The sequence below is a fragment of the Elaeis guineensis genome, chromosome 1 (genome assembly GCF_000442705.2).
Source record: "Elaeis guineensis isolate ETL-2024a chromosome 1, EG11, whole genome shotgun sequence".
NCBI classification, from domain to species: domain Eukaryota; kingdom Viridiplantae; phylum Streptophyta; class Magnoliopsida; order Arecales; family Arecaceae; genus Elaeis; species Elaeis guineensis.
In genome coordinates, this window is record NC_025993.2 from 180306024 (window position 1) to 180378112 (window position 72089).

Here is a 72089-nt window from a genome sequence, read left to right on the forward strand (position 1 = left end):
ATCAGATCTACTGCACAAATTTCGGAGCAATCTCAATTCATCATATTTTTATTTCAAATATATCCTAGGGTCTGTGATGCAATCAGAGAGAGGGTAGAAAGATTCTAGAGAGATAAAATCCACAAAAAGAGAGAAAGATCTAGAGAGAGAAAATAGAGAGAGAATCTAGAGAGAGAAACTGGAGAGAGAAGGTAGAGAGAGGAGAGAGAAAAAATTTTTCTCTCTTCTTCTTCTTCTTATTTTATTTTATTTTTATTTTTCTCTTGCTCTTTTTTTTTTTTTTCTTTTCTTTTTTTTTCTTTTTCTTTTCTTTTTCTTTTTCCTTTTTCTTTTCTTTTCTTTTCTTCTTCTTCTTCCTTCTTCTTTTCTTTTCTTCCCGTGGCTTATTTTTGACCGAAACAGAGGATCTTTGATCCCCTCCCTGGTTGGCCGACCGGCGGTGCAACCGGCGTGGGGATGATTGGCGGCTGAAGGAGAGGTGATCCGACGGCAAGAGGTGACCAAACCGGTGGTCGGCGGTGACCACCGGCGATGGAAAACGGCAAAAAGAAGAATTTCTTTCGTAACAAAATCTGGCGACTCCGGTCGCCGGCGAGCATGCACATCAGCACGGGAAGGAAGGGAAGGAAGAGAGGAAGGGGAGGAGGCTTACCTCCATCGCCGGCGAAGCTTTTCCGGCGAGAAATTGGACGTCACAGTGATGGGTCTCCGTGAGAAATTTCCAGTGATTGCCGCCGTTTTGCCCCGGGATTTTCGATGGAAAGGAGAGAGGAGGGATCTCCTCCTTAAATAGGGCCGGAGGGAGCTTGTCTCCGACTCCGATTGGGAGCCGTTGAACGGAGGAAGAAGACTCCCGAAGGGAGTCTTCTCCCCTGTTTCTTTCCCTTTTTTTTTTTTGGTTTGGGCTGTGGCTGATTTTGGGCCGGGGTGTTACATTCTCCCCCCTTCAAATAATTTCGTCCTCGAAATTAAGTTATGTTGTTGAGATATATTTCAAGGTATACATTCTTCATACCATTCTCAAGCTTACAATAATGTCTTATATATTATTTATTTCTCATGATCTTGTTATAACAAAAATTATTTGAAACTTCAAATTCATCTCCTCTTATTGATTTCTCAACTTTTTGAAGAACTATAACATTTTGGACTTGTATTAATATACCACCGTTATTTGTCTAATATATTCCACTCAAATTCATAATTATCTCAGGCTACCCTTGATAGAAAAATAAATAAAGATCAAACATCGGGCACTCTTCACAATCATCGATTTCTTTCTTCACTTGATCTTCCAACAAATTTTATATATAGACTCTCATCTTAAGAAAAATCTCAATCTTCTATATCAGTTCAAATAACAATATTAAATTAAAAAAAAAAATGAGATCTATGTCAAGATATTCTAAGTTTGAACTAATATCAGAACTATCAAGCTGTTAATAATCTTGAAATATCTAAAGTTTCTTAACATTATCTACAATGAAACAACCTACTGACAAAAATTATCCGGCTATGATCAGATTAGATCAAAATCTGTAGCATCCTTTCATTATCAATAAAATCCTTCCTTATTTGCAACTAATATATTTCATCATAATATCTTTTGATTTAAAAGATTAATATTTCTAATCAATTTAATCCATCATGCTTTGCTGCGCACTCTGATCTTAATTTATCAAATTATATATGTCTATCAAAGATAAAAATATCCTTATACGTTAGATCAATCCAGAATAGATCTAACTTTCAAATTTCATATAAGACTTAGGACAAAATTTTAAGTTTCTTTATCTTTACTATCTTCGGGTATAGCATATTAAATCTTGATCCACTTTCTATGTTTGAAATTATTGTATAAGTTTCATCACTCTTCAAGAATCCAACATATCTAGAATCAATTGGAGTTAACCTTAGATTTACCTTACAATCATTTAGATAATTCCTAAATCAATCTTCTTTTTTTTTAAAAGAATTAATTCTAACTTGACAAACTAGAAGAATTCAAGCCAACATCCTTAAGTAGAATCAACTTGATTATTTCTTGTAGATCTCTCTTTATCACAATCCTTAATATTAATCAATAAATTCATACAAAATCTTGTCTCTTGTATAAGTTATTCAAAATTTAACACTAACAAAATGTCTTAGTTCAATTTAAAAAAATAATCCAAACTTTGACTTGAATAATTAATACACTTCACCATCTTCAACAATCACAAGAAAAATTAAAATGTAATCCAAAGATAGTAATACGAATTATTAAAGATTTCATCATAACCTATATATCATACTCTGATAAAATCAATTTTTTTCTTTAATTTAACAACAATATCAAAATACTTTTGATCCACTTAGAAAAGTAAACTTTTGACTTGAAATTCAATACAACTTGAAAGATCAAGAAATCATATTCAAAATATGATATTTTGAGTAACCAAAGATTTCACCAAAATGTGTATCTCATATTCTCATAATAAAATTTAAGTATATTTTTCATCTAAGATTGAGTTTCATATATGACCTCTTATAGGTTCAGTGTTCAAAAATATTTTTCTTTTATATGATGTAATTTCTTCTTAGACCATACCCTAATTAACTTTCTTTGATAAGTCCAAAATTTATAATGCTCAGACAATTATCATCGAAATTAAAAAAAATTATCATGATCTTCAATCATATAAATTTTACATTCCAAAATCCTCTAGTATACTCAATATATCTTATCAATATCTCCCACTTTATTCCAAGGTCAACTCTTTTCATACTTAGGTCAACCTTACTAATTGAAATCTAAGATATAACTTATCAATTTTATTATAGTCATCATATACCACTTATACATAAAGTTTCATCATAGTATTTATTGATTCAAATTTCAAATATTGATTCCTTTCTTTTATGTCAATCATGTTCCTTATGATCATAACCTAGGTTTAAATATTACTAAAGTCATAATTTCAAATAATTATAATCTTAAGCTTAAATACCGCTTAAATCATATTCTCTAATGATCATAACCTAAATTGTAATATCATTCTATCGCATCCTTAATGATTATAACCTCAGACTCTAATATTATCTATCATACTCTATTGATTATAATCTCAAAGTTTTGATATCACTTATATGACAATCCCTAGTGACCTTAAACTTGGGCTCTAGTACTGTTCTGTCATATCCTAATCACTTGTATCATTATCTCCAATTGAACGTAACCTAAGCTCTAAGCTCAGATATAACTCTGTCACATCCTATTGATCTTACATAAAGTTTTGATATCACTTCATAATCTTAGTGATCTTAAACCTAAGCTCTGATATTATTCCATCATATCCTATCACGTATATCATAATCCCTAATGATCATATCCTAAGCTCTGATATTATTCCATCATATCCTATCACGTATATCATAATCCCTAATGATCATATCCTAAGCTCTGATATTATTCCATCATATCCTATCACATATATCATAATCCCTAATGATCATATCCTAAGCTCTGATACCATTCCATCATATCCTATCACGTATATCATAATCCCTAATAATCATATCCTAAGCTCTGATATTATTCCATCATATCCTATCACATATATCATAATCCCTAATGATCATATCCTAAGCTCTGATACCATTCTGTCACGTCCCGAACCCAACACCCGAGTCAGATACGTGATGGCCGCACACTCCTTAGAGCAAGCCCTAAAGAATATGCAAGGCCAAAAATAAATCATTACAATCTTAAAATCCATCACAATTAATTTCAACAATAATTCGTAAAATCTTGCATAATTACAAATTAAATTTTTTCAATCCTCTGATCAGGTACTATGATACTCTATCTATCCATCTGCTCACCCATAAATCTAAGCCATAGCCAATCATGAACGTCCTGTATCTCTGAGAAGAAAAAGAAAGATGAAGGGTGTGAGCTTTACAGTCCAGTAAGAATTCTCATATCACACTGATATAGTAATATAATCTGAAAATAAGAATAAGCAATAAAATATAAAATCTCATGTTCAATGTCCAGAATAATGCAAACATTCATAAATTTTCTGTCTTGTTAAAATAGATGCATCATCATATATTAACAGGTGAAATACTTTTGTTCAACAATTGTTTCATGTCTTATCTTTCATTTCTCCTTTTATAATCACATGATTTTTAACAGTTTTCTTCTGGCTCTGGACTATCCAAGTCTATACCTCAATCATCATCCGGATTGAATCCACTTAAAAAGTCTTTCAAGACTGTCCCAGGATGAGCTCCTGGCCGGCTGTCCCACGTACCAAAGCCCGTGAGAGGCTGTCCCAGGCATAAGCTCCTGGCGGGCTGTCCCAGGCATGAGCTCCTGGCCGGCTGATCCACCTGTAAGCCAGTGGGGGCTGTCCTAGGCATAAGCTCCTGACGGGCTGTTCCACATGACAAGACTAGTCTATACCATATATCTCTTTCTTTTCATTTAATCATTATGTGTTGATTTCATCAAATCAATTCTGTCTTGCATTATGATCAATTCAAATATGTCATATCCATATAATCATGCCATCAATCTCTGATACATATATATTGACATAATATACTCATGATCAAAATCAAATAACAATATCTCAGATATAATAAATTCATCGATTTCAAATCCGACGATGCAAAACCAATAATGCAAGACCAACAGTAAAGTAGCATATTTATAATGGTGATCATGTACAGGAACTCTTACCTTTACCGGTGACTGATCCAAGCACAGAATCAATGTTCTTCTTTGATTTATGAATTTTTTTAACAAAATATTTCACTCGATATCATATGCAGACAATCATCTCTTCATAACCCTGATCAATATAAAAATCACATATAGAAAAATTATCGATAATTGATCCTAATACACAAATCGAGGATCTCTCTTAGGATTAATCAAAATTAGGATTTGTCTATGTATCAGGATCCTCCACTGATCCATAAGACTTTTAGAGAGAAAAATTCATGAAGAGAGAGAAAATTTTAGAGAGAGAAAGTAGAGAGAGAATCTTCGTATCCTTCCGATGAGGCAATCATGGTCGAGACCATCAGAGATCCTATCAGGATGACTCAATATGAATCAAGTGTTACAAATTGCGAATAGGATCGGACTGAGATCAGATCTACTGCACGAATTTCGGAGTAATCTCAATTCATCATATTTTTATTTCAAATATATCCTAGGGTCTGTGATGCAATCAGAGAGAGGGTAGAAAGATTCTAGAGAGATAAAATCTACAAAAAGAGAGAAAGATCTAGAGAGAGAAAATAGAGAGAGAATCTAGAGAGAGAAATTGGAGAGAGAAGGTAGAGAGAGGAGAGAGAGAAAATTTTTCTCTCTTCTTCTTCTTCTTATTTTATTTTATTTTTATTTTTCTCTTTCTTTTTTTCTTTTTTTTTTTCTTTTCTTTTTTTCTTTTTTCTTTTCTTTTTCTTTTTCTTTTTCTTTTCTTTTTCCTTTTTCTTTTCTTTTCTTTTCTTTTCTTCTTCTTCTTCCTTCTTCTTTTCTTTTCTTCTCGTGGCTTATTTTTGACCGAAACAGGAGATCTTTGATCCCCTCCCTGATTGGCCGACCGGCGGTGCAACCGGCGTGGGGATGGTCGGCGGTTGAAAGAGAGGTGATCCGACGGCAAGAGGCGGCCAAACCGGTGGTCGGCGGTGACCACCGGCGATGGAAAACGGCAAAAAGAAGGATTTCTTCCGTAACAAAATCCGACGACTCCGGTCGCCGGCGAGCATGCACATCAGCACGGAAAGGAAGGGGAGGAAGAGAGGAAGGGGAGGAGGCTTACCTCCGTCGCCGGTGAAGCTTTTCCGACGAGAAATTGGACGTCACAGTGATGGGTCTCCGTGAGAAATTTTCGGCGATTGCCGCCGTTTTGCCCCGGGATTTTCGATGGAAAGGAGAGAGGAGGGATCTCCTCCTTAAATAGGGCCGGAGGGAGCTTGTCTCCGACTCCGATTGGAAGCCGTTGAACGGAGGAAGAAGACTCCCTTCGGGAGTCTTCTTCCTTGTTTCTTTCCCTTTTTTTTTTTTTTTTGTTTGGGCTGTGGCTGATTTTGGGCCGGGGTGTTACACCGGAGGCACCAATATACAGAACTTGTTTGGTTGACGAAAAGTGGAGGGAGGGAAGAGGTACTTTCTGGGAAGTAAAGAAGGTGCCTCTTGTTTGGTTGGAGTTTTAAGAAGAGAGAGAGTGGAAAAAGTACTTTCCATGGGAAGTCACTTCTCACATTTCATAGAGAGTAGAAATTCATAGAGAAGATGGATTTTGACACTTCCCATGACATGGGAAGTGGTAGTATTTTTTTCTTTCCTAAAATATCCTTTTAAGATCCATAATTAAAATTTAGTAAAATATCAATAGATGTTTAGGATGAAATACTGAATAGTAATATAAGCTTATATTAATATTATCTTAATATTCATATAAATATAATATTAATATTTATTATATTTTAATATTATTTTAATATTTATATTAATATAATATTTATACTAATATAATATCATATTTATATCTATATTAATAAATTTATTATATTAAAATATTTATATTATGTTAATATAATATTAATATATTAGTATTATATTAATACAATAAATTATTATGATCTAATATTATATTATAATATATTAATATTATATTTATATTAATATAAATATAATATTAATATTTATATAAAGTTTATGAGTAAAAATGTATGATTTTATATCTACTAAGGGTGTAATAGATATTTTATATAGTTTTTTAGAAAAATAGATGTTCATCCAAACATAAGCTATTTTATAATAAGTCATCTTCTTCCTGAGAAGAAAAATTTTTTTCGCGAACCATACGAGTCCACAGAGTCTGATACCAAGATGGCCTTCTAGGATGATTACCTCAGTGTAGTCCCATCCATGTTCCCTCACTTCACTCTTCTAGTCTCCATAGCCGAGGGTACTCCCGACTTTGCTCCGGCCTTATAGAAGTTGTTAGAACATTGTGGAGTGCTGCCAATTCCTCGTAAAGGCCAATGCTAGAGAGCTCACCACCATCCTCGGGCCACTAATAGATCACGAAGAGAGATAATTTTATGAATTTATCCAAATTGGGATAACATATCTCAAGGATGATTTCTAACGTGAGTTAACTTATCCCAACTTTGATTAACTTAATAGAAACTTTTTATACAATAGAGAAGGTAACAACATCCTTTATGACAGTGTTTTAATGGTGTTAGGTGCTAGATGGAGCTCGGTTCATATTGAATTAGTTAAGTAACTTCAGGATTGGATTGAGACGTTTTTAGAAGATTTTCCAATGCATTTCCTTTAAAAAATTTTCAATCTTATTATAAAGATATCAATAATTTCTTATATAGAATGGTATCTACAAAATGAATCTCGGACGACAAAGAGTTTCTGTTTTTTTAGCAGTGAAGGAAAGAGCTCGGTACGGGAGATAAAAAATATTTTGAATGATGGTCTTCAATCTTCATGGGTAATGGTACACATTTTGAGATCAAAAACAAAAATTGTTTGGCCAAACAGAAAAGCATGGACCCGGATATTTTTTTCCATCGTATGCTCGTCCTCTAGGTTAGGTTATTAGTGCAACCGATACCATTCGTATTCTGCCAAGCAGGGTTCTGGGTAGATCACGAAACTGGTTATCCTATTCCGCATGCGGAATCCCATACTGGATACGTTCATCACTAGGGGCACCCCCCGGGCGACCCGCGATCTCCACCGCTGGAGCAGCTTAACGGCGGAAGAAGGACAACAGCGGCTACTCTCTCCACGTGTCCAGTTCCAATTGGTTATGACACCAAATTCGCTTCCTCTCATTGGTCCGTCTCTAGAGATACACGTTACACGGAGACGGACTCGTTGACGCCTTCGCCCTCCAAAGGCGGTTCTTGAGAGAGAGGGAAAGAGCGAGGGAGGGAGAAAGAGAGCGCGCTTGCGGCCGATAGGAGCGATTTCCACCTCTCTCCGAACCCTGATTTCGATCTAGAAGCCCCCAATTTCTCGATTCATAAGCCTTGATTCGAACCTTTCGGAGATCGGAGCTCTTCCACAGCTCCGATGGCGCTGCCGAGGACGAGGCTTCTGCTCCTCGTCTTCCTTGTATCACACGTTTTTGCCGCATTCGGGGGGTACCATACGATCCTACTCGGCTACTTTTTCTTGAATAGTTTGGATTCGAATCGCTTTGGATTTTGATAAATTTTCCTTTATTTTGTGGTTTGTGGGATTTTAGGAAGAACTATTATGATGTGTTGCAAGTTTCGAAGGGAGCCTCTGAGGAGCAGATCAAGAGGGCCTACAGGAAGCTCGCTTTGAAGTACCATCCCGATAAGAACCCCGGAAACGAGGAGGCTAACAAGAGATTCACGGAGATCAACAATGGTATGGATCGAGATTTTTGTTTAAAGGACTGCAATGTGATCAGTTCCTTTTTTCTTCTTGCCCTCAAAATCTCATCGTTTGTTGCCGGGGGATTTCAGCTTTTTTTCATTCCTTTGTTCCTTATAGATGACGAAATTTCATTGATTTTATATTCATAATCTAGTCTTTTTGCCTAAATTTACGAATTTTAGCATATGAGGTGCTGTCGGATCGTGAGAAGAGGAGTATCTATGACCGGTACGGCGAAGAGGGTGTGAAGCAGCATGCCAGTAGTGGAGGAAGGGGTGGCGGGATGAACATCCAAGATATTTTTAACAAGTAAGAGGATTTTTTTTTTTTTTTTTTGTTCCGTTGAGTTTTCCTTGAATTTATTTCAAATTTAAAAATAATTAAGCAATACAAACTAATATAGTTTTGAGAGACATCACTGGGATTGCTTTAATTGTTTTCTTCTGATCACCCAGTTTACTGGGGTCAATACTATGTCCTTATCTCCACCTAATCACATGATAAAGATCAATAGTACATGTTAAATTGGTTTTATCTGAATCTCAGGGTTTATTTGGTTAGGGTAATTTGACAATTCATGAGAATCATTTATCTGGAAAAATAATTGTGGAGGAAAGTAAATTTTATCATCTTTGGTTGGTGGAAAAATTACTTGGAAAAAATGATATTAGAAAAAGATTATTATGTTTGGTTACAAGTAATCTTATATGAGAATATTGCCAAATTTTGAATAATATCCTCGAATAAACAATTCAAGTAATAATAAATTCTTTTCAATCCATTTGCTGGCCATTTATGGCCCACTTAAACACTATTAGTATTGGCTATTTCGAATATTGAAATCTATTTACATAAGTTAATAATATTTTAAAATTAATTATATATATTAAAAATATATATATCTTATTATAAATAAATGTTGGTATGTTTTGATATAATAAATAAATATATTAATTATTGATAAATCATAGATTAGATTTATTGATGGTTAATAAATTTTGTTAATTATTTATTAATAATTAATATTTTAATAAATACATTAATATATTAAATATATTATTTATAAAAATTATTAATCAATATATTAATATATTTATAATATATTAATATAATTAATATTAATCATATAATATAAATAATACAATATTAATATAATATGGGTGAGGGTCTTTCCATCAAGAAATGATATTTCAACTTGCTTTCACTCGATAATCCAATATGGAAAAACAAATACTACTCCTCTGATGGTATTTATTTTATCTTCTCTCTCAGAAAAATAGATCTGAAATCCATCATTTATTTTCACATCGCTCTTATCCACTTTTCTCCGACATGGAATTTATTTTCCTAAGCTAGATTACCCCTAATCAAACAGACCCTTAGCGTAATTCTTGTCTTGCCATGCCCATCCTGAAAGACATTGGGTTGTCTTGGTGAACTATAAATTTGAAGAGATTGCATACCTCTCTAATTGGTGTGGGGAAGAGGCTTTTGTCTTGCAGAGTGAGAATAGGTAAAGAAACATGGGAAGGACCTAACTAAAATCATAATGTCCTGTCCCGTTATGCTGAGATGTCTGTGAAGATGATGGATGATAATGGTGACAAATCCTGAATAAAATCATCTTGCAGGTTCCCGAGATCTAGTTTATAAAGTATCTGCAGGAGCATGGTTCAAGAGTGTGTTTGAGACCTTAGTTCAATATTCCTTCCTTTCAAGAAGCAGCCCCAGTAACATGCCTGATAAATTACCCAGTAATAAAACCTATTAGGTCCACACTAGTCCCAGTTTGAGTCTGTTGCAATGAGGGACATTAACTTTTTATGATTGCAGTTTCAGCATGCCTTGTCTGGCCTTATGATTCATCAGGTTTGTTGATCAAGACCATCTGTGACAGTCAAATGGATGGAAGCACAATTATAGAAGTCCTTATTGAAAAGTCTGAAGAGGACATGTGGATTTGCAGAATCATGGTCATCATTGCCAATACATGCCTGAATGGGTGATGGAGAAGAAAACATGAACATTCAGCTGAGGATTAGAGGGCATCTTTCTCCTGGTGGATGGATCTATATTTAAAACACAGTGCATTTGATTTGAAATTGAATTGGCAAGTTAAATTAATCCCTTCTGGTTGTTTAGGTTTAAACATGATCCCTGCCAGTGGTGTGGGACTAATTCATTTTGGATGAACTGTTTAACTTGACATCATGTTGTATCAGATTCTTAAGAATGATGGATTGCAAGCTTTGTTCTCCTAGGTGGTTGTTTAGGCATCTAGGTGGCATCCTTGGTGTTAGGGCCCTCATATGGCCAGGCAAGCCTCAACAGGACCATGATACATATATATTGTACATGCAAAAATAAGTATGTACATACATACATGTGTTTGGAGGGTGGGGTGCGTGTATGTATATACAACATTACATTGAGTTAAGAGAGATGCAGATACAAATGAACTTATGAACATGCAAACATATAAAATATAAGAGTACATATGTATGCATGTTAAATCCTTTTCTTGTAATATCTTTCTTATATGGCATATGATGCTAACGAACAACTGACTTACGTGAATATTGGAACCTAAGGAAAAATTAGATTGCGTCAATGAAAATTGAGGACTTTAACTGATGTGTGAAACAAGTGTCTGGAAAAGTTTACCATGCAAAAACATAAACCTGAGCTCCAGCTTCTGAAAAGATGGATTCCCGAGGAAGCTTGACTATGTTTACTACTTTAGCTAAGACAATAATTATAGATATTTTTCTTTTATTATATTCATTTATGAGTACGTTGTAAATTCTTAAACTAAATATCTTGTGAATTTAAATGTAAATGTCCAACCTGTAAGCCTTAGATATGTGCTAATGTTGATCTACTGAAATAGTTCAAATCTAAATATATAAAGTAGTTTAGTTAAATCATTGAATGAATGAGTTACTTTATAGTGAGTTTGGTGCCCAGTTGATTGTCTAGGCCATGGTTCGCCAACCAGATTGTACCTCCCAGTACCGGGCATACTGTACTATATTTGTAGCAAACCGGTACTCGATATAAAGCAGTGTGGAGGGCATACAAAGTGTTGGTACAATGAGATGACACATACTGATAATGTACCAACATAGTAACAGGTACTGAAAACAGTACTGCGAACCATTATCTAGTCATTAAAGTAATTGTGTGGGTGATAGCAAGGCCTTAGCTCAGGATCGTCGAGACAATTTGACCAATATGGTTGCAACTCTATACATTCTAGAGTTGAGAGAATTTAAGATGGTTTTTATCATTGAATATCAATTCTTTCTGCTAATTTTATATGATTTTCCTTTTCGCAGTCCTTCATATTGGATTGTTTTTTCCAATCTTGCTTCCTCTTTACTGCTCCTTTGATATTTGCAGCTACATCTGTGATGATTTTTCCCCGGCTGTTAATGTGTTTTATGTGAGCCATCTTGCATATGCATAATTCATAATACATCATGCATTACCCCCTTTTCCATTATATTTGCTATGATTTTTTTTGTAAGTGTTGCATTCACACATTATCTCATACAGTAAGTATTGCTAGTTTTGTCATGTCATATCTAAATAACATGCATTTAATTGGCTTACCTCATTATAAATCAAGTGTTGCTGGCATTGCTTACATATAAGGTTTCTTTCAGTTTATTTGGAGGTGGTATGGCAGAAGAAGAGGAAGAAGCGATACCAAAAGGTGATGATGTAGTTGTTGAATTGGATGCCACACTAGAAGATTTATACATGGGAGGTTCATTAAAGGTAATTTTGCTTGCTTCATAATTTTCTTAAGACCATTCATTATCTAAAACTTCTTCTGCAAACTACTGTAGATATCATTGCTAATTAAAATTGTCTTAATTTCCATTTTGAATTGTTAAAATATCATTTCATTTTAGATCAATGCCTTATATGTGAGTTGTGCCACAGTAAATTTTATGGATCGTATATTCTTGTTCAGGATGAGGACCTTTTTGAATTTTTGACATTCCCCCTTTTGCATTTCTATTTTATGACTGCATTATTTCTTGGAACATAGTTTTAAATTAATTTTGCATACTATGAACTGGAGGATGCTAGCTGTTTGAGATAATCTGTTTCTTCAAATCACCTTACTTTGTCTTCTTTGGTGATATATCTTATAGGTTTGGAGGGAGAAAAATGTTATAAAGCCAGCCCCTGGTAAGAGGCGTTGTAACTGCAGGAATGAAGTTTATCATAGGCAAATTGGTCCAGGAATGTTTCAGCAGATGACTGAACAGGTTCATTCTCTTTCAAAAGATTCCTTGATAGGTAGCTCTGTCATGTGTGGATGAGACTTCCTCTTTTGTTGTCTCGAATGTGCACTGATAGGGTTAAATAACTATATAGGAACTTTTATTCTTAAATAAATTTCACCTTCAGAACATATTTAAGTAGAAGTTTTATTTAGATTTCCATGTTCTTTTTCAGGTCTGCGAGCAATGTCCAAACGTGAAATTCGAGCGAGAGGGTTATTTTATCACTGTTGATATTGAGAAGGGGATGCAAGATGGACAAGTAAGCTCAGCCTCTAAACTGACTCAAACATTACATATAGGTTATCATTATTCTGAATAAAGTCTTCTTGGCAATTCTTTCTGTCTTGCACTACTGCTTGTTCCTGCCAGATACATATGAGGTTTGGTTTTCCCTTTTTTTTTTTTTTTAGTAGCATGAAGTGGCAGTATCTTCATGGTTGTTGTTAGGCTGCTTAGTGCTTCAAATTTATGATTCACTATTAGTTTTACGATGTTGTTTGTGCTACTGGGCATTGCATCACATATTCACATTCTTATAAAAAATTATTCAGATTTTGGGTATTTTCTCAGATCTTTTATTTGATCAAGCCTTCACACTAACAGACCTACATTGATACTTGAATATACTCGTTGAAATGAATGCTACTTCTGGGCAAAACAAAGTCGTTTTTGATTAGCACTGGTTTGTATCAGATAGCATGTCTATTTATCCGTTTTACTGTATATCCATTTGACTGCTACTTACATTATTTCTTAGGCTTTCAGTCGATGTTTCCTCTTTATGCTTATTTTTTATATTCTGTTTCCTTCATATTAATTATCTCATCTGAATGCTGAACTTCATTTGGCAAATCCTTTACCATCTTCGTTGCGTTGGCAGAGAGTTCAATCCAGGTTCTATGATATGCTTACGATATTCATCTCTTGTTTCTTATGGGTGACCAACTAAAAATTTTGTCTGTGTTTAGTATGTATATTGAAGCTGCTCTTTCATCTGAGCTCTGAACTACTTCAGACTTGTTGCATCACAAATACATATATTTTCCTTCTTCAATGTTATTGTGACTCATAAGTGACAATCTATAAAACTTGCATAGGAGTTGCTTTTTTATGAGGATGGTGAACCTAAAGTTGATGGTGAAGCTGGAGATCTGAAGGTCTCTCTCTCTCTCTCTCTTGCTCGCCCGCTCCCCCTCCTCTAAAAAAAAAAAAAGAAAATGAAACTTATCACTTTAAACCTACATTATCGTTTAAATCAATTATTTTCATGAGCAGTTCAGGATCCGAACAGCACCACATGAGCACTTCAGAAGGGAAGGCAATGACCTGCATACAACTGTGACAATTTCACTGGTGACAACTTTTCTTCAATTTTTTAACCGTTTGTCTCACTACAATTTATTTCTACCATTACTGCTGTGATTCATAGATCTATATGTTTTGTGAATTTCACTTGGTATTTTGTGGTGATCTAGAGCTGTGTGCTGCTATTACAATTTTAATCTAGCAGTGACTGGGCTGTCTAGATTGTGTTTTCATGTCCAATTAGAGTATGGATTTTGCAGTGATCCTGGATCTCATATAGTTATTTCCTGATTCAGAGAACTTATTTGTGTGATTTCCCTTATGTTGCTAACTTTGGAAATCAAAGTTCTAATCATCAGACAAACTTGTGTTAACGGTTTAGAGGAGGTTGCTCTGAATAGAGAAATCTAAAAACATCTTTGAACATGACCTTCTTCCGGAATATTTTACTGCAAATTAGTATTGTTACGTGGATGAGTAGTATAATCACATCATGCAACCATGGAAATACTTCATATTTGGCTGTCCTGATTAAGAAGTATGTATGCTGGGGGGGTGGTTGCATGCGTTGAGTAGTCAACTAATCACCAGATTTATGTCATGCAGAATTTTAATGAGGGGATCAGTGCTGTGAACCTGCATATTCCTACGAAATCAAAAGAACATGGCCTTGCATAATTAAGCATGTAGTTAACTGGTAGTGGGATTCACAGAAATCTACAGTAATGTGTTTTTTTGATGCTCTTGTTTTCTTATGTAGTTTTGCTTTTTTAGTGGGAGAAAAGAGGCACTTCTTGTATTTCCTTCTTGTTGATGCAAAACTTATTTTTTATTGATCAGAAGGTGATTGCAGAGTGGTGAATTGCTTTACCATTGGAGATATAGATGCCTATAGCCTACAATGCCTGCAAATATTGACCTTATAAATTGTTTATATAATCTTCATGGTGAAGTTTGACTTCCAGGGACTTTCTGATGCCTGCCTATCATATTCCCTTTATTTGTTTGCCTTGAGGCATGAGCTTCCTCAAATTTTTACCTCTGAAGTTTCTGTTTCTGCCACTTATTAAGAAATAATAAACACTTTCCAGATTCTTTGGGCTTCAAAATCTGCTTGTAACCAAGGTTTAAAACTCTGTTTGGTCTCCAAGTTGAGCTTTGGTTTCGGTAGTTTCACTCTTTAAGTTTCAAAGTTTTCGTAAAGTCAAGAAAAAAATCCGTAAAAAATAAAAACAAAGATAAATAAAAGAAACTGAAATAAGTTATTTTACATCATTCTATTATGTTTTGAGTTATTTGCAATGATAACTTGTGCAGCTTGTGTTTTAGGCTGAAAATTCTTATACCCTGGAAGAATTTCCCCTCATAGCTTTTTTTTCGCCCTTTTGAAGTTTGAGGATTATGCCTTCAAACCAGCAAAACAAACCTGTCTGTTCAATTAGAAACTTAGGATAGAGACACTACATACCATGTAGAATCCTATCTCTAAGATCCTTAATAATGACTGCAAGGAGCCCTTTATTCATCTATAATCGCATGCTATCAACATACAAAAAGGTATAGATGGAGATAGAAAAGCAAAAAAAAAAAAAAAAAAAGGTGTTCTTGGTTATCGAGCCTAACCACCCCATCCTTATTGTTTTTCTTCTTTTTCTGCAGCATCTAAGCTCTGGTGCAATGTTTCAGATTTGAAATCACATTTCATAAAAAAATCGAGATTACATAAATGTCTTAATACCTGATGATTGATGCAGTAATGAATAAATTTGTGCTTGAATGAAATTATTAATGACTAACTGATACTAATGACTTTCATAAAATAGTAAGCACATGTACTCGTTAAGTCGTGAATTAAAAATAGACAAAAAACAAAAGCAGTTCCAATCAGTTTTGACTGAAACTGACTAAAACCAGCATCAAAAACTGGCTGAAACTTGATACTCTCTTGTAACACAAGCCTTCTATTCCTTAAACAGGTCTTACTTTTGTGAACAATTGGAGAGATTTTGCTTCATGTCGATTGACAACAATAAGAAGGTTAGGAAGAGCATCACATATTTTGAAACTGGGTTTGAATGTTTTGTTTTAGCTCCACCCTAAAGAGGTTTCTTTCACCTTCTAAACCTTCTAAAAGTATGTGCAACAGCTCATCAGAAACGTTGAATAAGTTATCACAAGCTGAAATCTTAGGAACTCTGGTATCTTAGCCTTAACTTTACCTGTCTCTATGGGTCTGGTTTTATGATTCTTGTTTATCGGGTTTTGCTTTGATCGTCATTAATGTTTATGTTCCTTTTTAGTTTTGTAACTTTGGGTGAATTTCAGATTTCATTAACTGGAAAAATGACCTGGAGTCATCATCTTTGTTGTATCTACCCTTGACATGCCTTAGAAGACTTGCATTCCTAAATTTATCAGATAAATTTAGGGAAGGATATCTGTTAAACCATGGATACTTACAAATCACATCCCTTTCACTGTTTTCGCCCAAGAACAAAAATAAGCTATGGGAGGAGGAAAATAGTGCCACTTTTTTCCCAAGTTGACATTTGGAATTATATCAATCTATAGAAAGAAAAGACACAACTTATTGCGCCTGGTTTTTCAATATTGCAGATAAAAGGAAGCTTTTAATGGACATCTGAACCAGAAATTTTTATTCTTCTTTATTGTTTAACTTCTTGGTTTTCATATATAATGTTGATCTATTAACTCCCTGCTCCCTGCTTATTTCAGGTCCAAGCTCTTGTTGGTTTCGAAAAGACCATCAAGCATCTTGATGAACATTTAGTGGAACTTGGCACAAAGGTTTGCAAATAACCACGATCTTGCTAGGTCATATGAACCTGTCAATTTTCCTCCATTTTTAAATGATTTAGTGAAATTTGTAGGGAATCACTAAACCTAAAGCGGTGAGAAAGTTCAAAGGGGAAGGCATGCCTTCGCACCTAAGTACAAGGAAAGGAGATTTGTACGTGACATATGAAGTTTTGTTCCCCAAGTCACTAACCGAAGACCAGAAGACTAAGATCAAGGCAATTCTTTCTTGAAGCTGGCATTGGTATAACTTGTTCTCCTTTGTAATTTGACTAGGTTTAATTGGAAGGTGTACAGCCCCTGGAATTTTCCCAAGTGGCTCCTATTTGAATGATGTCATTGACAGTAATCCTTGTTGGCTGCTAGTCTCCGTTGGGTGAGGTCACCTCTTCCTTTTTTTCCCTTCTTTTTTTTTTTTTTTGTGGTGGGGGTGGAGGGGATAGATGTAGTTTAGAAAAGGAAACTGATTAATTGGAATATGATCCATCTCCCCCTTACCTCAGCTAGGGGGAAGAGAAACATTATGGAATGATGCTTGGTTATGAGATTCCATCTCCATGACAGAAATTATATCATCACCGCTTTCAAAATGTATCAAAAATGATGAATTATGACTTGTTATATTTTGTTCATTGCCATTGTCATTGCTTGGCGAGATGATAATCTTTTTATTCTTTATTCTCTTTTTATTTCTCTTTGTTGGTCTAAAAAGCCTATGCAGATACGAAGCGCTTTTGCATCTTCCAAGGTATTCAAATAGCAGCTGAAAAGGAGTGTAATAATGTAGGACGTGTGGTGTTATCCTTTGTGCTTTGTAGTGTGACACTGGTGGTTTGGTATGTTTTTTGCTACATGATCTTATCATTGGCTGCTGTAGGATTTGGACATGTAATTAGATTTAGGCCCAATGCTATATGATGTTAGTGGACTCCTATTAGGAGGCCCACTGCTGAAAGATGCTATTGGACTCCTATTGGCGATCAGCTTCCGGGTGAAAACCAGTCTCCAAATCATGAAATCATCTTAAGATCTATTCTTTTATGGATTAAAAATTTATCTCAAAATCTATATTTTTTTAAATAAATATTTTTTAAATAATATTTAGATAAAAAATAGTTTATTCATGTGTTTTTTACGTGTAAGAAAGTGGTTTAGAAATTTTTTATCTCATATTCTTTTACATTATTATTTTATTAAATAAGTTGTTAAAATTTATTTATATTTTTTATAATATTTTTTATATTTTTTAGATTTGAAGATAGTGTTGGTGAGTTATTGGGCATTGAATAATTAAGACATTGAAAATGAGAATAAGATATTTTGAAAATAAAATTAAATATCTATTTTATTGGTTGATGAAAAAATAATTTAGTTATTTTTTAGGTAAGTAAGATTTTTTTTTATTTCATGGATAAATGTTATCTATGAAAAGTAAGTTATTCATCTTAAAAATATGAAAATATGGATAAGTTGATTGATGAAAAAATTGATCATTTTTTTTATGATATTTATCGATAAAAATACAGGTCTTAAAAAATGGATGAGTTATCTTTGAAGACTACTGGTTGGCTGATTGCTGGTAATTCTGATCTCTTTGAATGGTGCCATAGTGTTATATTTTTTGAGATAGAACCTGAGACAGAGTCCTGATCTTCTGGCGTTCCAACTTCCAAGCCCTCGAGGGCAAGGGTGTCGACATGCAAAGAATGTTTGGTAACCCTATACGCTAGCAGGCTGCTGATGCCCAACTCGTTATCGGTAGTGGAATAGACGAAGTATCCGACGTTTAACCTGTATAACCTGCATTCAGCTGATTACTTATTTAACCTCTTGCCTGCAACGCAGGACAATATTTATTTAGAGTTCTTCTATCATTTTTTTTCTTTCTTTCTTTTGCTTCTTACAGCGGTTTAGGTAAAAATAAATACATAAAACCTGTCCGTCTGTTGCACAGACAAATGTCGAAAATCTTAAGAAAACTGCAGTGATCTAACAGGAAGCAATATCAACTTCTGGGAACATCCTTCACCAGTATCAAATTCTGGAAACATCCTTCGCCAATAAACTTGCCATGAATTGATTACCAGACAGGATATTAGAGTTGCAAGTGTAAATGGATCTAATTGGACCCTCCCATAATTTGCAAAACAAGATTTAAGTCAATTGCCCTGTATTCAATTTATCTAATTAAAAGACGAGGAGTATATTCTTGGCTATATTTTTCTTTTTTTAAAAAAAAAGAACCGCAACCACATGGTTTCCTTTGCATGAATCGTTGAGAAAATAAAGCAGCGAAATTTTGTGTGGGTTTCAAAGCCTGATTTCGCGTTGCAAGTCCACCCCCTAACAACAACAACAGCAGCCGCAACAAGAAAACAGTTCCAACAATACTAGTTCCAAAAAACAGTTTTGAGTCTACAATTCGCCGAATCGGTTCGAATCAAATTATATTATGTCGAACCATACTGACGGTTAATCGATACAGTTCTGTCATTCAATTTGAAACTCCAGCAAAAATAGAGTGAGGGAGAGAGAAAGAGAAGGAGGGAGAAAGGAGAGGAGAAGGTCAAAGATAGCCTGACGAGGTCGTTGGAGGACTATCGAGAACACTGGAGCTCCACGGTCCTCCGTGAGATGTGAGAAGAGAGAGATAGAGAAAGAGGGGAAGAAAGGAAGAGAAAGGAGAGAAAAGTGGCAGGCAGATTGTCGGAGGGCCGCCATGGCCATCGAATGGCCCAAAAATGCCTCACGATCATCGTAGGTTCAAATAGGAACGACACCTCTATTTCGTTATCTTTTTAATAAAAGATGATAAATAATGAAGCCAGTAATAATTTATTAATTTCATTTAAATGCAGTCATTGCCAATTTTACTATTTATTATTTTTTTTTAAAAAAAACAATGAAATAGGAACATCGCCTTTGTTTCGAACACGCGGCGACTATAGGATATTTTTGGACCATTGGTGGCCTCTTTGCTGCTTTCTTCTTCTTCCTCTTCCCTCTCTTTCCCCCTCTCTATATCTCTCTCTACTCTCATTTTTTCTCGTGAAAAATCGTGGAGCTTAGAAGGCCTAGGCGGCCCTCCAGTGGCCACTACCAACATTTTTGCTGATCTTCCTTTCTCTCTCTCTTTTTTTCTTTCTTTTTCTCTCCGATTCATTTCTTGTTTCTATATCAGCTCGGGTCCGATACAATACGGTATGAAAATATATCAACTCATACCATCAATCAGCTCGTATTTGATTTAATTTTCAATCGACGATCCTTGGTTTTGACTCCCTTAGGCCATACCCTAAAATAAATTTTAAAAAATAAAAACCTAGAGCAACTAAGAAAAATGAGGCCGAGGATTTCATGTGGACCTAGATCTAAATATCTTTTAATAAGATAGTTTTTTTTTTAAAAAAAAGCAAGGAGATAGTCCTTTTTTATCTTATAAATGCCATTTTCAATATCCTTCAACATATAAAATAATGTATTACCCAAAAAAAATCATAAATAATAAAATTATAACTTATGTTTTGCCATATTCTGAAGACAATGACGAGCTCATGGATCGCCGCCAGCAGAGGGTCGTTCCTCTCCCTCCAAAGCGTGGTTATGGGAAAAAAATATCCACAAGGATATACACGGATATGTGTGCATATTTTTATGGCCTCCTATTTATGGAAGCATAAATATTTAGAAATGCATCAAAGGTTGTGACTATTAGACCAAGCCACAATTACCTTGAGTACTTTAAAATCAAAATCCGAAATAAATTTTTTATTTATCACTTTCTTTTTGAGGAAATGGAACCATACGATGACCAGACAATGATCAAGGCTCATGGAGTCAGACCCAGGATTTTGATTGATGTACAGCTAGCATCTCAAATATACAATGTGCATTGCTAGTTTTGTGAATGAATGATTTAAGCATATAGGAGGTATTCGACTCGGTGCAAATGTACATTTAGATCTAGATTTTTTTGACATTAACATGAATATATAGGCAAAAATAGATTTGCCTGCAGGAACCAGAAACACGAAGGATCACAGCAACTCTGATGGTCATTGCCTACACAAAATAGCTGCTGCTTCAAGTACCGAGGAGAACCAGTTTCCAGCTCAGAAGTTGAACAAAATAAAAACACGTTGAAGAATTTTTCACAACCCAATTTTGCAATCCTTAAGTTCTGATAAGTCGATGAAATTATAGAAGAAAATGCACCCAGAATAAACAGAGCAATTTAGATTGCAAGGATCCAAACATGAACCATTGAAGAGAGCAGATTCACTGAAAATCACAAATTACAGAGATATAAATCATTTTAACTTTTGACCATAAGAACATCGACATAGTAAACCTTCGAATTCTGTGACATTAAGTTTAAGGCCCTTCATAATCATCGCATAACACTTTCAGAAACAAAACAGAGCAACGGCTTTGTCATTTCATAGTCTGCTTAAAAGATGGCGCCAGTAGATGTTGCATGTCTAGCGTTGAAAGACTCTGATGAAGCACTTCTCACTTTTTCGATGACCGGAAACCTCCAAAACCCATCATGGCAGCCACATCAGGATCGATGTCCTCTGATTCATCCTGTGCAGCTTTCTCCTTCTGTGTTCCAAAGTGCAACCCGTCAGAGACCAAAATAACAGAAATGTATTGATACATTGTTAAAGAATCAGTACATTGATATCTCCTTCTGCATGAATGATTTAGGTCCAAAAGCATAATTGACACGTCAGAAAGTACGGAGGTTCCCAATCAGAAGATGCAAAAGAAGCTTCCAATACAAGTTGATCCTTAGCAAATTGTTATGCTAGGATGAGTTGCTCATCCTTACAGTTGCAAGTTATATGATCTTGTTGATAGTGTTCATAACTCCTTAACTCTGGACTCTGTTAAAACTCACAAAACCAACTTAAAACATTTGTAACAAAGAAAAATGCAAGCAACTATGCGGTCACCATGATGGAGAGAATATTTAACTTATATTTAGCAAAATTCTCAACTTTTTATAACCAAGCAAGGGTTACTTCAACTTTTCTATCAGCATTTAGATATATTTTGTTTTACATTGTTCGTTTATATTCTTTAAGACTATATAAACCTAATTTTGTAGTGCATATTACAGATATTAGTTTATGAATAGTATTTTCTGTACATGAAAGAAAGTGGTAGAAATGTGCTTCTCAGTTTTATATTCTTCCAGATCCTAGAGATGTGCTTCCTCAGCTACTGGAAAACAGATTGCTCAACAAACATTACAAAATTAATTATATTCATCCTGGTTACCATTCTTCTGGGTCCAAACAATTAATGGGTTCACCTTTTTCTCTGAAAAGAAGAGCCAAAGCCTCTCCTAGGGTACAAAACACCAACTTGTAATTTGATCATCAAAGGGATTATATTAACAACACAAAATGACAACCAATTAAAATAATCAAAGAAATGCAACTAGATATTGTAATATCAATAGAATGAAATATTTCTACTATCTCTACTATCCTAATTGGACAGTCATATTAACCACACAAAAGGACAACCAATTAGAATAATCAATGAAATGCAACTAGATATTGTAATATCAATGGAATGAAATCTCTACTACCCTAATTGGACAGTCCTCTGTGACTGGACTCTTCCTTTGTAACCAGAATATAGTGTTGCAGTTGGACTTTCTTACAACTGGACTACTTATAGTAGAGTTCCAACACAACCAAGAGAGAGAAGAAAATCTGTTAGAATCAAACTTTTTTTACTCTTTTGGAAGGGTGGGGTGTTTGTGGGGGGGGGGGCCAGCGGTGGGGCGGTGTTGGGAAAAAGAATCCTAATATAATGGAGGGGTTGTACTTCTGAAGCAACCCCATGATTTTCAGGGATTGCATGGTCACCAAATGGTGCACCTTCCTTACTGTTAAGCACTGCCTCCCATCCCTTGAGTAATGCACGTGCGTTGCACATGCTGGATCTAGAAAGCTCAAAAATTAAGAGGTGGCACCCCCGACACTCAGTTCTTAACCTCTTCAAGCACAAACTATGACATCACTCTTTGTCCTTTAACAAGCTGAAAGAGATCTATCTAGACAACGTTTCAAGCAAAAATAATGATAGAAGTGACTTTCGACATCAGGAAATCAAAAGCCTGATAAACAGCTGAAAATGTTCTTACCTTCTTCTCCTTCTTCCTTTCTCGGCGTTGACGCTTGCGTTCTTCCTCCTCTTGCTGCTGTTTTAGTATCCTCTCATCTAAATCTAAAGCAATAACATAACAGTTCATCAGAATGGCTACATGGATATATCGATGTTATGCAAGTCCCATATGCTTTCTGATCCATTTCAATAAAACTAGCCAACCGTAGCATAATATACCAGAATAAGGTTTTACTTTAAGACCCATGGAACTAAAATTTTCAACCATGCAGCAAACAGTAGTTGACCAGCCATTAATACCACTGAATCACATCAAGATTACAAAACTAAGAGGCTTCTCATTAATTACTTACCTTGCTCAGTAAAGCTACCCGGGGCTTTCCGCTTCTTAAGCATTTCAAATCTTTCTTGGACCTGTAAATAGATTACTGCTTTGGCATAAAAATGATATTATAGAAAGCAATAAGTGCCGATAGAAATGGAATAAGGGCTCTTAGATGTACCAATATGGCTAAAAGGTATAATGTTCATTCATAAACCAAAAGATTTGGCAAAAGTGTTTTTATTTCCCCCCAGTGGGTGCAGCTTGAGGTTTTTAAAGATGCAAAGAGACTGATCCCAGCACCTAAAAACTGCTTGTTTGACATTGTCGAGCAGTCAAATTACATGGTTGACCCCATCAAAGTATATCAATTTAACATTGGCTCTTGCTGGCTCAGAATTCATCATTATTTTATTTGTTAGGGTAAAAAATTTCAAACTCAGAAACGATTGCTAAATAAATTAGCATCCGCCATACATAGCTTAAATATTTAACAGGATAATGGAAGCTGTGGAAGTACGTAGAAACATAAATGTGTCTGTTACTCCAGGTTATCCAATATAGCTTCTCCAATATCACTTGTTATCTTGCTTGGGCAGCCCAAACAATTCTAATACTTGTTCGGAAAACAACAAAAGTAACGTGTACCTGTTGAAGAGTTGCCCTCTCCACCCGCATAGACATGCCCAAAGCTCTCTGATCTGTGCAGCATATGACAACCAAGCATTAGATGAACTTCTAAAAGTATGGTTATGGCTAACAACAGAAAAAAAAACAGCAATTTTCAGGAACACCTACGCTTTTTCCCATTAATATGGTCTAGGTAGTTTGCAGAATCTTTTACTACGCACTCACAAACTTCACAGTAGTATCCAGCCTGCAAAGTATGAAAATTATAACAATAAATAAACATCCAGATTGCCTGAAAGCATCTCTTGGTAAGGGGACTGAATGCTAATTGGCAATAATTTCCACGACCAAATACATTGAATAATTGCTTTAAAATTTCCAATGCATGGCTTTCACATACATAAATATGTCGCTCTCAATATTATGCAGCATTTCTTCTTCTCACCTTTTTCTAAGAAAACTATTGCACATTCAATGTCAACAGTCATGATTCAATCATCCTCAGGGATAATTTCCAACTTTCAGATAAAGTTGACTAATGGAACATATTATATCAATCGAGATGGACTTTGACTTAAACTAGTTAGACAGCACAGGCACTGCACATGCACAGATGGCAACTTATAGTTGTACTATAATAAAATATTAGATTTAGCAATAAAATTAAATTTATAATATAAAATATAAACAATTACTTAACCATATCAAGAAATACAGGCCCCCTGATTTTCTTAACTCTCCAAGGTTTACCTTGAAGTGCAAAAGTATATGTTGAAGTAACATACTCAAGCATTGACAATAACATCAGTTTTCTTGATATTACTCTATTGCAGCAAGCCAGCGGCTATCATAATGTTACAATGGTGTCATTTCCATATGAGTCAAATAAATTTTTTAAATTCGAATCTCAATTCCACCTACGCAAATAATACCTATATATTCAATAAGTAGTGACTTGAGCAAATGTTGTAAAAAAAGAAATAATTGCCATCATGATTTTTCATTCTTCAAATGGATAATATCTTTTAATTCAAATCTCAAATGTTTGTTGGAATTATTAGTTTTTTGTTCAATGAAATAGTAACTCAAGCAAATGATGTTATTAGTTTTCATGGAGCATTTAATACAGCAGCCATTATTACAAAGAAAATTAACCATGATTAAACAGGATTGATGGTAACATTCTTATTTACATTATACTTACCACAACATTAAGTACCAGTTTTAGGATCCCTTATTTGAAGATGCCGATGTTATTGAAGTCCTGAGATTGGGCTAGAGAACACACAACAAACCGGAAGCATGGGACCAAGACATCTAATTTATCTTGAAAAGCAGTAAGGTCAGCAATTAATGGCAATTAATCCCTTAATAATAGAAATGGAGTGCTAGGCTTCAACCAAGCATGAACCTGCCTTTCTTTTTGCAAATTGCCCAGCTATTATCCACAAAATGCTAACTGAAATTGGTGAATCCAGTCAAACCATCACGATCATCTTACTTCAAAACACTTCCAAACAAAATTTGGACTCCCATCATGAACGTAGCACCAGATAATTGCATTTCAAGTAATCACAGTTCTTATAGGTATTTCATCAAACATCCTTATGGTGTTGTCTGGGTTCTTTTAGTTCCTATACCACGACAGCATCTAAGTTTTAGACTAACACATGATCTTTTGCATCTTCACGTTGGCCTCTCCAACCCACTATAAATGCTACACTTGGCTGATATAGAAAAACATAAGAGTGAATCTTTTGTTTAACCCACATGATAAAGCCAAACCAGACTGTCACTCAACATAGCTGCTATAGAGTACCACAATAATATAATACAAAAGTTTTTACAAATGCCTAGCAGGGGCATATTTGTTATGACTCTGGAAGGTTGAGTGACATCGATTGCTCAAAATACAAATACCATAGATTGCTACTGATCAATGACTGCTCATATAGCAGACAAGATCCACAAGATCTGTTCCACAATTGTCGACCGGAAAAAAGAAAGAAAAAAGACAACAACCAATACAAAGAGAATAGGTGGATCATGGCAAGGCAGAGAAGAGATGGATTGCCCCTGATTAGCAGTCAGGCAGAAAAGAGAAAAGGCTCCACAGCAACAGCAAGATAAGGAATGAATGGGGTATCAAGGAGGATGACCATGTTAAGACTCGAATAAGCTAAACCCATGCAAACGGGGATTACAAGGTAGGAAGAGATAGAAGAAAGAGAGGAAAGAAGAGATGACGCAAACTCGACACAGCCTCCCTTGTCTATGCCGGACTCAATTCAAGCATGCCAAACCCAATTCAATCAAGAATAATTTGACTAGGCATCAGCAGAGGTCCCACACACCAGGCTCATGCACCCCACCAGGCCCATGCACCCAACCAATGATATAGCGGATGGTCCACGAGGCAAGAACCAAAACCCTTTCACCATCTGCTTTTATAATGGGGTATAGATTAGTCCACAACATTAGTGGTGATTAACATTCTCTTAGGAGGCATGGAAGCAGCCATCCTTTTGAGTAGTTAGACAACAAGCACCAAGCCTCAGGCATGTAGGGCAGTTCACCACAAACATTCAGTCATCACATATAAAAAGTTAACCGGACCTGATCTTGATCAGGACCGATCCATTGTCATCCCTAGTTTCATTTAATATGGGTGTCATTCCAATAAAAAGCAAAAGATCCTCTTGATAATCACAGTTGACATCCTCCCAACCCATAGAAGTATATATCTATTTTTTCTAGTTTAGATATATTTATTCATTATTTAACCAAAATATAAAAAAAAATATGCAACATAATAATTAGGACTTATGAAAGCATCTTTCAAACCCTTCTCTTCAAATAATAAATAAAGCCATAAATTATTTGATCGGCAAATAATCAATACTGTCCATATCTCAGCATATAAACATCAAAGTGATAGCACATTCGTGATTCTTTCCACTAACTTGTGCCACATATTATCCTGATCACTGAAGAGCGGCCTTGAGCACCATTAGATACCATTTGATTCCCTGTACTCGGTACTCACCATCATTCCAAGTCATATATCATCTATCAACTTTAGTCTGTTACAATCATATAATGTCAAACTCCAGAATTTTCCACCTTCACAATTTCCTCTTTGCACTTCCTTGGCTGACAAAATTTCATAAAAACCAGGACATAGTGTGCATTCTAATGAGTGTCGACAACGTCCCTTAAATGAACTGGTGGGGGCCAATTATCAGAGAGGGAGCCTAGGATCCAAGGCATCTAACCATAGTATCAGATCTGCCAATGTGCCCAACTCCAACAATGATTTCTGAATGAAGTAAGTCATCAGTCCTCGAATCTAAGTGAAGGGTGCAACACATGCATGCATGGATCCAATCAAAAAAAATGCAAAAAGTGGGAGAAAACCAAAGGAATATAGTTTAGCTTGGAACTCTTGATTCTGATTAAACAAAAAAGGTTAGCCACAAGTCCTAATATAGTCAGGGTAACTTGGGACCCATAGATAGGCTCCAGTACTCAAAATTTAGTTAATGAATGGGAATTGTTAGCTTCTTAGTGCTTTTTTCTGAAAGCTATGCCTTTTGTTTGATGCCAAGAAGGCCTTGATGGCATGATTCTATCAAGATCACAATCATTACCTGGGGCAAGTCAACCATGCTTCACGCATATGAGCATGTTTCTGCTTTGATGGTCCCTGATCTCATCCATTAGTTTTCATGAATAGTTCTTTTGTTTCTTGCTTGCTAGTGAAATTGTTTGTTGCACTTGTGATGAATATCACTTGCAAGTTGCAAACACCAACCAGATATGCACTGCATCATGAATTTCCCCCAACTGACTACACAGTCCATGCAATCTCTTGCTGCGTCTTATGTTTCTGATTTGTTATTTCCCTTCCGAGACTACCAACCAGCTTAAGAGTTCCAGCTACCTTCTTCACTTTCTCAAGATTATTTCCCACTATCTTCTTGCATGATTAGTCCTTGAGATGGTCAAAAGTTCTACTTGGTTCAATGATCATCAAAAAGGTTGAACTTTAAAAAATCAGCATCAGCTGCTCCTACTAGCATCATTACCACTGAATATTAAAGCAACCTGGTGTCATAGCATATCAAGATGTAGCCCAACATTCTCATATCTACTATATGAATCTCCCATCACCATCATGTAGCCCAACATTCTCATATCTACTATATGAATCTCCCATCACCATTCTTCTTTTAAGAGATCACACTCCAGACCTCATTCATCATAACTTTAATCCAAATTCACTTAAGGGCATGTTTGGTTGGGGGGAGTTGGACTCTATAATGGGAATGGGAATGAGTGACTCCTATTCCAGCCATTTGGTTAAGAGGAATCTGATTCCGATTCCAATTTCAGAGAAGAATAGGAATGCTCCGATCCCCCAAAATCTAATCCCCACTCTCCCCTAATATTCAAATCCTATTCTGATTCTGGTCATCAACCAAACGAGTTAGGGGATATGGCCATTCCAATCCATTCCAATTCTGGCCACAAACTAAATGCATCCTAGATGTCTTTCCCTTTCCTATCCCTTCAAATAAATGTGAGCTCCTCTTGTCATTGTGGTTGTCTCCAGACTCCAGTGTTTATTATTGACATCCATGCACGCACGCACACCAACAAGCAAAGACAAATTAATACGCACATATGTATACCATCCCAATAAGGTACCCTCACTTTATCCATAGCTGCTAGCATAAAAAGGACTTAAATGAAAGGTACAAAACAAATAAAAGAAATCAGGAGATCTTTTCTTCTGCGACAAATCTAACAGTTATACTGACCATACTGCCAGCTACATGATTTGGATCTGATTCTGATTGTGCCTGCATTTTTAAATGACAGGGAGCGAAGCTAAGAAATATCAATAATGCCCGCAATACCTCCTAGATCATGTGCCACATTCCCCTAGCTATGCCCCCTTTCCTTTGCTTGACAGCCCATGCTATATATTTCTTCCTAATGCACCCCTTACACCTTTCTGACTGTACCACTCTGCGCTTCTCCCATACATTCCCTGTGCACCTTTATTGCATCCTCCACCAAAATCTCACCCATCCCATCACGTCTTCCTCTTCTCTTATTGTCTCCTACCCTATTCATCACCCTCTTCCATCCCAACTTCCAACCTATCACTATCGACTCTTACATGATCATCCAACCGCCTTTCTTGCATTGCTCTCCTCTCTAATCAAGCTGCCCCCCTCCTCCATCATTCCCATCTCATGGCTATAATTTCAATCCGCAATCCATTGCTCTGGCACCAATCATGAGGAGGAGGTCAGAGGGAGTCAGGAGGTCGGATGAGTAATGGCAAGGTTGCCTGGCACAAATCCAATGGTTTGAGACTCTTTCTTCTGTGGATTTGATGTAAAGGTTAAAAAGAAGGGATTCCTCCCTTTTAAGAGTAGCAGATTCCATCTCTAAGTACCCTCTAAATGTACTCTAGAAATAGGTATTACAAGGTTTTCTTCTAAACACAAATCAGTCCTAACCAATGCATTAGCACTTTATTAGTGTAACAATACCAGTTAATCCCAAACATTAATAATGCCTACCAAGGTTTGCTGAACCGGTACCGCCGGCCGTTTCGGCTGGCCGGCGGTATGGTTCGGTATGATTTCATACTGTACCGAACCGACGACCCGAACCGAAAAAAAAATAGAGAAATTGAGAGAAATAGAGAGAGAGAGAAAGAGGAAAAAAAAGAGGGAGGGGAAGGAGCCGGTGGGGCCGTCGGACGGCCTCCGACTGGCCGCCGTGGCCGTCGGAGGGCGCCGTCCACGCGCGCGACGTCGCAGGCGTGAAACAGGGGCATCGCCTCTGTTTCGCAATTTTTTTTAAAAACATGGTTTTAAGTAAAGTCGGCAAACGATTTGCCGGCTTCACGATATTTGTTTTTTTTAAAAAAAATTCTTAAGTCGGCAACCTAATTGCCGACTTCATAAGTTTAAAATAAAATAAAAAAAAATCGAAACAGATGTCGTCTGTTTCGAAAAAGAAGAAGGGGGCGGAGCCGCGGAGGGGCTCCGCCCGTTCGACCGTCCTCAGGCCGTCGGTGTCGGCTCGTCGACCACCGGGAGCCTCGAAACGGAGGCACCGTCTGTCTGGTAGGTTCTCCACCCCCCCTCCGAGCGCTCTCTCTCTTTTTAGCTCTCTTGAAAGTCCTATCGGACGATACGAGGCTCGGAAGCCCTCCGACGGCCGTAGCCGGCCACCGCCGGCCTCCGACGGCTCCCACCTCCCTCCCCTCTCTCTCTTTCTCACTTTCCATTCTTTATTCTTCAGTGCCGCGGGTGTACCGATTTTACCGGCCGAATCGTACCGGTTCCCCGCCGGTCCGGTACGAGATGGGATGTACCGGCCGATTCGGCACGGTATGGCAAACCTTGATGCCTACCAATACCTTGAAGATTGTCATCTTACAATAAGTATGATGAACTTTCTCATTGCCATGCCCTAGTTTTTCAAATGTTGATTACAAAACTAAACCTATGGCGTAGAGAAGCCAAGAGATATTAAGGTGTGATCCAAATTATTAGAGTATAGAGAAACTACATACTCAATAGTAAAGTTGACATCAATGGAATATATATACTTTTAATAAAGTTTAGGCTTAAAGCCCGATCACTTTCCAATGAAATATAGAAGATAGAGCAAATCATGCTGGCTGGTCAAACCTTTAAGTATGCTAAATCAAATTGTTTTGCTACAAATTTATTCACTATATTATCAGATAAAAATTCATTATAAGTGGACAAGAATGAAATTCATACAGTAAAGAGAAGACTTGTAGGGCTGGTCAAAAGTTGAGACTATATTCTGTCAAGCCTACACTAACCCCAATGTTGCTTCCCAGTGTTATCAGCTCCAGTTTATTGTTAAGAGAGTCATGAAAATGCCCATTATAACTCACTCTTCCAAGATAAAGATTGTCAGAAATTTTTTAAGTGGGGAAAGTACTCAGATTTTCTGCCATAAGTAAAGCTGATACTAAATACATGAGAAAAGGCTAGTTACGCATGTTTACTACATTCCAGGATTTAATTTGTACAAGCACAAGAAGACAGAGGGGGAATATCGTATGGATTTCTTGAGGAGTGAAACAAAAACACAGTCATACCATCTACATTATGACTGACACAGAGACAATAATAAGACATTTCGTTAACTAGTATGTAAATCAAACATACCTGCTGGCTTAATGGTGCAATTGGAGTAACAACCTGTAACAGCAAACAGAAAAAAAAAAAAAATTATGATGCTTCTAATGTGCAATAAATAATCATATTTTGGGTTGACAACTGTTATTTAGATATCTAGAATCATTAAGATCTATCATGGTTGCAAGAAATAGTTTCATAATTTATATATCAAATAAGATTCAACTACAAGTAAATTACTTATACACATGATGATCGTATATTTATATTGACAAAACATGTTATCATCACTTAAACATTATATTTACAATAAAAATATAGCAATCAAGATTCACTGTGTTATTACAACCAACCTTCTGTTTTCTCCAATGTGAAACCATATGCCAGTGCAAAATATAAGGTTAGTCATGGACACAGGATATAGATGAATACATTCACATAAGATGCAGATGTACATACATGGGAGTATTCAGGGATGCATATCATAACCCTTACAAGCTTATTGATACTGCAGACTACACAACAGATAACCCAACCACCGGCCCTCCCCACCCCAATGGCAACCAGATAACAAGAAAAGGAAAGAGGTGGGGGTGAGGATGAACACATCAGATCATATATACTTGGAAAGATATTCTGCTAGCTTTATAACAGAATTCAAATCAACATACTGGTATTTATGATGCATTATTTTACATTTTTTGTAATATGATCTTTCATCTGTTATAGTCCCTAGATTTAACAGGAGAGTCTCCTAGGTTCGTGAGTGAAAGTCTAACTTGAGGCTCTTCAAGACTTCCTCTCAATGCATTTTGCCCACAAAACAGTTGTCAATGCCAGCAGAGTTTGGATGAGGATCTTTATTGACACATCAATGACCATGAGCTCTCCACCATCTCCTCCCCTCTACCAATGATATCCCATAATCAGGACTAGATCCAGGCCACAGGGATGATAGAAAGAAAAGCAAGATAGGTATAAATCCTAATGGACTATCTAATGGTCATTCAAATCTAAAATAGATGACAACCAGTACGAGGTTTTGTTTGGATATGCATCTTTGTGTACGAATTGAATTGGAATATGGAACAATGAAGAACCAAACCATCTTGAAGAATAAGCACAACAAATGAAGTCAATAAACTACATTCATCCAGGGTAGAGTTGTTGACAACCAATTATGATGATAATAAGCATGTGCAATGAAAATCTAAGGATGTAGTAAGAAGGGTGTCTTGGATTTATCTGTGTAAGAGTCTAATGATTTAGAAGAAATAGGGGGAGACTTATGACAATGGCACAATGGATGATAATCATGAGAAGCACTTAAAAAAAAAAATTTACCATGGATGCAGCCCTTACTTGAAATGATTGCTGACAGATTTTTAAATCTGACCAAATTATAAGGGATAATGCTTGATGGTTGCAATTATAGTTATAGCAAGTGCCAAAGATAATAAAAATAATTTAGTAGTGATGAATGGGCAACAAATCAACATGGGTTCAAAACATTATAGCAGCGACACCATTATCCCATACAATAAATAAGAGGTGTGAGCATCCCATTGTACAGTGTAGATGATGGAAAAGGTAGTTGGCATAGTTCATCTAACAAGCACTACAACAAAAATAAAATGCATCAATTGGGATCAATGTCTCAAAACCCATTATACTATAAAAAGCTATTGTACCTGACCTGAGTTTTTCCCAGACGAGATTCAAGGTCAACTTCAAAATCCCTGTGCTTCAAGGGTTTCCGTTGAACAGGAGGAGCTTTGGCTGCACAGTCATAACAGCATAGAAGCATTATCAGATCATGCAGAGAAAGAAGGAAGAAGGAAGAAGGAAGAAGGAAGAAGAAGAAGAAGAAGTAGAAGAAGATCATCCCAAATCTCTGATTTACCTTTGGATTTAAAGTGGCCATCCTCTTCCTAATCAGAATACAATAATGAATAAGTAAACAATCATGCAAAATAATTCAACAATAAAATTTTTGGCAATATCTGAGTGCACCTTCTCTTCCCTTTCTCGTTCTCGAGCTCTCTCCAAATATTCTTCTCGGTTCCATTTCCTTCTAAATGTGTTATCAACTCCAACAGCCTATACATATGAAAAAAGCAGCATGAGAGATCATTTACATCATTGGCTAACTATGATGGCAAATGATTTTTCTTTCTTATTAAAAGAAGGAAGACCAATAACCTCTGTACTCACATTACTGCTGGATTGAGCCATTTCTGGAATTTATCAGGCCAGCTACTCCTGTGTAGAATAAGTGGCAAAGTTTGTTATTGCTTTAGCTCTGATGGCAACAATAACTGCAGAAATCTTCCCTGGAATTAAAAATATCAACAAAACTAAAATGTATCCAAGGAACACTTTAGGCATCAGGACTCAGAACAAGAAGCAAAATTAATAAATATTTCAACATTTTTGCATTCCAGACAACATATAAAACCTTAAATCTTATAGAAAATAAATAAAAATATTTCAGCAAGGAGAATGCTACAATGTTGTATCAACTAAACACCATAAATCCAAAAATTTCAACAAAAAAGTTCGTTTTTGTTATAATCTACACAATATTTTAAACGTATATAGCTTCTTCTGGAGAAATTCAGTTGGCCTCTACAGTTAACTTTAAAAGAAACAAACTAAAGCCACAGTTCTGATTCTTTGAATTTAAAAATAAAAGCTCCATAAGGCAAAGAACTGATCACCTGCAAATCTAGATTTTCTTGTGGCTCTAATCAATACTCTCTAACAACAGATCCAACTATGTAAGCCAGTAACTACATTAAGAGTCAAACTAGTTATAAGAAAAAAGTAGCTGATTTCTTAATGAATCAGCTGATCTTCTCCACTGATAGCCAGACCATGAAATGGATTTCCAGATCACAAAACCATCAGCGGCTCTCATTGAACTTCAGTAGAGTTTAGAGATCATTATAAAGAATTGCGTTCTAGGTAAGTGGATGAAGGGAGGTAAGAAAAAAAGAAGGGCTGGGAGGCAAAAAGAAGGGAGATAGGGAGGGACATTAAACAGTGCCACTACAATGACCAGAGATTAGGGAATTGAAATCCCAATTTCTGAAATGAGGAGATTTCCCTTGAGCTTTCAAAAAGAATGAAATTAAACAGTTAGTGTTTTAAAGGGGATGAGAAAGATGCCATAAAGTTGCTCACCATAATGCTCTTGTTTTAGTAGATAACCCTATTGTGCATATATGCACAAGCAATATCCCAAGCTCATCCTTTAATTTGAGCACTGCTAAAAGATCTTTTCCACTGACACGAGCTGAAAACCAGCTATCCTACATTAAAGACGTCGAACTAGTCCAACATTTTTCCACCAACATATATGGCTTCATAATGCTCTCACTGCTAGATAGACCAAATAAGTATTTCTGAACATACATTAGATCTAATTATTTTTGATGCAAACTTAGAACATCATGAAAATATAATGCAAGTAACCTATCAGAATCGATCATTCAAAATACAATTCATGCTTGTTTCCTAGAAGCCTGCTTGTTTTCCCAAACCTTCTAATGTATATAATCTCTATCCTCAACCGTCAGGATTTTTATATTGTCATCTATGAACATTATATTAATTTTGTTGCTATCTCCGTGCCTGATGTCATACCTGTTGTCGTAAAAGTTCCACATCAGTGGATTATTGTGGAAGATTCGGAGAAACAAGGTTCAATGTCAGCATACGAATATCAGCATCTTCTTGCCAGATCAGAATATTAGCAACTATATTTACGGAAACGAGCCCATATCACATCGGAACTCCCACACAAAGTGAACATCAAGAACCCTTGAACACATAGACAACACATAGTGGGCATTACGTCGATCATACCGTAAACATAACTTTATATCCCATCGATAATAGTTGAAGAAATTCTATCAAGAATTGTAACAAACGCTGCTGGCAGTGATGGTATTATTGTTGAAGGACGGTCAGGTGGTGGTGCTGGTGGTGAAGGGGCGGTGCCAAGGTACGAGAAGGAAAGGGAAAGGTGGATCAGGGACCGACAGTATTACCGCCTCGCAAGCAAGCCCCCCGGGAAGGGAGGGGGGGAGAGAGAGAGAGGGCTTACCTAGGGTGGAGACAGCGGCCGGAGGCCGTGATCGGAGGTGGGACGCCGGCCTGAGAAAGCGATTGGAGGTAGGAGGCAGAGGTGTTTGTCGGCGGTGGGCCGCGGCGTGCCCTGGCTGAATGCGAGAGAGAAGGGGGCCAACGGAGGCTAGCCCGTGATGGGCAAGAAAATGAATATGAAAAGATAAATTACAAAAATATCACTCAATTTTACTTACACCCCCTCAATTTTAAACAATATCACATTAGTGCTCTAAACTTTTGAAATGTTTCAAAGTGACCATTTTATTCACTTGTTAACAAACGATGTTGCTTTTCATTTCAATAAATAAAAAAAAAAACCTCGTTCATATACAATGAATTGTCGGTAAAGAATGGATGGAGATGAAAAAAATTATCATATAAAGAGGATAGGCTGTGGAGGTCGGTAAAGAAAGATGATAGTGTTGAAGGTCTTATGGATGGGATTGAAGGAGGAGAAAAAGGGTGAGGAGGAGAGAGATAGGAGAGGAGGGATTGCCGATGCAAAAGAGTTAGAAGTGGATAAAGTTTTCATAGAGAAAGAGGGCTCACAGGAGGATTTGAAAGAAAAGGATGAGGAGAAAAAATGGATGAGGAGAAAAGATGGATTGCCAATAAAAAAAGAATAGAGATGAAAGAAGCTGCCATAAAAGAGAGGGTTTATAGATGGAATCAGAGGAGGAAAAGTGAGTGGAGAGAAAAGAGAAGAGGGAGAAAAAGTGATCCCAGCAAGGAGTGGTAACAATGGAGGGGAGGGCTTATAGATGAGCTTGGAGGAGGAGAGAGACAAGGAAAAAAAATGGATGAGGAAGAAGAGGAGGGGAAGAAAGGGTTGTCAAGAAGAAAAGGATGAAAGTGAAGAGAGCCACCATGAAAATGAAGGACTTATGGATGAGTTTGAAGGAGGAGGATGAGAAAAAATAGGTGAAGAAGAATGGGAAGAGAGAAAGGAGGAGTTGCTGGTAAGGAGGAAGGAGAAGAAGGAAAAGGAGGGAGAAGGCAGGGAAAGGAGGTGACAAGGAGAAGGGGATAAGGAGGAAAGAGAGGAGGAAAAAAGAGGATGGAGAAGATAAACAATCAGAGAGAAAGAATGAGGAAGAAGATAGAGATAAAAATATTTTAATTATTTTATAAAATAGAAGTATTATGTGGTGGCCAAGCTACATCATTCTATTAACGGACATAGATAATAAGATCGTTTGGAAACATCTCGAAAATTTGATAGACTAGTTTAATATTTTTTAAAATCAAAGAATGTAACTAAAATTGGACTAAAATTGAGAGGATATTCTGTAATTTATTTTAAATAAAATTCTTTCAGCTAAAGAGGTTATTCTCATGATTTGATAATCCATATTTGGAATCAGTTATCCAAGTATGTGCTATTTTATCCCACACTGATTTTAGTCCTCGGGACTTTGAAATATGTAGAGCTTGGGCTGGATGTAGCACTTTGCTTAGCTAAAGAACTTAAGTATTATATTTATACTTATGAGGAGTGTTATGAAATAATATGATTGCTAATTTTTAACTAGTCCCGTCCTGGCAAGGCTGGTTCAAAAGTATTTACATAAAACACCGGATATTATTTAATATTATATATATTTGATGGTTTTTTTTCTAATTTTTTGAAATATTTATAAGGATGGAACTTGCGATCTATTTGAATAATTACTTTTGCTAATATTGAGCACTTGAACTAGCGTGAGGACCGGTTCAAAACATATTTTACATACAAACTCATATATAACCCTATCATTATTAGGGAACATGAGGATTTTTCTATTAATCTTCTTAGTATTTTATATTAGAAACTTATATGTATAAATTTTGTTCTCTGTAAAAGATCTATGAGCTGGTCATAAAAATAGCGTTGGGGCCATTTCAAAACTTAGCATGAAGGTTTTCATGCACAAAGGCCAAGCTAGGATTTTCAGTTCAAAATATTACCTAATTCATGGTTATTGAATGTGTATCTTTTTTGTTCATTTTTCTCATGAGTTAAAAATACAAATATGTAAAAAATTATGAAACTTACTCTGATATTTTAATTAGAAATAAAAACAAATAAATCTCTTGAGTTGTTCCATTTGTCATTGATTATTAACATAATGGAGTCTAATTAATCAAACAAGCTCATTGCTGACTTAATATAAATAAAGTCGTGGAACTACATAACATGGTATCAAAAGTTGCTTTTTTTAAATTATTGTTAATTAAAAATTTATCATTTTATTCATTCAAAAATATTGTTCACGACCTTTCTATCTACAAGAGTTAATAAAATAACTTCAAAAAAATTAAATAAAGTCCCTTACTCCGGCATTAATTGCATTTATTGATGTCAACGAAATCTATCAATAAAAAAAAATGATTAAATAACTTACAACTTAGTAGGCTTGGGAGGATTGTTTTAAAACATATAAACAATTAATAAAAAAACTCATATCCTTTTAAAAAGCAAAATCTGCAATAATAACAATCAACAAATTTAACTAGACAAGATATCATATCTCAAGTCATCAAAAATAAGATATATATGCTCAACACCATAGAAAAAAAATACAGATCACAACATTATATGATAACTAAGCTTTAAAAAAAAAATCATGCATCTCAGAAAACATCATGAGTGGGAGAGAGGATAGTGGGAAACATAAACAAGTGGCCAACAATTGCCTAAATATAACAGAAATAGAAAGAGGGTGATTGGCAGTGATACCATGGAGGGGAAATTCTTTATGCACCACAGGCGGTATAGAAAATCCAATGTAGAGCATACCATCTTGTCCGATTGGTCCACGTAGCCACTACTTTTCTATGCGTATTTAATACCTGCAGTTTTATTTTTTCGTTTGAAATTTTGACCGACTAAAATATTTCTACATTTTGAAAAAAAAATTATCACATCTTATATCCATACAGAATGTCATAATTTGACGTAAGATATCATAATAAGTCACAAGATGTCATAATTTTTTTTAAAGAGTAGCGATATTTTCATCATTCAAAATTTTCACATGAAAAAGCAGAACTGCAGGAAAGAATTGATTTATTGTAAATAATTAAATTTTATATACATCTTCATTATTAGAACTTTTATGTTGTGATGAAGTTCTTAGAACTATATTATGATCGATAAAAGAGGATTTATCGAATAATTCTTAAATATATTCATGATCAAATGATACGTCATCAATAGGACGATGATGTTTATCAAGCGTAGGTCGTTGTGTGCCATATAGATTGATTATCCTCGTAATTAAAGAATGTGGTGATATTGGTATAGTATATAGATAAGATGTAGGAGTATATCGTCACTGAATGAGTGACTCACCTGCTGAGTGCTCTACTGTCCAGAGCAGCTCATGAAACATATGGGCATAAGTATCCCTCAGACTTGAGATCACTACAGTGACTTATAAGTAACTCACTGTGCTTAATTACTGGACATCTGTATTTCTAATGCAGTGACGAAAGACTATTAGGTACAGTCAAATACTTTGAAGTCTGTATGTGAATCAAGATATGATTGATCCCTCCAAATTATAGGAGTTAATACATCACTATATTTCAATTTAGTAAAATCTTGATCAGGATAATCCATGTGATGGATTTGAAAGATTGAAATACGATATGGATGATTGTTTCAGGATTGACAGTTAAATCCTAGGTCACCTTGAGCATCAGGATCAAAAAAATAAATTATGCAATAACCATATATCGAGATTCTTAAATATTGCTTTACAAATATTCGACTTATCTAGACATCGGAGATCATTGCTAGATGATCACTTCGATTAGTATAGAAAAGAGTTTCTATGCTACCAGCTTAGTGTTCGAATCTATAGAGTCGCACACAAAAGTCAAATAATGTAGGAAAAAATTGACTGAATTTTTATATATTTGATTTGAAAGTATGAGACTTGATTGAATATGTAGATTAACTTAATTGAGAATTAAGTTATACATCATATGGAATTAAACACTGACTATGTTCAGCTAGCACTGCACATGAGGTGCAGATTTGATTTTAAGGATAAATTAAATCAAATCAATGATTCAAGCGATTATAGGAGAATGGATTGAGTCTTGATTATTTTAGATCAAATCAAATCTAATTGGACTTAATTTTATTAAGACTTGATTAGATTAATTTATCAACTTAAACTTGGACAAGAATCCTAATTGGATTGGGATCAGTAGTCTTTTCTAAATTGGTTCGAATCAGATTCGAATTGATCCAAATCTAATTTGATACATTTAGCCACTTTTTTTGGGCATTCTCTCTCCTTATGGATCAGTCAAGGTAGTTGGGAAGGAGCTGAAAATAGCCCCCTTTCCTTGGGCGTGCGCCATGATGAAAGCAGATACCTCTCCTACTTGGATTAGGATTCCTTATATTTTGGAGAGTTTGGATTTGATTCAAATATAAAGAGTCCTTTTCCTAGGACCTACAGGAGTTTGATTTGATCTAGGACCTCTTACCTATATAAGAGGGGTGTGGAGAAGGAGAAAATCAATCAATTGTTGGGCTTGGTGTGAAGATCCCTTGGTGTGGGCGTCACCTCTCTCTTGGATGTCACCTAGCACTGAGCATCTCTCTCCTCTTGACATCCTCCCTTCCTTTGTGACGGCGTGTGGGCTATTCTAAGGGCTTGAGATCAGATCTTAAGTGTTCTTCTCCTTCCTCTCTAAAGAAAAAATTCATCCCTCTCTCCTACCGCATTTGGCATGCACACGAAGTAGAGGATCCGCGCATCCAGATCTCGCAAAGCATATCGATCAAGAAGCTTCATCAATCTTGATTATTTTTCACTACGAATCAAGGTGATAATTTATAAGTGTTATGAAAATTTTAATGGCTAATCTATTCTACCTTCCTAGCATCCGATGCGATTGGACGAATTTTTTTTTCAACTGGTATCAGAGCCAGTCCTATATATTATGATCGCATAGTCAAATTTTAAGATTTTTTTGATTTTTTTATCTGGTTTTGAACCAGAATTTTTGATATAATTAAACCTTGGTCTCTTCTGATATCTTCTGTATATTTTTTATTGGATTTTGATTAAAGTATCATATCGAAATCAGCCCCTAAATTTGGACTACAAAAAATCTATTTTAGCAAATTTTTTATGCAGATTTTTGTACTAATTTAATACTTGATTATGCATGGATTAAAATATATTTTGATAGATTTTTTATGATGTAATTCAATTAGAGAATTGAAGTTTGAATCAGGCTCAGATATGAATTTATTTGACAAAGTTTCAGACCGGGCTCGGTATCAGGGGAGGAGGACCTCCCCCGAACTGGTGATCATTAGAAATTCATGAATTAGAGATGCTGTAATATACTCTTTCCCATAACTTCTCATAAAGCTTTTTTTAAATTTAATACGATCTGATTTCAGCATAATATCGATACATATTTGATCACATCTCTAATCAAAATTTTTCTATACAATCATACATATATTTAGAATAGATTTTTATGTTATTTTGAATCTAAATTAATTATTTTATATACTGTATAAATTTAGTTTTAGATCTAAAATAATGTATCTGATGTGATGGTTTAATAGAATTAGATATATAACATGTATGATATGATCATATTCATGTGCATGCCTATTTTGTTTGATAATTTATATGGTGATGTAATTAATTTTTGAAATTAAATTTTAGATCTTAGTAGTCCAATACTCAAATTGAAAGGATCACCAAACCATCCGATCATAAAAGTAAGTAAGATTTAAAGATCTTCTCTTCCTATTTGATAGAATGCTATTATGACGTGTAGGGATGCTATTGTGATCAAGTCTCATAATGAAGAATAGCGAAAAGAATTCTAAAATTATTTTGATCATGAATATGTTTAGATTAGATCTAAAATGATTTATGGTTAATTATAATTTTTAAAAAATAAATTCAGATAAAAAAAATTAGATTTTATGATATGAATTGTATAATTACATATGATGTAGAAATTGATACATGTGAATTGTATAATCTAAATTTCTATGATACATATGATGTATACATGAAATTGATACATGTTTAATTGTTAAACGTAGTATTTAAAACTTAGTTATTGATTTGAAATATATGGTATGCTTCATTTAAAATCTTAGTAGAATAGTTCTATAAAATAAAATATACATTTCACATATTTACTTTAAAATTAATTTTTTTTAAAAAAATTAGATTTGAGAATTAAAAATCTTAAGACACCTCATAAATCGATGGAAAATAGGTTAGCATGAATCAGATCATCTAACTAGGTTAGATCTAGGGTTAGAAATAAATATGGATCAATTAGAGAAATTGATTATATCCGATCAAATATTGAATTAGATTAGGTCAGAATTTTTTTAGATCAACCTCAATAGTTATAGCTTGATAAAGTCCATATTTTTAACCGTACTAATTGAAACATAATCGTGACTCAAAGATTTAACCTGAATCCTTTCGTTGACTGAATTGAAACTAATCGATCAATTGATGTCTAAGATAAGTTTGGCAATATTGCAAGGCAATTCGATTGAAGATTTTTAATTGAAAGTCCGCTTATCTGGCCATTATGATGGTGTCTAAGGCAAGTCAAGACAGACCCTCCCACCAATCTCACTTATCTGGCCAATTCGGTAGATCATGCTTTGATTAGGTCACTGATTGATTTGAGCTGATCCATACCATTAAATTAAATCAGTACGACTGATTTAAGTATCTCTAAATCAGCTTGTATCAAGTTCTCTTCATGACTTGGTGAAGTCAGTTGGAGGATTTATGACTCGTAGGTCAATCTCTTTTCTTATTCTCAAATCATTCTATCAAATCTTCTAAATTATTAAGTCCTTAAAATGATACAGTTATGGGGATAACTAGTTCATGGCCTCCCATTAAGGTGCATGATAATATATCCAATATTCTAAATAGGCATTAGAGGTGCCACACATCTGGTATTTATTGAAATTATCATTCATCATATAACCATCTTATTATATCTTTCAGATCAATAGTCAAGTTTGCCGAGCTACAATCGGGCTTGGACATTCGTTTGTTGGATGCATTTGGTGTTGTATGTCAATGGTTAGACCTAATCAAGATTTTCAGTGGAGGCACCATACATCTGCTGAAGAGATGCCTGGGGCAAAACTTAATTGTTAGAAATTATTTAATAAAATAATTGGTTAAGAACCTACCTATAGATGCACTAGGATTGACCGAGCCATACTCGGATCCTAATGCAGTTTGTATGGATTTTAGTATCCGCTAAGGAATTAATGTCAATCTTCGAATTGAAGGTAGAGGCTATCAATTCGTATAAAATAGTGGAGGACCTTTAGACTAAAGTCCATACCTTTAAGATTTAAATAACTCATATACTAATAGATTTTTAGTTTTCTTTTCAGCTATGGCCAATACATTATCGCTCCGATCGCTATTGGACAGCGAGAAGCTTATCGGATCAAATTTCAATAGCTAGTATCGAAAGCTTAAGATCATCTTGAAACACGAAAGGATCCTATACGTGCTTATGGATCCCATACCCGAAGAACCTACTGTCAATGCACCCCGTGCTGTGAGAGACACTTATATGAAGTGGCTTAGTGATTGCACTACAATGCGTTGCGTCATGAGGGCAGCCATGAATGACGAACTTAGCCGTAAGTTCAAGGATGCACAATCCAAGGAGATGATTCAATTGTTGAATGAGTCCTTCGACATCTTTGAGGATACTGAGAGACATAAGATCTCTTGCACTATATTCAAGGCCTATATGCGAGAAAGAATGTCAGTCACAGATTATGTATTGTATATGATCAAACAGATTGAACGTTTAAGCAAACTTAGCTTTCCGTTGCATGAACAGTTAGGCAAGGATTCTATCCTTAACTCTCTACCGAAGTCCTACTTATCCTTCTTGAGTGATTATAGAATGACCAAGCTTACAGTGAACTACTATGATTTGCTAGGATTGCTACAAACATTCAAGAAGGATCATCAGCTCCAGAAGGAGCCGGTATATATTATGGGAAGATCATCTTCAGGTCATCGTTCCTCCAATAGAGAAAAGAAAAAAAAGATGCAAAAGAGTCATGCCGTCGATCCAAAGCCAAAGTAGGGCAAAAAGTCGAAAGTCGATAAAAGTCAAACAGAATACTTCTTCTGCAAGAAGCGAGGTCATTGAAAGAGAAACTATCCTACATATATTATTTTTCTTGACCCAAACAGGACAAAGAACAAGAGAAACAAGCAATCAATTGCTTGACAAAGTACTTATATAAAACTCTTTATAATTTCTCTGTCTGTGATACTACTATCTGGATATTGCATATCAAAAGTCTAATTAATATTTATAATTCATTGCAGGAATTGCAGATCAGTAGGTAATTTAGAGAAGACAAGTAGTTCCAGAATGTTAGAGATGGAAGTCTTGTTTCAGTTCTAGCTTTAGAAATTATGCAGCTTATTTTCGGATCTAGTAGTGTCATATTAGATGAGTATCATTATTGTCCTTCTTTTTTGTTGAATGTCATCTCTGTAGGTCTTTTGACTAAACTTGATTTTAAATTTTTAATAAAAAATATTTTTTGTGATATCATTATAAATGATACTAAAATCATGCGAGGATAATTGAAACATGGCATATACTTACTATCACAGTCTGTTGGTATAATATACACATCGAACAAATATCCTAGGATAGATAATGTCAACGATACCTATCTTGTGAACAAGAACAGGATAGACAGCTTAATCAAGGAGGATGTCTTGAAAATTAATGATTGTAAATCATTATCGATCTGTGAATCCTGTCTACTTAGTAAGATGATCAAGTCACCTTTTAAGAAAAAGGTGAGCGAGCCAGTGATGTTCTAAGTTTGGTGCATAGAGATGTATGTGGACATATGAATATAGGCATCAGAGGAGGATATTATTATTTTATTATATTTTCTGACGACCTATCAAGGTATGGGTACGTCTACCTTATGAAGCATAAATCTGAATCATTTAAAATATTCAAACAATTCCATAATTAAGTAGAAAAATAGACTGAAAAGAGTATTAAAACTCTTCGATCAGATCGAGGAGGTGAATACTTCACCAGTGATTTTCTAACATATCTAGAAGAGAATGAGATTCTCTCATAATGGATCCCTCTTGAAATATCACAACATAATGGGATGTCAGAAAGGAGGAATCAAACATTATTAGATATGGTTCGGTCCATGATGGACTTTGTGACTCAGTCAATCTCTTTTTGAAAATATGCTCTTGAAACTACCTGCTACATACTTAATAAGATCCTGAGCAAGTCTGTAAATAAAACAACATATAAGATATGGTCAGGATGTAAGACAGTGCTCTCACATCTTAGGATTTGGGGATGTCTGAAAATATTTAAAGACAGACAAGCTTGGATCTAGATTCGATAAATATTTGTTCATAGGGTACTCTAAGAAAATTAAAGAGTACTACTGCTACCTTACTAAAGGGCAAAAGGTGTTCGTCAGCAACAGAGCATTCTTTTTAGAAAAAAAGTTTTTTGGAGAAGGAACTAATGTCACTAAAATCGAACTTAATGAAGTTTGTGAGGTAGAAATATCGATACATACAGAATCAGATTTGATTAGAGAATCAAATTCAGAGCCTATAGAGGCGCTATTAAAAAGATCCGGTAGAGTACCGCATCAACTAGATAGATACTATGATTTCTTGATCTAGAATAGTGATCCTATTAAACTAGATGAGAACGATGAGGATCTGATCACCTACATAAATGCTATGCAAAGATCCGACTCCCAAAAATGGCTTGATGTCATAAAATTCGAGATAGAGTCTATAAAGATCAATGGTGTATGGATACTTATTGATCCATCCAAAGAGATTAAATCCATAGGGTGTAAATAGATTTTCAAGATGAAAAGAGATGTAGACTAGAAGATGGAGACCTATAAAGCCCATCTAATTGCTAAGGGATACCTTCAGCATTATGGTATTGACTATGACGAGACGTTCTCTCCTGTAGTAATGCTTAAGTCCATCCGAATCATACTTGCAATAGCGGCATACTTAGATTTTGAGATCTAACAAGTGGATGTCAAAACTGCTTTCTTTAATGAGAAGCTAGAAAAAGATGTGTATATGATATAACCTGAAGGGTTCACATCCTCAGATGAATCTAAAATATGTAAGCTAAATAGATCCATCTATGGACTGATGCAAGCATCTAGGAGTTGGAACATGTATTTTGATAAGATGATCAAAATATATGGCTTCGTTAGGAACGGAGAAGAGCCTTACATTTACAAATGGACTAATGATTCTACAGTTATCTTTTTTGTACTGCATGTGAATGACATACTGTTAATAAGAAATGATATTTCAGCTTTGGCAAATGTAAAGCTGTGGCTATTATCACAGTTCTCCATGAAAGATTTGAGAGAAGCATCCTACATCCCAGGGATGAAGATCTATAGAGATAAATCTAGAAGGTTGCTTGAGTTGTCTCAATCCACATACATCGATACCATACTGAAACGGTTCAGCATGCATTTCAGCATGGAAATTTCAAAAAGGACTATCTATCGATAGATAAAAAAATTTTTCTCTCCAAGAAGAATTGTCCGACAACCCCTCAGGAGAGAGAGCGTATGAGTATAATCCTATATGTCTCAACAGTGGGATCTATCATATACGCCATAATGTGTACAAGATCGGATATGGCATATTCACTAGGAGTAGTGAGTAGATACCTGTCTGGTCCGAGAAAGAACCATTGGAAGGTTGTGAAGATAATCCTTAAGTATTTGAGAAATACTAAGGACCAATGACTTATCTATAGAGACACTGACTTGAAACTTGTGGAATATACTGATTTCAGTTTTCAATCAGATCATGATGACAACAAAAATATGTCAGACTATGTGTTCACTATGAATGAAGGAGTAATTTGCTAGAAGAATTTCAAGCAGCATACGATGGCTGACTCAGTATGCGAAATGAAATATGTTGCAGCATCTGATGCTGCAAAGGAGGCTGTTTGGTTGAAGAAGTTCATCACTGAATTTCAAGTGGTTCCCTCTTTTGATGGTCCAGTTTTACTATATTGTGATAGTACTGGAGCCATAGCGTAAGCAAAGGAGCTCAAATCGCACCACAGAACCAAACACATTTTGCGATGCTATTATTTTATCCATAAAATCATGGATCGAGATGACGTCGAACTGAAAAAAAATTGATGGAAAAGAGAACATGACCGACCCCTTCATTAAAACTCTTAGGATCAAAGAGTTCGATAATCATAAGTGGAAGATGAGTATAAAATACTGCCCCAATTGATTTTAGTCCAAGTGAGAGTTATTGAGAATTGTGTCCTAAAGTCAATTGATTTATTATAAATAATTAGATTTTGTATATAAATTATTGATTAATGAATAAAAATTATTTTAATTTTTTCATCATAAGATGTACATCTTCATTATTAGAACTCTCGTGTTGTGATGAAGTCCTTAAACATGTTTGCGATTAAATGACATATTATTAATAGGATGATGATGTTCATCGGGCGTAGATCATTGTGTACCATATAGGTTGGTTATCCTCGTAACTAAGGAGTGTGGTGATACTGATATGACATACACATGAGATGTAGGAGTACATCGTCACTGAACGAATGACTCACCTGCTGAGCACTTTACTATCAAGAGCAGCTCGCAAAACTATGGGCATAAGTATTGCTCAGACTTAAAATCACCATAGTGACTTGCAAGTAACTCACTGTGCTTAGGTACCAGACTACCTGTATTTCTAATACAGTGATAGAAGACTACTGCGTACGATCAAGTAGTTGCAAAGTCTGTATATGGATTAAGATGAAATTGATCCCTCCGAATTATAGGAGTTAATGCATCACTGAATTTCAATTTAGTAAAATCTTGATCAGAGTAATCCATGTGATGTATTTGAAAGATTGAAATACGATGTGAATGACTGTTTTAGAGTTGACAGTTAAACCCTAGATCACTTTGAGTATTAAGATCAAAAGGATGAATTATGCAGTAACCATATATCAACGTTCTTGAATATTGCTTTACAAATATTCAATCTATCTGGACATCGGGTATCATTGCTAGATGGTCACTTCGATTAGTATAGGAAGGAGTTCCTATGCTACTGACTTAGTATTCGAATTTAACTTATAGAGTCGCGCACAAAAGTCAAACAATGTAGGAAAAAATTGATCGGATATTTATATGTTCGATTTGAAAGTATGAGACTTGATTGAACATGTAAATTAATTTGATTGAGAATTAAGTTATAAATCATACAGAATTAAACACTGACTATGTTCAGCTAGCACGGTGCATGATGTGTGGGTTTGATTTCGGTGATGAATTAAATCAAATTAATGATCCAAGCAATTATGAAAGAATGGATTGAGTCCTAATTACTTTAGATCAGATCTAATCTAATTAGACTTAATTTTATTAAAGCTTGATTGGATTAATTTATCAAGTTGGACTTGGACAAAAAATTCAATTAGATTAGGATCAGCAATCTTTTCAAAATTGATTCGAATCGGGTTCGAATTGACCTAAATCTGAACCAAATCTGATTTGATGTATTTAATCACTTTTTTCAGATATTTTCTCTCCTTATGGGCCGGCCAAGATGGTTGGAAAGGAGCTGGAAACAGCCCCCTCTCCTTGGGCATGCGCCATGATGAAAGGAGACACCTCTTCTACTTGGATTAGGATTTCTTGTGTTTTAGAGAGTTTGAATTTGATCAAATATGGAGAGTTCTTTTTCTAGCACCCAAAGGAGTTTGATTTGATCTAGGACCTCTTGCCTATATAAGGAGGGATGTGGAGAAGGAGAAAATCAATCAATTGTTGGGCTTGGCGTGGAGATCCCTTGGTGTGGGCATCACCTCTCTCTTGGGCATCACTTAGCACTGGGCATCTCTCTCCTCTTGGCGTCCTCCCTCTCTTTGTGGCAGCGTGTGGGCTATTCCAAGGGCTTGAGATCCGATTTCAAGTGTTCTTCTCCTTCCTCTCTGAAGAAAAAGTTCATCCTTCTCTCCTACAGCATTTGGTATACACATAAAGTAGAGGATCCGCGCATCCAGATCTCGCGAAGTATATTGATCAAGGAGCTTCTTCAACCTTGATTATTTTCTGCTGCAAATTAATATGAGAATTCATAAATATTATAAAAATTTTAATTACTAATCCATTCTATCTTTCTGGCATCCGATGCGATCGAATGAATTTTTTTTTTAAAAGGTGGTTAAGCAAAAATGCCCCTCCTATATTATGATATTCTGGACCATATTATGACATCATGCATATGAAAATTTTCATCATTCAAAATTTCAAACGAAAAAGCAGAACTATAGATATTAAATGCGCATTAAAAAGTGATGACTACGTGAACCAATCGAATAAGACGATGCACTCCACCTCGAATTTTCTACACTACCTTAGATATCTATGCATTTGCACACGAGAGAGAGAGAGAGAGAGAGAGAGAGGGGGGGGGGAGGGAGATGTCGCCTTAAAGAGAAAACATGGTGTGCTCGAAATGGAGAAATCGATGGAGTATCAAAATTTTGTTTTATTTTTTAACTTGCATGTTAGCTTAGTAGCTGAAGGCTTCAATTAGATAAAAATACGAATCTTGAGTTGCTTGAGCAAAATATTAGAAACTTATGCATGGAAAAATATAATCTTGGACCGAAGTGAGGAGGCGGACTTCGGACATGCGCAAAAGAGAAGGCAAACTTGGACTGGATGATGTATAGGCTATTTTCTATGGTTAGAGATATATGCTTCTAAACCTTGTTAGAAAAATTCTTTCTATACGGTGGACAGTGTAGAAAATCCGACGCAAAGTATACTATCTTATTCGATTGGCTCACGTAGCCAGCACTTTTCAATACGTATTTAATGTCTAATTTTATTTTTCGTTTGAAACTTTGAATGACGAAAATATCTTTTTTTTTTAGAAAAAATTATGACATTTCATGATATATTATGACATCTTACATTAAATTATGACTTTCTACATGTAGAATATCATAATATGATCTAAAAAATTACAACATCCTACATGCAGAATATTACAATATGGTTCGGGAGTCATAATATGACCTAAAAAATTATGACATCTTGACATATTATGATCTAAGAAATTATAACATACTGGCATATTATGACATCATACATCAAATTATAATTTTCTGTACATAGAATGTCATAATATGACTCAGAATGTCATAAAATAGGAGGGATATTTTTGTTCAATCATTTTTCAACGTGCATTTAATGCCTACAGTTCCATTCTTTCGTTTGAAAATTTTGAATGATAAAAATACTACTGTTCTTTAAAAACATTATGATATCTTGTGACATATTATAATATCCTGTGCATCAAATTATGATGAATGTCATAATATAAACATAAATTATCATAATTTTTTTCAAAGAGTACGAACATTTTCGTCATTCAAAATTTTAAACGAAAATGTAAAACTGAAGACATTAAATACATGTTAAAAAATAATAATTGTATGGATCAATAAGATAAAATATATCTCATATCGAATTTTCTATACTACCCACGGTGCACAAAGAATTTCTCAACCTTTTATATGCAATACTCTGCCATGCCAGTAATGGACGTGCATGTCATTTTTTCGAATATATTTAGGATAGAAGATGTCAGACACCTGCACCACCTCTACGGCGTTTGGTCTAGTGGTATATGTGAGAGGTCACGAGAAAGGGGCAGTCCATCTTGAAAGCATGCCCAAAAATGTAGGAAAACACATTCAGGTGACACAATCACCGCTTGGGCAAACACCCATCAACAATGAGCAAGGATTGAATGAACAGTCTGCCATAAGTATTGAATGAATAAGGGTAAGGACAGCAATAGGTTTGATGTGTTTATGTTCATCGTAAATCACTTCAAGAAAATGAAAGTGGCCTACCAGTAATTAAACACGGGAATTGAAAGAATCTTTGTATTACTAAAATCCGATGACCGCTTTGCTTTCTGATGAGACACCAGTATGGCCGCAACAAACCATTTTAAACTAGTAACCAAGACTAATCTTTAGTCCATCTGCCAAGGAAAAGATACCACAATGGGATATTTGAACAAAACATGTTGGATTATGTCTCTGATCTGATCAAAACTTTTATTATTCATTGTCTCAGGAATGACAAACTCATCTATGCTGAATAATTGTATTCCAACAATGCAGCAAGAAACTGATGTCTGAGAAAAGAGTGTATCCACTCTATGCAAATGAAAAAGATAGTAAAACATATCTGACCATGATGAGTTTTCAAACAATTATGATGGAGAAGACAACTGCATGTTTCCCGAACATAGTCGAGCACCAAGTTCAACAGAGGTGGGGTGCATAGCCATCTAATCATGGTGAAGCCAATGGCTAAGCGATTTTTTTACAAAACCCAAGAATGTCCAATGCTGCGCTTACAGCTGCATTTTACCTGCTAAGTACCATGAATGCATTGCAAGGCTCCCAAATGCCATGATGTTGGCAAGCGAGGATAAGCCATGGATCATTCCAAATTTCTTGTTCATGCCTGCAAGTTTTGGATTAGACTTTGCTACTTCCCTGTTCTTTGACCATCCCACTTCCTCACCAATGCTGAGCTCTCTCTCAACCTTGTGCCTCTGCTTCATCATCTGCTCAGGGTAAATAAATAAATGAATATAGATATATGTGTTCTCAAAAACAAAAAAGGAGATACAGAATCAGATCTGAAATGCTATTTTGAAACTTAGTCATGCTTGGTACATTATAAGATTAGCTGATGCCATCAGTAATTTATAATTAGATTATAAACATCTGCCGATCGTTTTTTTCAGCAAAGTCACCACAACAACATTTGCTAAAGTGATCGAACTTATAATAGACAAATCGAATGATGCTTAAGCCCTTCCAACTAAATTCAATGTAGTATGATGAGAAAATCACAAGAAAATATCATTAATTACGAAAATTCCCCAAATAGAAGCTTGAGTAAACTTAATCTTTCATGTTTTCTGGCAAACTGATTCACAGGAATGTGCTATCCACATTTACGAAAATTAATTTAAAAAAGAAAAGGAAAAAATCTATCTGACTGGGAATTGGATTAAACAAATGAAGACCACATCCATTGAGATCTTCAATTGGGCTTCTCTTTTTGTTTTGAAAGACTTGGTAAACAAAGCACCACCTTTGAAGGACTCTCAAAAGGAATGCCAATATTTTTATATTTTATCTTCCACAACTATTCTTGAAAATAATAAAAACTGAAAATTAATTGATCATCCACCCAAGGGAAAACTTAACCAACCCAAACGCCCTAACTTGTGCTTTTGAATATAGCATACAATCAAATATGACAGAAAAGTAGCTTTTACATTGGAAATGAATCATAAATGATGAAAATCATGAAAATAAAAGAATCAGCTTATGAAATATCAAGATCTTCACATTGAGCAGCCAAAGGCATCAATTTTGTCCTAAGATCCTTCCTTTTGCCAGTTGTTGCATTTTTCATTCAATTCATCAAATAAGATGCATTTTTGTTGTTTATCTTCTTCTGATGTGGACGATATAACTATCACTGTTGATAAGTTGAAAACCATTTTAAACTATCACCATCCTTTAGTTATATATATATGTCTATACACACTCTCTCTCTCTCTCTCTCTCTCTCTCTCTCTCTCACACACACACACACACTACATATAACCCTTCCAAGTTCCAACTGCTATCAGAGTTACGCAAATCATTAACTAGAAAAGGAATATATGAAAAGTAATGTTTCTCCATCTCCTTGGATAACTATGATCTATGACAATTCTCCCTGTTTGGTTCCCGAATAATTTTGACCAGGATGTGTGAATAACTTCGTCCAGAAAACAACTTACTCCTCGATAACCTCGTAAAAGTAGTTGCACCACCCCCCACCGCACACAAGTGTCTGTTGCCTGCACTTAACAACTCTACCAAATAGTTTTAACCTGGTTAAAGCCAAATGAATACCAAAAATGTGCTTTTCAGTTTTTCTGAGATCCCAAAAATATCCATCATTACTTGGGCTTTGGTGGGTTGCATGAAAAGTTGTTTGGTTGAATAAAGTTGAAAAAGAGACTTTTATTCAAATTTATCTGGGATGCAAACAAGGCTGGACTCAGCTTTGCCTTGAGAATATTATTTACTTTGCAACTCATAAAGCCAAAACATTATTGCTAAGAAAGAGAAAATGGAATAAATTGCGCTAAGCTTTCAACCTACTTCAATCACTGATTCTTTATCATCATACCGACCCCAACCACCAAATTAATGAGCTATTGAAACCCAATCTTTTACATCAAAAACAAACCTATTCTGTAGATACAGAGGAAGTAAGGATCAAAATAGTGGATTACCTCGATGGTCATGGGGGTGAAGACAAGGAGGTTGGAGAGATTGAAGAGAAGGGCAGAGAGAAGGAACCCAAGCTGGTATCTCTCAAGGGACGATGCCGACTTCCATGGGTGGAGGTAGGCGAATGCCATCACCGAGATCGCCGCACACACCGATATCAGCATGAAGTACGCCGGAAACATCTTGCTCTGTAGATTCCCAAACTGGTGTCTCGGCAAATACCTTCAATTTTTTTTCCCCCAAAATTAATCAGAATTCAAATAAAACAACAACTAAATTATCAAAAAAAAAGGAGAAATTTTAACTAACACTTCACCAAATTCCATCATATTACTTCATGAATCCAAATAAAATCAAAAAATGAAGCTCTGTCAAAATTTTCCGAATTTTCTCAAAATTTCCTCAAAAGCAATGAGAAAAGTTGGATATTTTGAGAACCGGGAGGCATACTTGAACATGATGATGCCGCCGATGAAGGTGACCCAGAGGGCGGCGCCCCAGCAGGTGGCGAAGCAGAGGAGATGGGCGATTTTGGCAACAGAGACGGCGGCGGCAGGGGAGGCCGGCCCCGACCCAAAGAGGTCCGGCGCGAAGACCACTCCGACCGCCAGGAACGCCACCGCCGAGAGGAACCGCGTCGCCCACGCCATTGGATAGAGAAATCTAGGGTTAGGGTTCGGTAGTCGCACTGGAGATGGGCAGGAGAAGAAGAAGACCACTGTGGAATTCTAAGAAGCCTTCAAGAAAGGAGAGGCCCGAGGCCGGACGGTAAAGATAAGCATGAGCAGAGGGGACGTACAGTCCATTTTCCACAAATACGCCTATCATTAAAAGAATTCACGGATATCAGTTGTTATACCTGGTGTCATACATAGTTAAATCAGGGGTAGGAACGGAAATAATGAACCGGGTTCCGATTCGTTGCCGCGGCACTAAGGAAGGGTTGAGCCGGGTCTATTCTGACAGAAAAACCAGGGTAAACATCATAAAATTTGGATCATGATTAGCTTCTTAGGTTCCCAATTGGGTCCAGTCCTATAACATTTGGACCATGACTAAAGCCACCAAATTATCGGGTTCGGATTTGGTTGCAGTCTTGCATATGTTGATTTTACAATCTATGCCAGATTTGTCTGGGGCTAGAAACAATCCACGTTGGGTGATGCTTGTGGCTAGTCGTGATCGATATTTTCTCAGGGCAACCTCGGCCACACGCTTGGGCTCATTTTATGAGTCATCCTTTAGCCAAATGCAAAGTTGCAAGATTTTTTTTGCACAATTCAACTACATTTCAAGCTAAGCTTGTTCATTGTTCGAGCCAATCTAACTAATTTGCCGATTAAGGTCGCGTCATGATAATGTCGGGTCTACATCTAGGTTGGCTTAACTTGGTATAAGTTCAGATATAAACCAGATCCAACCAAACGAGCAACCACCTGGTCCCCACCTTTACCAATAACTGTTGTCAACAAATCCTACAACTGAATTCATTTTACACTGGAAAAAAAGAAATCAGTTCAGAGCAGTTTTTTTTTCAAATCAGAATTGTCAAATGTGATTGCTAGATCAACATTTTTTTTTCTTGACAGAGTTCAAATTTTGTTCCATCTTACATTAATCTTCAATAAAAGAATGAGTCACAGGGTTTATTGTCAAAAAAAAAAGGAAAAAAAAATACAGTGCACTGCCGGTATAAAGGAGAGAAAAAATTCCAAGCAGACAATTCTTTGCTGTGGACTGCTTTTTGGTCGATCAACAATTTTTCCAGCTCTGACCAATCTGCACATTGGAAAACAGTAGTCAGGACTATGAGAAGCACGTTGCGAGAATGGCCACTAGACTCATCAAATAAAGAAAGTATTTAGGCCACTGTTGAAAAGGAATACAAGATGATGAATGGCAACAGCAACACAAACATATCCATCAAAAAAAAAGGATACTGAGCACAGTTGAAAAAAGGGCTCCACAGAAGACTCTCGAGCAGTTTATGTCCCCACTGTCATTTTGATATCAAGCCTCCCATGACTTTCCAAACATTCGCAGCTTAGATTAACGGCGATGGCATGTACGCATATTTCTTTTTGGTGACAGATGGCATGTATGCATATTTCTTTTTGGTGACAAATGGCATGTGTGCATATGTATATGCATGTGTGTTAGGACAAAGAACATCATTATCTAAGTTGGTTGATGCTTCTCCATAGGATAAATCACCTACTTGTTATGTTTGACGTTTGATGGGGACAATTTCACTTTGTCATTACTTTCTTCCTCTCAAAAAGAAAAACTGATGTTGTTAGCAATAATATGGACCTAAGATTCTCATATTACTAGATCATATAAAATTTTACAATTCAAAATCAGCTAATGTTATATCATGAGGAATACCTTACACTGGATCTCAGATTAGATTCTGAAATTCGCAAAAGCTCATTGACATTATGTTTTATGAGATGTTTAAAACATTTTTTATGATATTAAAATATTTTCAATTTTATCTCTAGAAATATATGGGCTCTGTTACTCACCATGTTACCTAGAAAACCATTAAATCATTTTCAATTGTACCAAATGACTCTTATCATAAGGCAGCCATATGCGAATAAGAAACACACCACTATGCTCCTGATCATCTATAGAGAAACTTCTGTTTTTCTTCCCCATCATATGCAAAGAAAAATACTCGATTGTTGCACACCTCATACTACATTAATCAACCAAACATTCTCACTTTTAAACAAAAAAAAAAAATGTCCCTCGAGATACAATGTATTTTTCTATCACAAATAGCAGAGAGCTTTGGTAAAATGAAGATCCAATTAACCAGAATTCCTGGGCTCTCCGAAACTAAAGATAAATGTCACAGCCCCATCCAAATATTGTTGTATAGCTGATTGCCATTAAACATGCATGCTGACCATTCTTGGGTGTTTCTGTTGATACAGAATCAAATGTCTCTAGATGAAGAAGAATTTGATAGATGACAGTGATTTCATCCATTAATTGTTTGAAGCAGACTCAACAGACACTTCCCATTTTACCTCATGTATTTTTTTTTCCTCAGTTATTTATTAGAGACTAAATGCAGGGTATATATATTAAAGGTGTTTATTTTGAAGAGACAGCTCGAGCTGCTTCTGAAGTGAGAAACATGGTTTAATATACCAACATCCTGCCATGCTGGGTTTTTGTGCTATGCATAGAACAGTTTAGCAATAAGGCAAAGGAATACTTCATTAATTCAAAAGGCTTATTCATCGGCTGGTGGTTCCATGGTCAACAACAATCAAGTGACTTGAGTTTGTCTCTCTTTCTTCTAATACCCACATTTTCGAAAAGAATATAATTAAATGATAGCAAAGAGAAAGAATCACCAAAAGGATATGTTGAAATTAATTCAAAAGGATATGCAAATGTTTTCCAGATTGTAGTGGGAAAAAAGAGTTTAGACTGTACAAATTTATTTTTTCATCATTCATTGGTCATACAGAAGGAGCAAACAGAAAAGTGAAAAATTGAAAATGATTTCACTTATGCATCCCTTTTATATATATATATATAAAGGTATAAATGTAGATACAGAAAGATATATATAGGAGTTTATTTCTTCAAGCATAAACAATAAGACTTACCCAAGCTGTTCATAGACAAAACATATTGCCTTTCAAAGTGAGAACATTGAATCAATTTTCATCATTCCTATCCACATCCTTTTTCATCCGTGTCTTTTCAGAGGCTTAACCTGGATCCTGGTTCTCCTCTTTTACATAGAAAAATAGATAATGAGAACAGCATCCAATTAGTCCCATGGTTATTATTATTTAGGAACACAGCAAGGTAAGAAAAAAGGTTAAGAACATAAATAATCACTGTTTGCAGCTACAACTTACCTGCATGATAGAAGACCTGAGGCTGCAGTCAGAAACATTGGCTTCATTTCATAGACAAATACCAGTCGTCTTCTGGTAGTGCAGGCATATTATGCAAAATAACATGGCAAGATATCATGTATAAATATATACAAAAGTAATTATCCAGAAGCAAAATGACAGTAGGTTGAGATTGTTGAATGGAGCCCCTGCTTCACCCTTTAGTAGGGTTGAGATGATTTGATGGCATAACTGATATGCCATTGGTAAAACAACCTTTAATAAAGAAGCTGTAATCTATTAGTTACAACCATGAAATAATTTGAATCAGCTGTTGACAACTCTGTCAGTAATTTCAGATTCCATCTTCAGATTAGGAATGGGATTTATAAGAATTCCCTTCCTTCTGCATTTGCTAATTAGCTCTTGAGCCTCTTCTAAGTTGCCCAGAGAAGTAAGGGCATGTATAATTGAGCCATATGAATAAGAATTTGGAGTACAGCCATTTAACTCCATTATGAGTATAGTTTCTTTGGCCTCTTTAACTTTCCTTGCATCACATAAAGATTTGATAAAAGCATTATATGTATAACTGTCTGGAGCCACACCAAACCTCAACATAGCATCAAAAAGGTTTTGTGCTGTCTCAATCATTTTCATCTTACAAAAGCTTACAATTAGGGGGTTAAAAGAAAAGACATCTGGATCAATGCCCTCTCCTTTCATCCTTTTGAAAAGCTTCATTGATCTGCGGATATCCCCAACTGCACAAAGTGAACGGATTAGTATGTTGTATGTGACAGCATTTGGAGAAACACCCCATTCTATCATCTCATTGAAACAATCAAATGCATCATCCATCTGGTGAACCCGGCAAAGCCCATCGATTATAGAGCTGAATGTCACAACATCTGGCTTAAAACCATGCTCCAGAAGCATCTTTAGAACATCCCTTGCCATACCTGCATCCCCAGCCCTAGAATGGCCACTGATAAGAGTATTGAAGGTAACCAGGTTTGGATGAAAACCCTTCCGATGCATCTCTTCAAATATCTCCATTGCCTTATCCATCATCTCAGCTTTGACAAAGCAATCAATCAGCATGTTGTATGATACTACACTAGATACAAGTCCATCCAAGACCATCTGTTTCAAATACAGATCTGCCTCCACAACCCATCCTTCCTTTAACAAACAATTGATAACCATAAGATATGTACTAAATCCAGGTTTGCCACCTCTTTTTCTGTAATGATCCAACATCTCACACACATCACTCAATCCCAGACCCTTCACAATACAAGCCATCACTATATTAAATATTGCAGCATCTGGAAAATAACCCCTTTGGCCCGCCCTATTCATAAACTCTCTGGCCTCTCTTGCCATACTACACTTGGAAAGGCAATACAATATAGTGCTACAAGCATGGTCCTGTAGAAATGATTCTCCTTCTAAACGCACACATAACATTTCATATGCCTTGTGTGGTTCCAAGCACCGAAATGTGCCATGGACCAACGACCGGAAAGTGGCTTCATTAGGAGCCACATTTCTCTTCTTCATCATCTCTAAAACACGAAATGCCTCCGCCACCTTCCTTGCATTGCAAAATCCATCCACCAGTATAGTGTAGGTGAACACATTAGGTGGGTATCCTGAACTCTCCATCTGCCTCACCAACCGAAGAGCTTCTTCAACAATACCCAGCCTGCATACTCCATGGATGAGACTATTGTAAGTGAAACGATCGGGCGAGCAATTATCGGAAGGCATCTGCTGGAACTTAAAATAAGCCAAATCAAGTGAATTAGCATTTACCAATGCATCAATCACCGAGTTGTAGACCCGGGTGCTCGGCCTAAATCCCAAGAATGACATCTGCCCAAAGACTTCATTCACATACTTCGCAAGACCTAATCGGCCCCAAGTAGATATCAAAATGCACAGCATATCCTCTGTAATTCGACAACCAAAGCTCTTAATCTCCTTCAATAAGTCCACCGATAGTACTACTGGACCTCTCCTCCAAAGAGTTTCAGCTAAAACCCTGCGAACGGACTGATCTTTTGCTAATTGTTCATTGAAATTAGAAAGCCAGATGTAAAATTTGAGCGAAAATAGAGGGTTTTCCAGATATTGAATCAAGCTCACGGCTGAACGGGGATTTAGATATGCCACAACCGATTTGAACTCAGTATTTAGCATCAAAAACCAGTCTTTTCTCGAGAGAATCGCGGAGAGACGAACTGGGTCCAGGGATTTCGCGGTTTTTTGTTGGATTTCGATGGAAAATATCGATTTTGAAGCCGGGAGGCTCTTGGATCCACTGAAACCATGAAAAGGATCGGATTTTGAAACCGAGGAACGGGGCTTACCCGAGGGGGCGCGGCAGAGAGGGGCCGATGGGTGGTTGGCGCTGCCGACGGGATCCGATTTGCTTGGGTTCCTCCGTTTCAGGAGAAGCTCATCTACAGGCGGCTGCTTTTTAGAAGGAGAGGGCCGGAGATTGCGAGCAGGGAAGCCTCTCATGGTCGCCGGCGAGCGGCGAAGATCGTGGAGGAACGGCGGCGGCGGTGACGCCCAGAGGAAGGAGAGAAGAAGGGATGGACTGCCCTGGTCCTCCGCCCGCGGCAAGAATTCATCGAGCCGGGAAGCGTGGTCTTGTTCGGCCCGCCCTGAGATTGGCCCAAACTTGTGCCGGCCCAAAGAAACATAAGAGTAGCCTGCTTTCTCCTCATAAAATCTAATACTTATTTACATATATATATTTAAAAAATAAAGATTTAATTTGCTGTATGTTCTCCATTGAATGCTAATATTAGTGGTTATGACATTGATGTATCCGGTTTGCTTGATATACAATATTGTTGCGATCAACTCTCTATCGTCTGTCGTCGGTGAAGAGCACCTGTAAGACAAAGTCCTCACAGATCAGAGTTGTGTCTGGCGGGGACCCTCCGATGCTTAAGTCAGAGAGGAGGTTGGTGAATAGCTAATAAAAATATTGAGAGTGATAGAATCTTAACCCAGAATTATCTTATCCGTACTGCTCGTTTACCTCCCCTTTTATAAATGATTCTAATGTAACCGTCGAGCACGTGATCCCGCTTTTTATGGCGCTAGATTATCGGACCATAATCGTAGAGTTAGTAGATTGTTTATTCTCATTAATGGCTGTAATACGTAGTCGATAACCATTCATAACGGTTAGGGTATGTTGAGCAGATAGGCTGACTATATGTAATAATATTGATAAGCCGGTAGAGATAAGTCGGTAGAAGATCCGAATGTCCATCGGCTGGTGACTCTGATATACCGATGGTCTTCGATCACGGGTTGATCAAGTCATTTATTGTTGGTCGATAATAGCCGACTGTCGGTCAGTCAACCGATTATGAATCGGAGTAATATGTTCATTCGACCGATGTAGAGTCGGAGCCAGGGGTCGGTTAATTTGTCCCAACAGTTGCCCCCCACTCCCAAGTCCAAGGTGATCCGACGTGTATATCATCACGTAGTTTATCATGTTGGATGAAGGAAGTCGTTATGTACTGTCTCGAGCCTTGACTCAGCTGTTGTCCTTTATGAATTTTTTGAAATACGAGAGTTCTTCGGTTATTTTATCGTTTTAGTGGTTACAAAATCATTATTGGGCTGTCATGTCGATAGGATAATTCAGTATCGGACGTCATTTCAGAAAGATAATTCAACATCAGATGATACGATTCTGACTAGTAAATTTTGGTCACGTGTCTGAATGTCATTGGATCGGAGCTGTTCATGCGGATGATGGTAAGATGGCATGATCAGGAGCAGGTGCATCGAACCATCCGATCAATGGTCAGTCTGAATATTGCCATGTGTCATCATCTGATGAGACTCTGATTTAATCGCTTCCATCCTGACCGTTGAGGAATCCTATATATATAGGGTCACTTTCGGCCAAACTTTTACTTTGCATTTTGTCTTCATCCTCTGCTGCAGAAACTCTGCTGGAAGGTCGCCCCAGCACCAGAAGACTCCAGGGTTCCTTCTCCGCCTTTTTGTTTTTAGCTTTCAGTTTAAGTATTTTTGTCCTTCTTTCTTGGGTCTATGTCCTTTTTGGTTCTCTCTAGTTTTCCTTTTCCATTGCTAGGGCTTCTTCTTCTCAGGATAGTTGGTTGGAGAATCCGACCGATGACTCTCCATCGGGTCTGGAAGTGGAGGTTTCTTCACTATCTGAACTCAATGTTGAACGGCTCTGAGAGCAGTATTGTATCCCGAAGCAGTATCAACTTTTTGCGTCTGGTGTCGATGGTCGGGTGAACTCCCCTCCTCTAGGTCAGATGGCTTTCTATGTCGAAGACCTTCGGGTGGGTCTTCGATTTTCAATTCTGGAGTTCATCCAAAATTTGCTTAACTATTATGGTCTTTGCTCTGCTCAGCTGGCACCGAACTCGGTCCAGTTTATAATTAGCTTTGCTTTGTTGTGTCGATTAATATCGATCAAGCTTTGTTCTTCTCTTTTCCATACCTTCTTCGTTCTCCGTCCCCATCCTAAGGTTAAGGGTTGGTGGTTCTTCAACCCAAGAAAAGGTCTTTTCTTCATCATCGATCTTCCATCATGTATTCACGGATGGAAGAACCAATTCTTTTTTGTTGCTTCATTTGTTCCCTGGGGCTTCTCTTCATGCTGGAGTGATCCAAGAACCGGCCCTAACGAGAACGGTCGGATGGAGGTCGACGATTGGGAAGACTTTCACTGATTGAAGGACATAACGGTCCCACTGCAGAGAGAGCTGATGATCGAATAAGCTCTCTACAATGCCGACCTTAGTTCAGTCACCACTTTAGGTATCGCATAGTTGATCACTTTTATTTTTTCTTTATTTATTTCTGAATTGTACTACTTCCTTATTCCGATTGCAGTTATGCAGTCGAGGGTGCGAGCATCGACCATCGATATTCGTCAGCATGCTGCCAAGAAAAGAGCAGCAGCATCCGAAGCTGGACCATCCTGACCATCGAAGAAGGGTCGGGCTCCTATTTTATCGACAAGAGAATCTGACGTTCCATCGGTATCGGTTCCTAAGCCGATTTTGGTGCTGTCGGCCCGGACAACGCTCCCTGAAGTATCGTCCGTTGAGGGTGGGGCAGCAGAAAAAGATGAAGCTGTCGTAGCACCATCAACAGCTCCACCAACTGAGGTTCGAGCCGAGGTGGAAGTTACAGTCGAGCCAGAACAATCAACGGTTGCACTGGTGGTTCCTTCAGTGGAACCCTCTCAGGCGCAGTCGAGCTCTGATTTTCTCGTATTTTCAAGAGCGGGGCTGTCGACAGAAGATCAAAAAAAGGTGTCGACAACTTCGATAGATGATGGATCATCGACAGGTCACACTGTTCATTTTGACATCAAAGTTTTTAAGGATGAGTTGTCTTTGGCCAATTCGGCATTGGCCAAGCGACTCATCGAAGCTGCTCTTCTCCCAGCTGATCAAGAGAACAGAACCGTCGTCGAGATATTTTCCTCCTTCTACCGTTGATATTCGGGGTAAGTTTTTCTTTGCATCTTTTTTTTTTTATCTGATCCGACTTATCTTCTGCTTGCAGTTGGCACATGACATGTTCAACTTGAAGGTCGGTTATCGAAAGGTTGCCGACTTCTGTCGAACATAGATGGACAAAGTGGTGGCTGCCAATACTGAGAAGGCGACTGCTCTTGAACAACTTTAGATGGCAACTGAGCGGGAGGCAAAACTTCAGGAGAAAGTCTCCTGTCTGACCACCGACCTTCAATCTTCTGGAGCCAAACTTGAGTCAGCTCATCAAGACATCTTGTCTCTTGAGTCGAGAATCAAGAGCAAGAAGTATTCTATCCATCGACTTCGAAGAGAAAGGGACAAGTGCATCATCAAACTCAAAATTGAATGTGGAAGACATCGGGCCATCCTGAAAAGGTTGGCACTGGCCGATGATGAATAGGCTTCCTCAAGAGCTCACTCAGAGCTGGTGAGAGCGAAAGCAGAGTCGGAAAGGGAGGCTCTAAACCATGCCATCGAGGACTTCAAGAATTCAGAAGAGTTCAAGGAAGAGATCCTCGAAGATGAGTTCGCCTCTTACTGCATCGGGTACGAGGATGGTCAAGATACGATCGAAAAGTTGTATCCAGATCTTGACTTGAGTAGCATCATCCCTCCCATCCCGGAAGATAAAGCTGCTGAAGAAGCCGCACCAATCGAAGATGGAGCACCGACAGCATCATAAATTATGTAAGTCTTCGATGCTACACCGGAGCAAAGAGATGAAAATGGAGACTGATGATCGATGTAATTTTTTATGTTCTTTTTGTACTCAAAAAATTTTATAATCGGATTTCGGTCTAATTTTATAACTTTCTTTTCAATGAAGGAATGAAATTTTTTTTTCAAGTATAGACTCTCTTTCTTTGTATATCTGCAATGTCATAGAATTATTTTTTAATTATTAAATATTGATCGGCAAGTCAAACATCTGATAGTAGTTATAGGATTCATTCGTTAATCGAACATCCATTGACGTTCTTAAGTATTGGGATAAGCGATAATAAACCGAATATCCTTCATCCGACCTTAGTTAGATTTAATACGTCAGGTTATTTGATAATCGATGGCAAGCCAAATATCCTTCGACCGATCATAGTCGAGTCGGTATAATTCTAATTCAATCTGGATTGTATTGGCATAGTATTTCACTTAGTTAAGACTAAGTCGGCATAATAGTCGTTCGACTAAGATCGATTTTTACAGTAAAAAGCCGAAATATGTTCGGTACCGAGACACAGTCGGTATTTTAGCTTTTACAGTAAAAACCAAAATATAATTGATGCATCGATTTTTATGGTGAAAAATTGAAATATAGTCGATAGAAATTGACCGTTCATCTGTTAGTCTATTATCACTTTGTAGTTTACTGAAATTTGTGATTCTAAATTCAATATTTCATTCTGAATTATGTATACACGGACAACTTTATTGATAATACATTTTCAAATTATCAGCATTCCATGTATTGGGGGATGGTTACTCCCTCTAGAGTTCCTAGCCGATATGCATCCGATCTAAGTGTTTCGGTTATCCTGTAAGGTTCTCCCCAGTTTGGAGATAATTTTTTCTGATCAAAAGATTTTGAGACTTCTGCTTTTCTTAAGATCAGATCTCCAAGATGAAAGACCTTCAGTTTAACTTTTACATTATAATACCGGGCTATCCTTAGTCGACAGGCTGCCATCCGAATTTGAGCTTGCTGTCGGACTTCTGAAAGTAGATCTAGATCGGCTTTCCGACATTCTGAGTTACTTGGTTCACTGTATTGCTCTATCCTTGCTGATGGTAATTCGATCTTAAGTGAGATCATCGCCTCTATTCTATAAGCTAAATTAAATGATGATTCTCCCGTTGGTATGCGAGGAGTCGTTCGGTATGTCCATAAGATCGAATATAATTTTTCCACCCAGAGGTCTTTAGCTTTATTCAGTTTGATTTTGAGTTCATACAGAATCGTTTGGTTGGTTACCTCCACCTCTCTATTGGATTGTGGATGGCCGACTGATGTGAGCTTGTGCGTAATATAAAATTTTGCACAAAATTTTTTAAAATTCTGATTGTCGAATTACTGACCATTGTCAGTGAAGATGGTGTATGGTAAACCAAATCTATATATAATTGATTTCTGAATGAAGTCTTCCATCTTGCTCTCAGTGATTTGTGCTAGAGGTTCAGCTTTCACCCACTTGGTGAAGTAATCGATGGCGATCACTATGAACTTTCTCTGACTAGATGTCAGAGGAAAAAGATCAAATATGTCAATCTCTCATTGTGCGAAGGGCCATGGTGCAACAATTGATGTCAACTGACTTGCCAGTTGGTGTTGTATATTTATATATTTATGACATGGTTCACACCTTCGGATAAGTTTAGCTGTATCTTTCTTCATAGTGTATCAATAGTATCCTTGTTGTAGAATCTTGTAAGCTAGAGATTTGCTCCCCAAGTGATTTTCACAAATTCTTTCGTGGACCTCCCTGAATGCATAATCAGCATCTGTTGATCTCAAACACTTCAATAAGGAAAGAGAGAATGACTTTTTGTATCGATGACCATTCATTAAAATATATTGAGAGGCTGTCCATCTGAGTCGTTTGACATCTGAGGGATACGTAGGGAGAGTTCCATCAGTTAAATACTGGGCAATCGGATGCATCCAGCTTGACTCATCAGTGATTTATAGCACTTTCTTAACTTTATCAATACTCGATTGTTCAAGGCATTCGATGAATGTCTGACCCAGTGAGTTGAAAGAGGTGGTTGCGAGTCATGAAAATATGTCAACTCGAATATTTTCTATCCTTGAAATGTGAAGTATCTCAAAATATTTTAAGACTGATATAAGATCTTTTACCTTCTGAAGATACTTCATCATAGCGAGGTCTCGGGCTTCAAATTCATCTTTAACCTACCCAGCAATCAGTTGTGAGAGTGAAGATCTTTAGACTGTCGATATCAAGTTTCTTGGTAATTTTTAAGCTGGCCAAGAGTACTTTATATTCAGTTTGATTATTTGAAGCTTTAAAGTTAAATTGAAGGGTATATTCAGTTATAACCCCCTCAGAATTGGTAAGGATGAAACCAGCTCTGCTGCTTTGTGCATTAGATGCTCCATCAATATGTAGCACCCATGCTGACATTAAATCAGATTCGAAAGTCGCGGCCTATTTCATTTTGTTTTTAGCTTCATCCTCAGATTTATTATCTGGTATTGTACATTCAACGATAAAATCGATCAAAACTTACGCCTTCATTCAACGATAAAGTCGATCAAATTCATCAAGATTTATTGCCCACTTTACCATCCGACCTGACGTATCAAGTTGGTGCAAGATTATCTTCAACGGCTGATCTGTCAAGACGATAATAAAGTATGCTTGAAAGTTTGGACAAGGTCGCTGTGATGATATGATCAGAGCGTAGATCATCTTTTTCACTCATGAATATCTTACTTCAACATTGTGAAACACCTTGCTAGTATAGAAGATTGATCATTGAATTCAATTTTTATCCTCTTGGATAAGTACCGAACTAACTGCTTCTATCGATGTGGCTAAGTAGAGATACAAGATTTCTTCGATCTTTGGTTTTGTAAGCAGTGGTGGATGAAGCAAAAATTCAGTGCAGGGGCAAAATGATAATTTTAAAATTTTTTCAAACTTACTATTTTACAGCAGAATTATTAATTAATCTCATTAATTAATACTAATTAACCTTACACTAAGATCTAAATATGATACAACAGCATGCATTTAAATTTAAAATTCAAATTTGAAACAGTAAACTTTTTACTGTACTGTGTTCAGAACACATCACCTTTTGTGGGTAGTCGATCACCGTAATCTGATCACCGTCGGAGGGCTCTGATCGTCACGTTGTAACCACATTAGTGTCTGATCTCTGTGGATCATCCACATGAAGCTCCCGTCTGATCGGCTCCTCACGAATGCTAGTTTGTGATTTCATCCTTTTGATGGCTGATGTTGATCGAACTCCTTCGATCGATGTGCGCTGACTCTTCGGATGCTCCGGATCGTTTGCACGATTGGTTGAGAGGCTGATGGATCTCTCTCTGAAATTTGATGGACTCACGACACTCGTGGCACACCAATCTCACTTCCCGAACCCTAGGTAGAAACCCTAGGGTACACACCAAAAACCCTGCACCCAATTTTCTTTCTTTTCTTTCTTTTTCTCTCAGAAGGTTTTGGACCTTCACCTCACGCACAAGGCTTCCTCAAAACATGTCTTATCCGCGTGAGAGGATAAAGACAAGTGGTTACACATTTGAATTCAAATCAAATTTGAATTCAAATGAAAACCAACTCATCCCTATCCACTTGTGGCGTGAGAAGAGAAGGGCGTGGAAAGGTTTCACGAGAAACTCTTTCTCGTGTGAATTATGTGGCGCACAAGATGGATAAGCTTGAAGGCAAAAGAGATAAGTTATCCATTCAAATTCAAACACGCTTTGAATTTGAATGGTTAACTAATCAGCTTTATCCATCCATATGGTGCACAAAAGTGGGCGTGAGAAGGGCTTTGCGTGAGAAAAAATTCACGAGAAGTTTCTTCTCGTGAATTCAAATGGGCGCAGAGATTTAAGGTGATGCAGAGATTCAAATTCAAATGGTGGTTTGATCTTAATTGAATCAACCTAATCAAAATAGGTTAAGCACAATTAGACTAAATTAAACCTAACTTAATTAGGCTTAATTAGGCTCAATAAAATCTTAATCAAATCAGAAATTGACTAAGCCCAACTCCTGATCAAATCAGGGACCAAACCATCTCGATGATTAGGTCAACTCTTAACCTAATCGGGTCAAACCCAACTGAATCCAATTCAATTGGACTTGATCCAAAAAAATTACTCAATCAAATTGAGTTAACTAGCGATCAAATCACTAATAAAATCTCTCATAATTATTGAGTCCAAATTCGATGGACAATCGGGTATCAAAGTTCATCAATATAAAACCTTGATCGAAGAGTTCAAATTTTAAATTCAAAATTTGAAATTCAAAATTTTGACCCCGGTACCCAAAATGTGTGGAACTCATGATCAGAGAATCTTAATTCTCAATCATAGAGTCCCAGACACATAAGACTCATAATCAGCCATCAGATCAGAAAGGAACCTCTAGTGTGTGTGACCCCGTAGGTTCGAACCTAAGTCGGTAGCATAGGAACCAATTTCTGTACTAATCGAAGTGACTATCTAGCAATGGTACCTGACGATCGGATAGGTCGAATAGTCGCAATCGCAACATTCAGAACCTACGTGAATATGGTTACCATATAATTCATCCCTTTTGACCCCTGTGTTTAGGACGACTCAGGGTTAAACTGTCAACCCTGATGAGATCATCCGAATCGTGCTCAACTCAATTAGTCCTGTGACTCCTTACTAGGACTACCATGGTCAAGATTTTGCTAAATTGAAACACGACTGTACACAGCTCTTAAACTGGAGTGGTCAATCCCATCTTGACAAACGCACCGACAAGTCAAGTACTTGACTACACCCAGCAGCCTTCCGTCACTGAATTAGAAATTCAGGTAGTCCAGTGCCTAAGTGCAGTGAGTTGCTTGCAAGTCACCGTGACGGTCTCAGGTCGAAGGGATATTTATACCCATATCCCATCGGAGCAAATCTTGACAGCAGAAATAGCTCCGAAGTCGGTCACGTTCAGTGCAGATGTACCATTATATCTCACCTGTATGCCATACCAGTGTCTCCACACTCCTTGGTTATGAGGACAACCAACCCATATGGCATACAACGACCTATGCTCGATAAACGTTGTCGTCCTTGGTAACAACGTATCATTTGGTCACGAACAGATTTAAGGACTAAGCGACAAATCCTCCTTTGTCGAGTCTAAATAGTCCTAAGGACTTCACCACAACACAGGAGTTCATTAGAAGATGAAACATTTGTAATAAAAAAATATCAAAATAATTTTTATTTATTTATAATTCATGTACTAATACAAAAGGAGCACAACAGTCAACAGGCTGACGATTGGCTTTGGGACACTATTCCCAACAATCTTCCACTTGGCCTAAAGCCAATCGGTGCAGTATCTAATACATATCTTCGACTTATAGTCGTTGAACTCCTTCACCGCAATGGCTTTAGTGAATGGGTCGGTCAGGTTCTTCTTTCCGTCGATCTTCTGAAGGTCGACGTCACCTCGATCCATGATCTCTCGGATGAGATGGTAGCGACGCAGAATATGCTTCGTACGCTGGTGTGCCTTCGGTTCCTTCGCCTGAGCTATGGCTGCAGAGCTGTCACAGTAGAGCAAAACTGGACCAACAAGGAAGGGTGCTACTCCAAACTCGGTAATGAATTTTCTCAGCCACACCGCTTCTTTGGCAGCATCTAATACAGCAATATACTCTGCCTCGCATACTGAATCAGCCACAGTGTGCTGCTTGGAATTCTTCCTGCAGACAGCCCCACCATTAAGGGTAAAAATAAATCCTAACACACTCTTGCTGTCATCGCGATCAGACTGAAAATTAGAGTCTGTAAACCCTATAAGTCTCAAGTCCGATTCACCATATACAAGCCAGTGGTCCTTAGTATTTCTTAAATACTTCAGAATGGTTTTAACAACCTTTCAGTGATTCTCTCCTGGATCAGATTGGTATCTACGCACTACCCCTAGTGAGTATGCCACATCTGATCGTGTACATGTCATGACGTACATGATAGATCCCACTGCCGAAGCATATGAAATCCTATCCATACGCTCTCTCTCTTGAGGTATTGTCGGACAATCTTTTTTTGAGAGAAAAATTCTATGGCCTATCGGTAGATAGCCTTTCTTGAAATTCTCCATGCTGAACCTTTTCAGCATAGTATCAATATACGTGGACTGGGATAAGCCAAGCAATCTTTTGGATCTATCCCTATAGATCCTCATCCCTAAGATGTAGGAAGCTTCTCCCAGATTCTTCATGGAGAACTGTGACGATAGCTAAATCTTTATTCCCTATAATGCAGAGACATCATTTTCGATTAAGAGAATGTCATCCACATATAATACAAGAAATACTACTACTAGACCATTAGCCTACTTATAAATGCAGGGCTCTTCTCCGTTCTTAACGAAGCCATACGTTTTGATTGTCCTATCAAAACATATGTTCCAACTCTGAGATGCCTGCTAAAGTCCATAAATGGATCTTTGTAGCTTGCATACCTTAGACTCATCTGTAGATGTGAACCCTTCAGGTTGTATCATATACACCTCTTCGTCCAGCCCTCCGTTTAGGAAAGCTATCTTCACATCCATCTGCTAGATTTCATAGTCTAGATGGGCAGCTATCGCAAGCATAATCCGAATGGATTTGAGCATTGCCACAGGAGAAAATATCTCGTCATAGTCTATACCATAACGTTGACGATATCCCTTGGCAACCAGACGGGCTTTATAAGTCTCCACCTTTCCGTCTGCGCCCCTCTTCCTCTTGAAGACCCACTTACACCTTATGGGTTTCACTCCTTCGGGTGAGTCAACCAATGTCCACACATCATTGACCTTCATGGACTCCATTTCGGATTTCATGGCCTCTAGCCATTTCTCAGAGTCAAGTCTCTGCATTGCATCCATGTAGGTGATCGGATCCTCATCATTTTCATCAAGTTCGATAGGATCGCCATCCCAGACCAAGAAACCATAGTATCTGTCCGGTTGATGTGGTACTCTACCAGATCGTCTTAAGGGTGCATAATCAATGGGCTCCAGATCTGATCTAATCAAATCCGGTTCAGGTTCAGTAACATGCGTCGAATTTTTCACCTGTTGAACTTCATCAAGTTCGACCTTAGAGGCAACAGTTCCTTCACTAAGGAACTTCTTTTCTAAAAAGATTGCCTTAAGGCTGACAAACACCTTTTGCTCATCAGCAAGGTAGAAATAATACCCTTTGGTCTCTTTTGGGTACCCTATAAAATTATACTTATCAGACCTAGGTCCAAGCTTGTCTGTAATTAAACGTTTAACATAAGCCGGACACCCCCAAACCCTAAGGTGCGAGAGTACTGGCTTACGTCCTATCCATATCTCATATGGCGTTTTGGCTACAGACTTACTTGGAACTCTATTTAGAAGGTAACAAACCGATTCGAGCGCATATCCCCAGAGGGAGATCGGCAGACCAGTAAACCCCATCATGGATCGAACCATGTCCAATAAGGTCCGATTCCTCCTTTCAGACACACCATTATGCTGTGGTGTTTCAAGAGGAGTCCACTGAGAGAGAATCCCATTCTTCCCTAGATACGTCAGAAACTCATTGGAAAGGTATTCACCTCCTCGATCAGATTGAAGAATTTTAATGCACTTTTCAGTTTGCTTTTCTACCTCATTTCGGAATAGTTTGAACATTTCAAACGACTCCGACTTATGCTTCATTAAGTAGACATACCCATACCTCGATAGGTAGTCTGTGAAGGTTATGAAGTAGAAATATCCACCTCTTGCACTTGAGCTCATAGGTCCACATACATCAGAATGTACCAGACCCAAGAGTTCACTGGCTCGCTCACCTTTTTCAGTAAAAGGTGACTTGGTCATCTTTTCAAGAAGACAAGACTCACAGGTTGGAAATGATTCACAATCACCAAGTTCAAGAATTCCTTCTTGAGCCAACCTGTTTATCCTGTTCTTATTGATATGACCTAGCCTACAGTGCCAAAGGTAGACTTCTGACACATTATCTATTTTAGGACGTTTACCGAAGTTTTGAACCACATTAACAGGCTGTGATAGTAAGTAAATTTTATTATTTAATTGTCCAACAAACATTGTAACACCATTCAAAATGATATTGTAAATATTTTTTTTTATTAAAAAATTATAACTGTACATGGCCAAAAGGCCTACAGAAATAATATTTAATAAAAAGCTTGGACAATAGTGACATTCACTCAGAATTACATTACGAGAATTGATTACAAGACTCATGATTCCTAAATCTAGAACTGGAACTTTGCTTCCATCTCCAACGTTCAGGAACCTCTCACCTTCATCAAATCTCCTACTGACCTGCAGACCCTGCATCGAATTACAAATATGATAAGGGCTTCCGGTATCCAATATCCAGGCAGTAGTATCTCAAATGGAAAAGTTGCAAGGAGTTATCATATAATTACCTTGCTTCTTCTTCGGCCTGTTCGGGTCTAGGGAGGCAATGTATTGAGGACAGTTCCTCTTCTAATGCCCTTGCTTCTTGCAAAAGAAGCACTCCATCTGGCTCTGGTCGGACTTGCGCTTCTTGGTCTGACCCTGTGCAACCGTCCCAGCATGAGGCTGCACCTTCTTGTTCTTGTTCTTCTTGTTCTTCTTCCCCTTCCCAAAGGGTCGACGACGAGAAGAAGACCCTCCCACTACATTCATCGACTCCTTATGGAGCTGGTGATCCTTCTCAAAGTTCTGCAGGAACTCCAACAACACGTGGTAGTTTACTGCAGGCTTTGTCATTCGAAAATGAGTAAGGAATGGAAGGACGAACTTGGACAAAGAATTAAGGATCGCATCCTTACCGAGCTGCTCGTGCAGAGGAAAACCCAAATTGCTTAGGCGCTCAATCATCTCGATCATGTACAGTACATGATCAGTGACTGATGCCCCATTCCTCATCCGAGCATTGAAAATGGCACAACTAGTTTTGTGCCTTTCAACGTCGTCAGGCGTGCTAAAGGAGTCGTTCAACATTTGAAGCATCTCCTATGGCTGGACATTTTCAAACCTGTGGCTGAACTCGTCATTCATTGCTGCCAGCATAATACATCGGACGGTAGTGCGGTTATTGAGCCACTTCTGGTAAGTATCTCGGATCGCCTTACTAGCATTCGGAGCTGGCTCCTCAGGTGCTGGATCCG

At 36.8% G+C, this 72089-nt stretch overlaps 5 protein-coding genes across 7 annotated transcripts; 2 read left to right on the forward strand and 3 right to left on the reverse strand.

Annotated features, from left to right (window-relative positions):
• Positions 1 to 7911: 7911 nt before the first annotated feature.
• Positions 7912 to 17331, forward strand: LOC105039919 (dnaJ protein ERDJ3B). Its single transcript, XM_010916239.4, has 10 exons — positions 7912 to 8172; positions 8277 to 8425; positions 8617 to 8743; positions 12103 to 12217; positions 12601 to 12717; positions 12908 to 12994; positions 13833 to 13892; positions 14011 to 14088; positions 16777 to 16848; positions 16932 to 17331. The coding sequence occupies exons 1-10, from the start codon at positions 8102 to 8104 to the stop codon at positions 17088 to 17090; spliced, it is 1035 nt and encodes a 344-aa protein (XP_010914541.1). The 5' UTR covers positions 7912 to 8101; the 3' UTR covers positions 17091 to 17331.
• Positions 17332 to 21090: 3759 nt separating this feature from the next.
• LOC105039920 (uncharacterized) lies at positions 21091 to 35444 on the reverse strand. 3 transcript variants are annotated; one of them, XM_010916241.4, is made up of 11 exons: positions 35267 to 35444; positions 33370 to 33417; positions 33169 to 33255; positions 33059 to 33086; positions 32852 to 32934; positions 31186 to 31218; positions 24122 to 24200; positions 23972 to 24024; positions 23355 to 23415; positions 23021 to 23103; positions 21091 to 21462 (listed from the first exon to the last, which is right to left on the reverse strand). In XM_010916241.4, the coding sequence occupies exons 2-11, from the start codon at positions 33388 to 33390 to the stop codon at positions 21370 to 21372; spliced, it is 621 nt and encodes a 206-aa protein (XP_010914543.1). In that variant the 5' UTR covers positions 33391 to 33417; positions 35267 to 35444; the 3' UTR covers positions 21091 to 21369. The 3 variants fall into 3 exon arrangements, with proteins under 3 accessions (XP_010914543.1, XP_029118795.1, XP_010914544.1); XM_029262962.2 differs by having other exon boundaries at positions 33370 to 33473; positions 35267 to 35439; XM_010916242.4 differs by having other exon boundaries at positions 33370 to 33488; positions 35267 to 35439.
• Positions 35445 to 42828: 7384 nt separating this feature from the next.
• LOC140857539 (uncharacterized) lies at positions 42829 to 43685 on the forward strand. Its single transcript, XM_073256610.1, has 2 exons — positions 42829 to 43314; positions 43665 to 43685. Exons 1-2 carry the CDS (start codon positions 42829 to 42831, stop codon positions 43683 to 43685), a joined length of 507 nt encoding a protein of 168 aa, XP_073112711.1.
• Positions 43686 to 50476: 6791 nt separating this feature from the next.
• LOC105039921 (uncharacterized) lies at positions 50477 to 53499 on the reverse strand. Its single transcript, XM_010916245.4, has 3 exons — positions 53206 to 53499; positions 52758 to 52977; positions 50477 to 51020 (listed from the first exon to the last, which is right to left on the reverse strand). Exons 1-3 carry the CDS (start codon positions 53403 to 53405, stop codon positions 50805 to 50807), a joined length of 636 nt encoding a protein of 211 aa, XP_010914547.1. The 5' UTR covers positions 53406 to 53499; the 3' UTR covers positions 50477 to 50804.
• An 814-nt stretch (positions 53500 to 54313) lies between these two features.
• On the reverse strand, positions 54314 to 59309 carry LOC105040049 (uncharacterized). Its single transcript, XM_010916426.4, has 3 exons — positions 56646 to 59309; positions 56388 to 56515; positions 54314 to 54534 (listed from the first exon to the last, which is right to left on the reverse strand). The coding sequence occupies exon 1, from the start codon at positions 59154 to 59156 to the stop codon at positions 56952 to 56954; it is 2205 nt and encodes a 734-aa protein (XP_010914728.1). The 5' UTR covers positions 59157 to 59309; the 3' UTR covers positions 54314 to 54534; positions 56388 to 56515; positions 56646 to 56951.
• Positions 59310 to 72089: the final 12780 nt, after the last annotated feature.

Coding starts and splice junctions, on each gene's coding strand:
- LOC140857539 (XM_073256610.1), top strand. CDS start 42,829: ATGGATCCCATACCCGAAGAACCTACTGTCAATGCACCCCGTGCTGTG. Junction 43,315..43,664: donor ATCAGCTCCAGAAGGAGCCG/GTATATATTATG, acceptor AATTCATTGCAG/GAATTGCAGATCAGTAGGTA.
- LOC105040049 (XM_010916426.4), bottom strand. CDS start 59,156: ATGAGAGGCTTCCCTGCTCGCAATCTCCGGCCCTCTCCTTCTAAAAAG.
- LOC105039921 (XM_010916245.4), bottom strand. CDS start 53,405: ATGGCGTGGGCGACGCGGTTCCTCTCGGCGGTGGCGTTCCTGGCGGTC. Junction 52,978..53,205: donor GGCGGCATCATCATGTTCAA/GTATGCCTCCCG, acceptor AAAAAATTGAAG/GTATTTGCCGAGACACCAGT. Junction 51,021..52,757: donor TCACCCCCATGACCATCGAG/GTAATCCACTAT, acceptor TACCCTGAGCAG/ATGATGAAGCAGAGGCACAA.
- LOC105039919 (XM_010916239.4), top strand. CDS start 8,102: ATGGCGCTGCCGAGGACGAGGCTTCTGCTCCTCGTCTTCCTTGTATCA. Junction 12,718..12,907: donor TTCAGCAGATGACTGAACAG/GTTCATTCTCTT, acceptor GTTCTTTTTCAG/GTCTGCGAGCAATGTCCAAA. Junction 13,893..14,010: donor GTGAAGCTGGAGATCTGAAG/GTCTCTCTCTCT, acceptor TTTCATGAGCAG/TTCAGGATCCGAACAGCACC.
- LOC105039920 (XM_010916241.4), bottom strand. CDS start 33,390: ATGGCTCAATCCAGCAGTAAT. Junction 31,219..32,851: donor CTCGTCTGGGAAAAACTCAG/GTCAGGTACAAT, acceptor TTGCTGTTACAG/GTTGTTACTCCAATTGCACC. Junction 23,104..23,354: donor GGGTAGCTTTACTGAGCAAG/GTAAGTAATTAA, acceptor TTATTGCTTTAG/ATTTAGATGAGAGGATACTA.